This window comes from Venturia canescens, chromosome 8, assembly GCF_019457755.1.
Source record: "Venturia canescens isolate UGA chromosome 8, ASM1945775v1, whole genome shotgun sequence".
Lineage (NCBI taxonomy): Eukaryota > Metazoa > Arthropoda > Insecta > Hymenoptera > Ichneumonidae > Venturia > Venturia canescens.
Genome location: NC_057428.1, coordinates 11,266,762 through 11,338,121, shown reverse-complemented (window position 1 = coordinate 11,338,121; position 71,360 = coordinate 11,266,762). Strand labels below are relative to the sequence as shown.

The 71,360-nt window shown below is 39.2% G+C and overlaps 4 protein-coding genes, 2 long non-coding RNA genes and 1 other non-coding gene across 9 annotated transcripts; 4 read left to right on the top strand and 3 right to left on the bottom strand.

Annotated features, from left to right (window-relative positions):
• The first annotated feature begins 14,341 nt into the window (after positions 1–14,341).
• Positions 14,342–14,413, top strand: TRNAP-UGG (transfer RNA proline (anticodon UGG)). Its single transcript has one exon. It is a non-coding gene; the product is annotated as a tRNA-Pro (tRNA).
• A 9,344-nt stretch (positions 14,414–23,757) lies between these two features.
• LOC122414949 (GS homeobox 1-like) lies at positions 23,758–26,101 on the bottom strand. Its single transcript, XM_043426649.1, has 2 exons — positions 25,178–26,101; positions 23,758–24,740 (listed from the first exon to the last, which is right to left on the bottom strand). The coding sequence occupies exons 1-2, from the start codon at positions 25,446–25,448 to the stop codon at positions 23,983–23,985; spliced, it is 1,029 nt and encodes a 342-aa protein (XP_043282584.1). The 5' UTR covers positions 25,449–26,101; the 3' UTR covers positions 23,758–23,982.
• A 15,972-nt stretch (positions 26,102–42,073) lies between these two features.
• On the top strand, positions 42,074–46,209 carry Upf2 (UPF2 regulator of nonsense mediated mRNA decay). Its single transcript, XM_043427514.1, has one exon. The coding sequence runs from the start codon at positions 42,382–42,384 to the stop codon at positions 45,853–45,855; it is 3,474 nt and encodes a 1,157-aa protein (XP_043283449.1). The 5' UTR covers positions 42,074–42,381; the 3' UTR covers positions 45,856–46,209.
• A 123-nt stretch (positions 46,210–46,332) lies between these two features.
• On the bottom strand, positions 46,333–49,320 carry icln (chloride nucleotide-sensitive channel icln). 2 transcript variants are annotated; one of them, XR_006261916.1, is made up of 7 exons: positions 48,807–49,320; positions 48,564–48,706; positions 47,870–48,015; positions 47,593–47,769; positions 47,308–47,397; positions 46,887–46,993; positions 46,333–46,681 (listed from the first exon to the last, which is right to left on the bottom strand). XR_006261916.1 is itself a non-coding variant. In XM_043427516.1 (6 exons), exons 2-6 carry the CDS (start codon positions 48,680–48,682, stop codon positions 46,593–46,595), a joined length of 621 nt encoding a protein of 206 aa, XP_043283451.1. In that variant the 5' UTR covers positions 48,683–48,706; positions 48,807–49,314; the 3' UTR covers positions 46,333–46,592. The 2 variants fall into 2 exon arrangements, 1 of the variants encoding a protein (XP_043283451.1); XM_043427516.1 differs by lacking the exon at positions 46,887–46,993 and having other exon boundaries at positions 48,807–49,314.
• Positions 49,321–53,903: 4,583 nt separating this feature from the next.
• daw (dawdle) lies at positions 53,904–60,459 on the bottom strand. Its single transcript, XM_043427515.1, has 4 exons — positions 60,006–60,459; positions 56,200–56,457; positions 55,643–56,025; positions 53,904–54,077 (listed from the first exon to the last, which is right to left on the bottom strand). The coding sequence occupies exons 1-4, from the start codon at positions 60,439–60,441 to the stop codon at positions 53,910–53,912; spliced, it is 1,245 nt and encodes a 414-aa protein (XP_043283450.1). The 5' UTR covers positions 60,442–60,459; the 3' UTR covers positions 53,904–53,909.
• Positions 53,938–60,018, top strand: LOC122415409 (uncharacterized). The gene is made up of 3 exons (XR_006261919.1): positions 53,938–54,162; positions 55,586–55,812; positions 58,785–60,018. It is a non-coding gene; the product is annotated as an uncharacterized lncRNA (long non-coding RNA).
• Positions 60,460–60,950: 491 nt separating the features above from the next.
• Positions 60,951–65,602, top strand: LOC122415408 (uncharacterized). Of its 2 annotated transcripts, XR_006261918.1 has the most exons (4): positions 60,951–61,812; positions 62,106–62,233; positions 62,350–63,076; positions 64,725–65,602. It is a non-coding gene; the product is annotated as an uncharacterized lncRNA (long non-coding RNA). The 2 variants fall into 2 exon arrangements; XR_006261917.1 differs by lacking the exon at positions 64,725–65,602 and having other exon boundaries at positions 62,350–63,462.
• The last annotated feature ends 5,758 nt before the right edge of the window (positions 65,603–71,360 follow it).

The following is a 71,360-nucleotide window of genomic DNA, read 5'->3' as shown; positions in this document are numbered from 1 at the left end:
ACTTCTCGCACGTATGGGCTATTCTAAAAAAATTCAAATGATGATTGAACTCGAGCGGGGAAATGATTTGGGAATCCTCGTAGCCGTGTCAATTCAATCGATTTCAACAAATTTAATAAACAAATAAATTTATACTGGATTTTCTATTGTTTCTCGTCACATTTATATCGGGCTGAGCATTTTTCAAAATTCGTTTGAAACTACAAACGAAATCGAGTCAATTCAACACCAGGAAACGAACGTTTTCAATGACATAAAAAAAAAACGAATTTTTCAATTCTCATAATTTTCTTACCATTTTAATGGACCATTCATCATTGAATTTCTTCCATTCCAGCACGGAATAACAACGAATTTAGAACGATCCCAGCAACACACGAGCGAATTCCGCGAGTCTTAGACATCGGACGTTAATAATCCAAAGGTCCTTCGTTCGTTCATTCGAAACAGGATATATTTGAGTAACGTTTATCCAGTGCGCGAAACCGTTCGGGACTTTCGTTTCCCTGCAACGAAGAGTTGGAGCTTTTCATCGGGAGGATTTTTGGCTGTGAGTTTGCTTAGGTCGTCTCTCCACGGTCACTATCGCAAATCCTGGTTCGTATATACCTGGACAAAAAAATTCTTCTGGATTCGCTCGAATTTATTGTTATTATTATATTCATATTGCCAACGTATGCAGCAGCAGCAGCAGCAGCAGCAGCACACCTTCGTCAGTCTATATTTGATTACATCTATCTATAGATATTTAAGGGAGTACCCGGAGGGATATCGTTACACATGGAACACATATGTATACGTAAGGGAAACATATTGTGTTGCATTTGATCTCTCGAATATGTACAGAGAGCTCTGCGTTCCCGAGAACCCCTCTGCGTGTGTGTGTGTTCATACGCGAAATATTATAACCGTATTTCTTTCGCCTTCGGCCTTCATAATTCAACTACGGATCCTGCCCGTCGCTCCATGAAATATTTTTCTCACCGATCGCGGAGCCTCTCGCGCGGGAAGCGAAAAAAAGGAGTGAATTCGCATTTCACCTTGAAATTTGAGCGCAATGGTGCAAATGTTTTTTTTTTCCAAATATTCCGAGTTTTCCGGAAGCCATAATTATTCCATTTGAAAATATCCGGTCCCTTTGGCAGGCTTGGAAAAAAAGGTAAAAAATCTGCGGATATTTGGCTCGAAAAGCTGGGAGGGAATGTTGGAGGTTTTTATTTTTTGACACGAAAATACATGGCACAGCGCGGAGTTGATCGACTGTACGAGAAAGCGATGGGATGTTCTTTCTTCCTTCGTTTTTCATTCGCTCTGACGAGTATCGAGATTGAAATAAAAAGAAAATGAAATCGATGAACAATATCGCGGGTGCCGATCTGTCCGATTTGTCGATACGCGTTCGGTGCGGAGAAAGAGGATAAAACTAATAAAAGAATAAAAAGAAAACGATGCAATCGAACGGGTTTTCTTTTCGTATTGTTGGATAAAAACTCGAGTACACACACGCATACATGCTCGAAGTATTATTTTCGTGACCTCGGGGCATCTTACCGTTCGATTCGATAGAGTCAAGCGACGCCAAGCTTTTCAGTCTCTTTTATTTATACGCGAGTACGCCGTGTATATATGAATATAGAAGAGATCAGGAAGCAAGATTGGTTTTGTGTGCACGGATATACACGCGTAATCCTTTGGACACAGTTTTCCAAGCAGAAGGGAGGAAAATTCACTCTCTGGGAACAATGGATGGGCGGTGACAAAAGTTTCGAGCGATCGAGAAGCCCCGCAAACCTCGTGACAAATATCCGCCGGGCGCTGCTAATCCAGCATTCAAAGCAATTTTTTCAAAATCACGAGCAATCGCTACGAAAACAGGGATTAAAGATTTTCGTTACATGCGTCAACGCAGGCTCGGCTTTCCGACGCACACACGCCGCGGTTAACCGCGCGTTGAAACTTTTATTTTATGCATCGACGCTCAATCCTCAATAAACAAAAACGAAAAGAAAAAAAGACAAAACAGTCGAGAATTGGAGAACTTTTGATGATGGTGCCAAACGATTTTTAGAATTTCTCCACAATTTTGAACTTTTTTTCAACATTCCAAGCAGCATTCTCATTCAGAATGTTCATTCTCATGAGAACAAATTTTTTTGTCATCGAAGCATTTCCGTTTACTGAATTTTTGTTGATGATATCGAGCACCGGAGTTTGCTCTCTTCTAATCGCTGCCGCATTTTCTCATCGTAACAATCGAGCAGTTTGTGTATACGTACGGAACCTCGAGAGGACTTTGAAGTGTGCGGTACTCGAATCCTTAACGCTTCACTTGTTCGACAACAATATGGGGGAGGGAGAAGGAGAGAGAGAGAGATTTAAGGGAGTTGCAGCGAGAGGCTGCTTCGTAATCGCCTTGTGGAGTTAAACTTTTAAACAGTCGACCTTTTTCTTCCGTTTTTCAATGTCAACGCATACAAACTTTCATCGCATCGGGCTTGTTCGAGAAAATGTATAATTACTCAATGTTTTAATGAGAATAAGTTGTGAAAGCGGTCACGGAAGTGATCCGGAAACAGTTGGAAATCCAATGAAAAGTGAGGAAATTTTGAAACAACGAATAAAATCATGAGGAAAAATGATTCTGCGATAAAACGAACGAGTCCATTCGTCATGGAATGATTGCCTCACCGACAGCGAGGCACCGCATAAAACTTAAGGAGTTTCGGTACAGTCGATACAATGTTGTCATTCTAAGCCATGTTAAAAACATAAAAAATTTCATAAAGTTCAAAATTTTATAAAATTTGGTGAACATATTCTTTAGTGCCAAATTTGACAATACAAATTTTTTAAGATTTTTCTTCTACACAGTTATCGAGTAATTGATCACTAAAGTTCACGTGTATAAGCATAGCGTTTCCATTTCTATAGGTATACATCCCGGGCATAAGAAATCTGCTTTAATGCGTAATTACTCGATGACTAAGCAGAAGAAAATTTTGAAAAAAATTGCGTCTTCGCACTTGATGTTGAAGAACATTATCACCAAATTTGATCAATTTCTTATCATTTTGACGAATGTAGCCACCCTCCTTATGGAGGGTGGATCGCGACGATACAATGTTGCCATGCTTAACCATGTTGAAAACATTAAGAATTTCATAAAATTTGATAAATGTGTTCTTTAAAAATATATAAGAAAATATACATTTTTTAATTTTTTCTACCGCATAGCTCTCGAGCAATTGAACACTAAAGTTCACGTGTATAAGAATAGAGTTTACACGTAACAGTTATACATCTCGTGCGTGAGAAGTTCGATTTAACGCTCAATTATTCGATAGCCATGCGGTAAAAAAAATTAGAAAAAAATGGTATTCGTATAATTGATGCCAAAGAATATTATGACCGAATTCTATCAAATTCTGATTATTTTTATTTCGTGATCCACCCTTCTTAAGATAACACCAGCGCAGTTAGCCAGATCAACATGTTCTCTGAGCTTGGAACGAGAAGCGTCCGCGGGATACGTAGTTGAAATACGAAACGTCACACGAGTCTCGTATGGAATTGAATTACGATCGATGAAGAGGCATTGCCCGGGCTGTTCGTACGACTTTTCTCCCTCTTTTTCTTCTGCGGGCATATTCGCGAGAGCGGCGACAGTCGTTTTCGTGTCCCGTGACGAGAGATATACATGCAAATGTAGGCCAGCCAAAGGGGTTGGTCGTTACCCCGATTCACCCCCGGAATAACGTCACGGAAAAGTGCACTTTATATTTTGCTGCAGCCCCGTTACAAACGGACGTCTAGCGCGCGCGCACACACGCGCGCGCTCGTGTCAATATCTATGATTATGTTTTCCAGTTGGATGCTAAAGTTATTAATGATTTAGAGCAATTTATCGGAAGTGATGTTCCTTTCGATTTTCTATTAGAATTTAAATTGTGCAAAGACGTGGAAATTCATTGAATTTTAGTGGATTTACTTTCCTCGGTGAATTCAACGAGTTATTTTATTCTGTTTGTCTATCCGGCGCCGAAATATGTTTCTGCAAAAGGAAAACAAAAAAAAAAAGAAAAAAGTTAGGTCAGTTGACAGTTTGTCAATGTTGCATACACTTTAAAAAAGAGTCGGGGAAAAAAGACGAAAAACTGGTGGAAGCTCAGTCAAAAACACGGACGGTGACGATCCTAGCCTCAAAAAAACTGCACGGGAAACGGATTATTATTAATATAATCTCAGCAAATCTCCTAATAAATCTGAAAAAAATTGACATTATTCAGCAAGCCTCGTTCATGTTGCCCAAAAAATTTCATATTTTTAGCATCATTCTTAACGGAGATATCACTGAATGTGTCTGGATTTCCATAAGGTTACATGTTATTTGGCCAGTGGATGGATAGTCCAGCCGATAAATTGTACCTAATCGGAATTTCCGTACTTGGTGCTGCAATAAAAATCTGAAAAAATTCAGCAATATTTGGAAAGTTATGAACTACAATTATCAATAATAATATTGCCCAAAAGTTATTAATAAATTGTTTAAATAAATAATTTTTTAACAATTTTACAGTAAACCCTTGTTTTTTTACGAATCGAATGTGCGCATTTTTCTGAATGCTCATGATTTTTTTCAGAATTTTCATGGATTTTTAAAATTGCCTTTTTTAAATTTTTTAAGTGGCTCTATTTGTACATTTTTGATCCAGTAACCTTGAGACTTTTCAAAACTTATGGTAAATATGTCTTCTAAAACATATCCAAAATTCAAATTTTTTAAAATTTTTCTCAAAATTTTTTCAAGAAATTTCAAAAATCCACGAAAATTCTAAAAAAATTCATGAGCATTCGGAAAAATACACACATTTGATTCGTAAAAAAAAAACAATAGGTCACGGCAAAATGATTGAATAATTAATTATTAAAACCATTTGTTATTAACTTTTGGGCAATATCATTATTGATAATTGTTGTTCATAGCTTTCCAAATGTTGTTGAATTTTTTCAGATTTTTATTGCATCACGAAGTACGGAAATTCCAATCAGATATAATTTTTTGTCGAGCTATCCATCCAGTTATACCTTAAAAGCGCTGACATCATTTTCTTTCTAATGCCTCAACTTCTAAAACGCCCTAAAAGGAATACTGTTTTTTAATTATTTATTTTTAATATATAATACAATACATTATAATTATTATTCATTTTTTTCTTTTTAATTATTTATCAAATAAAATTCACGTTTCCCGAAGCACTGTGAAAAAACTGTACTGCATCATTTCTTCTTGAAAAGTTGATAGATCTGCAAAACGTAAAAAAATTCTTATAAAATAAAGTTGTAGTTACAATCTGTCGAGTTGGATTTTTGAAATTTGGAAAATCTAGCAATTTACCGCAGTTTAAAAAAGTGTGCACTTTGTGTCATAGATGTCACACTTCAATTATGTTTACAAAATTTTTAAATCACAACATCAAAAATCCGACTCGACAAACTGTAGAGAAAACAATTTTGAATATTTGAAAAAAAAAGCATCAAAAAATATTAAAAACTGTATGAGTTATCATGCGGACCGTGCCAGCAGAAAAAGCAAATTTGAGAAAAACGTAATTATTAAAGTTTCAAGTGCGCAGCAGGCCCTCTCGTTGGGCAGTGACGTTTCTTATAATAACTTTCGATCTATACGCAATTTTTACAATCGACTTTCACAGAAATATGCCTAAAACTATAGAAAATAGTAATCTGTAAAATAAAAATCAATTTTTTGAAAATTCTGGACGTATGTAAGGCCTTAAAAAGTCTCATTTTCAATCTTCAATGAATTTAAAAAGGCAGAGTACAAATCGCAATTACGACTTGTAGATCAAATTCTAGAGCATTTTTTTCTTGCTCCTTTTGACGTTATTAAAATGATTACATTCGTCAACACGTCGGAAGTAAATAGGAGCGAGCAAGAGAGATTGCTCATACCGAACAGACGCAGCGCGACGTGAATTTATCGAGCAATTTAAAGCTGCGAGATCTGATCGCCAGGACAACAATAATGGAGGTTAATTAATATTAAGTTTCTCCGTACGAGTCCGTGATCTTGCTGATTTAGCGTTCAAGATTGGTCTCGCCTGTGAGATTAAATTAGCATAAAGGGTTTTTTTTTTTTTCACGAAGAGTTTCAACAGCAAACTTGATTTAGAAACGTGCGACGACCCGTCGCTGTTTTACGCTTTTTCTACCCTCAGATGCAACTCTCTCCCTTCCCCTCCAGAGAAAACGGACAGAGAAAGAAACGAAAGTTATGCAAATATCTCATTAACGATCATCGCACCCGAACGAGGCTTTATGTCGGTTGGGGTGGCGTCCCATCATCGCTGAAAGCGGCAACAGCACTCTCGAGCCACAAAATATCAATCCCCCCCTCGCCGTTCGTTTCTCTACCGCAAATTACCATCGACGCGACAGATACCGGAGAAACGAAGAGCCGCGCACAAAACAACACACGCGTACCCTCATATAAACGTGATTTCGACCCGCAACAGCCGGTCCTTCCTCGATTTATGGCTTTTTCCCTCGTCCCTAAACAATCCCCTTTAAGAAGCCTATTGCACCAAACCTATCGACGAGGAAATAAGATTCGAGCAGTACTCGCGAGGGCCATCGCATCGTTTATGATATCGCGTGCTTTTTCCATTCGCTTTTCTTTTTGTAATCCATTTCATTTGGATCTGAACTATGCGGCTTCAAAACTTCGGGAAAATCGTGTGGAAATAAAAAACAAAAAACATTTAAACAAATTGAATAATTAGACACAGAAAAAACATTGACTTTATTAAAATTTCTATTTAATTGTTAATAACTTTTGATTTCCCGATTTGTAAAATTGTGAGGATTAAATAATATTGTTGGCACTTCGTAATAGCACGTGTGGTTGATCGAAAAATTTTTTCCTCTCCCTGAAAAATATAAGTAAAACAAAAACAAAAAAATAAAAAATTTAATATTCTTCGTGTATACGAATGAAGAAAGTATTTGAAACGCGTCCAGTCGCTAATACTAACAATAAGAACAGCTCGAGGGTGAGAGCATAAATACGAAAACGTTAGTATCGACGCGGAGAGTGTCGGACGAAAGGTAAACATAAACACTCGCCACGTACACAAAGAAAGAACAGCGAGTTCTTTACAATCTGGTGACGCTATCGTTCGTTGTTTCGTCACGAGACTTCAGTCTTCCAGAGATCTTTGAACCGTCATGACGGTTTTTCCTTGTGTACATTGGAATAAAACAGTTTTAATTGAAGTCAATTCGTCGCGTTTTTACATCATTTAACCGAGCATTTTCAATAGAAAGAGAGAGTGCGATCTCATAAATGAAAAGTTCGAAGAAATTTGTTTGTCGAATACAAAGAAACGCGATCGCGACTCAACGGTGAATATTAGATGAAAAAATCAGCTCGAACTCCACCGCACACGCATTTATCGTTTTTGAATACAGAGATAATAAAAGTAAGGGAAAACAATAGAATATTCATTCACTAGAAGTGAATATTCTTGGCTAGGAGTTTTCGAAGAACTCTCGTTTGCGTACACTTGAAATGTTTTATTCAAATTATAGTGAAGAAGATAAGAAAAGGAACCGAGTGAAAGAGTGACACGCGAAGGAGTGTACGAGAATCACGAGAACCGATGACAGCCGACAGAAAGTTGGATTATTGCATCGCGCAGGAAGAATATCTCCGAGAAAGGATGAAGAAGCGACGCCAGCTGGTACTGATATCTTTCAGCAGATGTAATACAAGCACTGATGATAGAAAAGTGGATGGCGGGAAAAAAGGAAAAGGAAAAAGCAACCTTGAATCGGAGTAGAAAATTGCAGTGCTGACATTGAAGAGGAGACTTGATGCCGTAATAATTTTTCATCTCACTCGTTTTCCATTACAGAAGAGTTGTTTCCGAGAAACAGAACAAGTGTGGCAAAAGCTGAAAATGAGATTGAACGAAGAAGGCGTGATAGGCGCGCCGGGGCGGGGGACAGAAGAGGGAAAGAGAGAGAGAGAGAGAAACGAACATGAAAAGGTCAAGAAGAAGAGGCCGGCGAGAGAAAGAACTTTTACGCGATTGACGAGTCGAGATGCTGAAGATCAGGGCGATATCATTCGAAAGACTATAAGTGATGTCTCTCTAATATCCTTCCCATTTTTGAGAGCGACTTGCCCTCGCCGAAATACAAAATGGGAGGGAGAGAGAGAGGAGCGAGCAACGGTTCAAGTTAATCCCGGTCACCGATCGCAGATAAACTCACGGGTCAAATAAGGATTAGCCGAGGATGACTTGGCAGGACTTTGGGAAAGAAAGTAGATGAAGAAAGGTAAACTGCTCCGTTGGAATCTCGGAAACTGTCGCAGTCCAACAGTTATAGATTCGTCTGGAAAAAATGGCGGGAGAAAGGGAGAGAGACGGCGATCGATCTGGAAAGGATGAAAAAGAAATATCCTCCGTCGCACATTTTTTAAAGTTGAAACACGCAAACTCTTACTGACGTCTCAACGCGAGAGCACAAATTCTCAAATAAAAGAGTTTTTCCCGTGGACCTTCTCCGACTTGTCTTAATTTCCTGCAAAGCGAGAGCGACTCCCAGCACCAGGGGCTTTTGTCATCGTCAGAGGCGAGCAAGATCGATATCGCGGCGAGAGTTAACCTGCCGTTAAAAGTTGGTAACCGCCGGCTGTGGGCCACTAAAAACCTGTCAAAAATCTTGTCCCTCCCCTCTCGAACCACCTTTCACAAGGAACCATCGTGATCTCATCTTAATCATTTAAGTTCACTCTCAAGAGAGTTTAGCTAATAGCGGAGTTGACAGCGTTCATTTTCGGCGCGAAAGATTCGTCAGCAGATACGAGACAAATGCTTTTGACGCTCAACGCGTGAGTTGCCAGCACGAAGAAGCAATATCGTCGAGGATGAAAAAGGAATCAATTAAAAAACTAGTGAAAAGGAACATCATTATCGAAGAATTAAGAACGAGACAGCATTTACGTCATTTTACGTCACGGTCCATCGCCCCTCGAGTGATAGAGCTCGGATTCCCAGTTAATCCTTATCGCTAATAAGATCCGTCGTGCCACGTCTTCGAGAATTAAACCGAGGTTGAAAGCCCAATTCGCCAACTCTGCCTCTAATGGAAGGAGACACCATTTCTTTGCCTTTATCGTCAACACCATCGCCCCGAAACCATGAGAAATGGGTATTATCCGTTTTCTCAACCACCACCAATTTTTTCCCTCCTGAAAAAGGTTCCCCGAGTTAGGTCAATTGAGCAATGATTTTTCGTGATCGCGGCCCTAATTCCCCAAGTTTAACTGCAATTCGCACTCTAACGGTGCTGATGAACTTATTGGATTCTCGTTCACTTCGAAAAGCTAATCGTTCAGATGGTTTCGTCCAACGCGTGTAAGAAATTCAAAAATGAGGCTGCAAGCGTACTTTTTAGTACCAAATTTTCAAATTTTTTCCCATCCATGGTTCAGGATCAACGTCGAAGTGATGCTTCACTTAAAATCCGGTGGGGACAGCGTTCATTGAAATTCCATCGAGGCTGACATCGAAACTCGAACTCCAAAGTAATCACCACGTATTTCTATGGATAGCGTGAATAGGACGCCAGTGAATTTGGCCTGAACGCGTTGAGATTACGAATGCGAATCAAAGTCCACTGGAGACTGTTCTGGCTCAACTTTGAGATGTCGTCAACAAGTGCTCGGTGTTATTGTGCATATTCTGAAGCTATTGAGCGATCCAATAACGTCCGCACCGCTGAACAATAAACGGAGAACTTTTTCGTCTTTCCACACATTTGACTTCTCTCGATCGTACCAACTTATCAATTATAACTGCAAAACTACCTTGACAACCCAGATATTTTTTTGCAAAATTATTACATCGACACATTAATTCGAACTTCTCGAGTCCGCTCGATGACGTGTCCGGAATATCGGAGGTCAACTTCCGGCCAAAAACTTTGCAGGCAACCTTCAGGAAGCGAATAATCGTTCTTGGAATTTGAATGTGTTTGTTGATTTATCAAAACCACGTCTATTGTTACAAAATATTTAAAAATAATGTAATTTTTTCAGTTTTATTATTAATTACGTTCGAACTTGACAGTAGTTCGTTCACTACGTTCTTGAGGATTTGAATTATTAATAAATTGAAGTTATTAACAAACCGACAGGGATGGGTATGCGGCCGGTGCATGGCTTCGACGACCGCCTAAAACCAGCGAGGCCAATACTTGGATGGATGACCGGATTAAAGAAAAAAGGGGAAAATTGGAGTTAGTTTCAGTGTTTCGGAACAGGAGTGAGACTTCGCGAAAGTCCCCTTAATATTGGAGTATACCATTAACCGGTTGACTGGTGAGCTTTTTTCCAGTTTTTGTGTCAAAACTGGTACGAGCCAATATGTTACCGAAAATCACGATAATTTATTTCCGAGGGTTTTCGAGGTTGCTGATTCCATTTTCATGTGATAAAGCATGAAATTTTCGCAGTGAAAAATTAACAAATTTCACCCTGAACCTTTATTTTTCACATTTTTCGGGGGTAGCGAATTTTGTTTGATTTCGATGAAAGAGTCGAGTGTGATTAAAAACTAAAAATTTTCATGTCATATAGCATGAAAATCCATTGAAAAAACGAAAAATTTCACCCTCAACCTTCGATTTTCCCCATTTCCAAGGATAGTGAGGTGAAAATTAAGTTCAAAAATCGACTCAGCGACCCAAAAAACCATTGTATACCAATTTTTGTCCAAATCGGTTGAAAATTGAAAAAGTTATTTCAATATGTGCACATATGATACAAAATCAGAATGGGCCCGACTTTTTTTGTACATATATGATCCAATACCAGTCAACCGGTTAATATTGGAGTATTGCGAGAGGAATTTTGACTCCATAATTATGCTGTTTTATCAAAAATCATAAAAAATGTATTGAACAAATGATTAATGTAATTGTTTGATTAAAATAATAATACTCCAACGTCAATTTGTGGACAATTATTTAAAAAATGCTACTTCGATTTCCCGTGTACAAGCTCAGTGGTTTTTTTTTTTTTTTTTTTTTTTTTGAAAAGATAGTTTATTTTCCGTTTGTCATTAATACATTAATAAGTATAAACTTTCAAGAAAAGAACTTAATACATATAGATTTTTGTATTGACTGGGTGACGAAAATCACTTCTCGCCAATAATAACATTTGAAATGATATTTTTCTTAGTACTTAATAGTATGATGTTTAATCGCATGTAATGCTTCTACGTTACTTCTATCTGAAGTGTACGCTCTTAATTTAGGGAGATGTAAAAACCCCGGATGGGAAAAATCATCTGACTGTTTTGTAGATAAATAAGGGTCGCGGGAAGGAGTGAGGGTGGGGGGAGTGGGCACGATATTTACATATTTACATAAATACATATATACATCTATACAAAGATAGGCACAGTTGGCTAAGGCTAAACTGGGCTAGTTAGGGCTTCCTGTGAGGATTCGGGACGAAGTTGGTGGATCTTCCGTCATATTATCGTCGGTTCGCTTGTCTGAACCGAGTCCTCCTTCTTAGCTCGTCCAGAAAACGGGCGTCGCCTCTGAGCCACCAGTAGCTCGATGAGAGTCGGAGCGTGTCCTCTCTGTCTCTTTTCGGGAGCGCCTTGTCGAACATGCTACTCTGGTCATTCAGATTCGCGCTGGGACTTATGCTTTTATTACAACAGTGTCTCGTCCTGTGGTAGATGACAGGTACATTGTGACTGTCCTGGATGAGCCCTTGCCGATCACAGTATATGAAGAGCTGCGGTGGAATGTAACCGCTTGTGAGGTGTGCACGGATCTCTTCTTCGTTTGTGCAGACTTTTCCCAGGTTTCCAATGACCGTGTTGTTGAGTTTAATTATTTTGGCGAAATAATTCCTGCATAATTTGAGCATAAAAAAGTCAAATCTCGGAATATTTGCCTTGTTGTAAACGGTACTGTTTCTCGTTCTGTGGGTGTAACCTGTGTTCGCGGTTCTGTGAAATCGTAAGCTAGCTCTCAGTATCGATCTCTCTACTCGACGGTATTTTTCCATGATCGTTGGTCCCATGTTCCAAATGATTGGTGCTGCGTAGGTCAGAATCGGACGGATTAGTAGTTGGTAACAAATAATTTTCACCTTTGCTTCCAGGTTTCTGTTGTAAAAAATTCTTGAGTTGATCTGCATAGTTTTTTTGGCTTTGGCTATTTGAATTTTGTGATGTGTGTTCATCCTGAACAAATGGTCGAAGGTGACTCCAAGATATTTGACGTTTTTATTGTTTGGTATGTTTATGCGTACCTCTGTAGGTCCGTCAGTAGCTGTGAGTTGGAACTTTTTGATTTTTTTGTCGGTGGATGCTTTAATATTGTTTACTGGGCGTCTGAATATGATGGTCTCGCATTTCGTTGGATTAATTTTTAGGTTCCACTCAAGATAATATTTGTTGATTTTGTCAACTTTATCTTGGAGCGACCTTTGGATTACGTCGACGTCGTGGTTGGCCTTGTAGACGATGAGGTCGTCGGCGAAGGCGATGGAATGGCAATGGGATTCTGTGTTCAAACCGAACTCGTTGACTACCTCACTATTGTAGATGTTGAATAGGATGGGGGAAGTTACGTTTCCTTGCTGTAGTCCTTCCGATACTTTATATTTCCTGGTCGATAATTGGGTACCGTCCCACGTGAAAAAATTTTTTCCTCGGATCATATCCAGTGTGAAAAGCGTTAGACCCATGGGGAATTTATAAAGTTTCATCTTATGGATTAAACCTTTATTCCAGATAGAATCGAACGCTTTTTCCAAGTCTATTAAGACGGCTCCTATTATTTGGTTGTTGTGAAGATAATGGTTGATATCGGAGGAGAATTTGTTTAGTGCGTGGGTCGTAGAATGCCTTGATTTGAAGCCGAATTGGATATCCGGGATTATATCATTGTTGTTGCAATGGACGGTCAGCATAAATTTAATAAGCTTCTCGTAAACTTTGCTTATATTAATTGTGAGGCTGATAGGGCGGTAGCTTTTCACGTCTTCCGGGCTTTTTCCTTTCTTGAGTATCGGTAGGACTTTTCCAGTTTTCCATCTGTTCGGATAATAGAAGTTGTTGAGTGCGTTATTGAAGATGACTGTATAATCGATGATTATTTCTCTTGGCAGGTTTTTTAATGCGATGGCCGGTATGTTATCGAGCCCGGTCGACGTTTTGTTCTTGAGCTTACGAATTATACTCTCGACTTCCAGATAGTTGAAGAATTGTTTCGGTGTACCTGTGTATTGTATCGGAATATGGGCTGGGTTCTCGGGGGAGAATGTGGTGAATGTATATCTGGCTCTTCTCAGCTGTTTTTTCCAATCCGCAGTCTCTTTGAATGATCTTTCGACTGTAATTCGGGTTGTCGTATTGTTATTGGTATATCTCGGGGAGTTGATTGACTCGAGATACTTCCCGATAATGTCCAGCTTGTCCTCGGTATCGGTGGCTAGGATTTCATTCTTGTCATGGTTTATGAGGTGTGGGTAGCATTGAAAAATATTATTGTTGAAGTTTGTATTATCGTTGGCTATTTTGAGTGTGTCTATGCCCAGGTTGGCTTTTGGCCTGAGTATAGCGTTGATTTTCGGGAAAAACTCGTGCGGGTTTTTATAATTAATGCTCTTAGTTAGTGCCGCCCAGTAGGCGGTGACCGTTTTTTGGAATTCCGTGTTAAGGAGTTTATTCACCCTTTTTATTGTTCTTTTTAATCTGTCTTTTTCCTGCCTGCTCATCGGCAGTATACGTCTGGTGGTCGCTTGGAATAGTCGTGTTATAAGAAATGATTTATATTTGTGTAACTTTGTGATATTATTATTTACGTATTTGTTATAGTATTCCTCGGGCTTGGTATTTCTTTTTGGGACTGACTGTTGGATAGCTTTTAATATTGTTGTCTCAAGATTGATTATGTAGTTATCGATTTCTTCCAGGGATAAATTTCTTTCTGGTGGAGTCGGAGCGTACGTTGAGCTTGGGTCGACTAAGAGTTTCTGGAACTTCTTCCAGTTCGCTTTTTTATAATTGTATGTAGTTGGCCTTGGTTCTTGGCGCGGGATTCCTTGCAATAAAGTTGTGGTGTCGATGGAGAGGGTGATGGCGTTATGGTCGCTATCGTACGGTGCAGTGTCTAGCTTGCCGTCGATTTTGTCTAGTATGTCGATTCGACTATCTATGAGTCCATGATCCAGGTATGATCCCGCACTCGGAAATGTTGGGCTGCTTGGTGGGTACCAGCTGTCGGCTCAGTGGTCTAGGGGTATGATTCTCGCTTTGGGTGCGAGAGGTCCCGGGTTCAAATCCCGGCTGAGCCCATTTTTTTAAATTTTTTTATAAAAAAAAAAAAAAAATCGTGATTTTTCATTGAATACTCCAAAAATATTGAAGAATTTTTACTCCAAAATTTTTTACGATAGTTCGTTGCTAGGTTATTGATTTTCGGTAATTATTCCATCGGATAATAATTTCGAAGCAGTTCATCAGTCTGGTGGAGCCGATGTACGGCTATAGCGAAAGTCTCGATTTTAATTAATACAACGAGGCGTTCGGTATTCTCTCGAGTGTGTTTATGTGCAACGGGGAATGATTTATTGAAATTTATGTTAAATTCCTTGGAGGGTCCATGCGAAGCGTCTCTACTACACGATAATATGTGCGATGTACACGAGTGGCTCGACACGTTCGGGTCCTTTAATGAGGTTTGTCCTCGTGGTTAACCTCCACAAAGGTTGTTGGCTTTGACACTAGATGAAAAGCCGGAATCCCCAAATGCTCGCCTGCAACGAAACGATGACTCGTTGAAAAACGCAAATACGAAATGGAAAACGACCAACTTCGAGAGGCCACACTTTCAGACTTTCGCTACCTTTTTTCACGCCTCAGATCAATTTAAAACATGCCGAAATTAAATACGAAAACAACCCAATTATTTTTGTTTGGAATTAAAGTGTAGAAAGGAAAAATATGAAATAAAAAAATCCAAAATTTCTTCATACTGAAACTAATAGTTTTCAAAACCATTTTCATTTGGTCAAGAGTCAAAAAAAAATGAAAGATTTCTAAACATGACATTGGTTCAAAATGCACAAAAAAAGAAAGATACAAAAACAACTTGGAATTCATTTTTTGTCCGGACATAATTTTCAATTCGTTTTTCTTCACTCGCGACTAAATGAAAAATTGATTGGTTTTAGAGAAAAGATTATTTATTTAAAAATTTTTAAAGGCACAAAATAAATTCAGTAATTTAATATCGTCGGACAATATCACACGAATTAACGATTTAAACATTTATTAAGAACCAATCAAAATTCGAAATCAAGTCAATTGAAATTGGGTAGTCGTAATAAAACACATCACATTGCATTTTGTGTCAGCTCAATATAAATTTGAAGAATTAATATTACGTCTGGACAAAATGAGAAGAAATGGTTTAAGAACTTTCCTCAAGTATATTTTTTATTCAGCTCATTCGTTTGCAGCTCCCAAACGGTTAGAAAGCGTGTCACAGGAAGGAATATTAAAATTGTTGAATAGTTGGTTTGAAATGAGATGAGTCAGTAACGTTTGAAGCGATTTTTCGAAACCGCAATTACCTTCGACAACTACGAAATAAAATACCATTGAAAAGCTGAGCCTTTGAACTAACGTAAACTCAATTAATGCAGGGGTGTCATTGCGAATGAGATAAATAAAAATAAGCTTTGTAGTTCGTTGGCTGTATACTCGCGTGTCCAATTATCGCGTGTGGTTAAGTGCACGAGCTTGTTGGCCGCAAAAACGTGACAAATTATGGCGTGCCTTCGATCCGATAATACGAAACTAGGCCTAAAAATCTGGACTTTTTGTTTCGATTATTCCTTTTCTCAAACTCTCTCGTAAATACTCGTTGAAAAACTGGAAATGGTTTTCTCGTGGTTTACATGCGGTTCGTGTTGTTCAACAGTAATTCTCTGTGACCTGGACTCGTTTAAGAGTTCATTCAGGTTATGCTAGCAATCAAGACTGTATTCAACTGGTCACAAATAATAGTAAGAAATACCAATTGCATTGAAGAAACGAACGAATCATTTGTCCTTCAAAATTTTTGCTCCAATCCGTGATGAAAAAAAAAAAATTTGGCCATCGTTTTTTTTTTTTTTTTTTGGGAAAGTAATCAAATTCATAAAATCGAATTGTGGTACACAGAAAAAAATTTCAACAGATTCCTTTATTAAAACAGTCTCGTGGGACGATGTCAAAGAAAACATGAAAAATGAAACAGCACATTCCATATTTTTAGAAGTCTTACTTCAGTGTTTTTTAAAATTAAATCTTGCAAGTCCAAAAATGATAAAAATTACATTCAGAAAGGATCGAGACTCGAATTTTCTTACTGAAAGTCCAATAACATCAAAATCAATCTGACAGGGATAAATTACTCTTTCTTTTTTCAAACGTCTACTAAGGAAAAACTTGGATTTTTGCTTCCATTCTCCGGTGAATCGATAGAGCAAAGTTCGTACTGCAAGCTCTAAGAAAATTTCTCAAGAATGTTAATTCTCAACGGAGCTAAAAGCTCGCAAATGCGGTGGAGCTGCAGGAATTATGGGGTAGGAAAATCGTGCAAGAACTCAAATTTAATTATTCGAATATCGTCATTGCAAAAGGATTCAAAGTGCTTTTTGTTCGTCTCCAATTGAAAAGATTCCAAATTTAGGAGTGTGCTTTCGTTTAACACCCTCGCTCCAGTCAAAGTACCGTACAATGTCAGCGTTTACGAGTATTTCAGGGTGCAACAGGGCGAACTAACCGTTGTGCTCCGTAACACGTACCGTCATCAACTGCCTGGTATCGACAAGGCTCCATTGTTTCGGAAAATTCCCTTCCAGCAAAACCGCAACGTGTCGTTTTCCAGCACTCGTCCAGGTAGTTTCCTCTCCGTGCCACTCCTCGCTTCGACAAGTGCCCGCAGATAAACCAAAAGCGAGACGAAATTGCGCAGAGCATTCCTCCTTCCTTTTGGTCCCATTTTTCGCTTTCTCTCGATTCTGCATCGTGCTTGTTCCTCATTTAAATCATTCCACGATTCCCGGTTGGAGAAATTTTACAATTTTCTTCATTAATTCTTTATCGAGAATTCGAAGAATCTACTACTTTGTTAAAAAAATTCAAATTCTTCCAACATTCGAACAATTTTCTAGCTGCGCTCTCCTACAGCGAACGATACCATAATGCGGTAGCGAGTATGTAAATGAAGTCGGAGAAAATTCACGTTGAATTAATCGTGATCTTAACAGTTGGTTGATAGTAAAGTTGGACCTTAAGATCGAACTCATGCGATTTGAAATTGTATCAAGATTCTGTAAGTTTTGAGTTTCAAGATTAAAAAATAAAAATCGAGTAATGTTCAAAATTAAAAAAAAAATGTTATGTTTAATTCTGTTCTAATTCACACAACCAATGTTTTTGTTGTATTGAACAAAAATCATATATGCAAAGTTATCGTATTTAAAACAACAACGAAATTGCATCAGTCTATGCAATTTCTTGAGAACCTCTTGAAAACAAATGAATTAATCGTCGCATAAATTCGAGACTGACTAGAAGTGTTCTGTTCTCGTCATCGCAATTATTATCTGATAAAAACGGTATTTTTATTAATCCCATGAATTAATTTATCTTTAAATTCAGCAAACTTGAGATAATTAAACGTGTTAAACTGAATCTGGACCACAAGCAATCAATTTGTTGTTTATTAATAAAGTGAAATTCTCCAGAAACATCCAGGTAATTTATTTTGTTTCTATTTATCTGAAATTTATGTGCTACCTTGAGTCTTAAACAATGGAATTTTCAAATCTAGAATATGCATTATAGCATAAAAAAATGGCTGGTGATGGCCGCGGATTTCTTACGTTAATCTTCTTTAACATATTAAGGTCGATCCCCTGCGACAGCCCCAACCAAAAGTTATGTACCGTCTGCATATTAAAAGGGTTGATAATTCGTTCGGATCGTAATCATTAACTTTGTAAAGAGCCTATATACGTACTCGGTGCCAGCAGATATAGTACAAATATCATTTGCTTTCGTAAAATTTATTCTAAAAGTATTTTTGATCTGACAGCGAGAGTAAATTTTTTGACGGAATTATCCGGGTTGCGCTTCAACGCACAGAAAAGGTTGCCTATGCAGACGACTTTCGCTTGTTCGCTTGCAAAATATATCGTAGGCAGCCTAAACCTTCGTACTTCTCGAGACTATATCTGTCAAACTAGATGGTCAATCACCTTGATTTTTTTTCACAATATCTGTGACATCCTGCTCTAGCTTCTCCTCGTTTTTTATAAACTTCCTAATTTTAGTACTAGCGGTAGAATTAAAAATGTGCTGTTTGCCTGTGGATGGTCCATATGTTACGTGTTAATTGAGTCGACTTCAATTACTTATATATCTCGGGTTCGGGATGGTGAAACTTGCTAAAATTTTATAGAGGTGTTGTTCATATGGTAAACAATACGTATGCCAAATTTAAATAATTTCCTAATTTAACTGTCTTGTGGAGGAACCACCTTGAAAAAGCTGATGAGAGCGAAGGATTGACCTCATTATTGATTAATTTGGTTCACACTAATTATGGTATCGGATTGATAATTGTGTGAATTGTTTTCTAAAGTGCCGGGTATGACCGCGGACGTTTCCTGATATATTCATTAATTTTCAATCAATTTTATTTGAATTTTAATTCGGCATTAATCTTTCAATTCCTTTTAATCAGGTGAGAAGCTTTACATAAAATTCTCTGGCCATTAATCTGCGGTTCGCAACCGAAAATGACGTGGATTCATGACGTTCATTAAACACTTAACGACCCATAAAATTTCAATTTTGTGAGAAAATTCGAGTCAATCCGGTGTCTGCAGAATGTAACATTGCCGAAGATCCGCAAGCGTTTCATTATCAAAGATTAAAGTGTGCACGATTAAGGAAAAAAGGATTAGATCGGAAGAAAAACGAAATGATCATACGAGAAACCTAAATGGCGGCGAATTTCGTTAACCTGGTTATTGTTGAAAAAGAAAACGGTTTCAACTTTCGAGTGGCCGCACCCGGGACCACTTGTTGAAAAAACGCGGCAACGCACCCCGAGCTGGCTGTCGAAGCGGCTTTTTACCAGTTTTGATGGAGCGCCTCTTCAGAGTGCACAAGAGGGACATGAATTAATGTAGCGAGAGTAATAAAGGAGAGAAAATGGAGAAGAAAAAACGTTGAACGGAGAGACTGGAGAGGCTTGTTGATGGATTCATATACTTTTGTGCGTATCTCTTTCCACTTTTGCACCCCCCTCTCCAGCCCTTTACTGAGTTGGCACATTTGGCCACTACCTCTTTTGCGCTTTTGATATTTTTCGACCAGCTCGACCGTTGAACGTCGTGCCAGAAACACTCCATGGTGTGATTTCTTTTTCCAGTGACAAATCGTTCCTGTGCGGTGCAAACAGAAGAACCCACTCGTTCGCAGGCCTCTCGACACTTTGTGCTATTGTAAGAGCACCCGGTATTTTCCCTCGTGCAATTTCCTTGCGCGAGAAAGAATAAAGAGCCAAAGTTTCATTGAGTATTCATCAGAATTGCGGATTCAACATTGGATTTTCTGATGAAAAACGAGTTTGCGAAAAAAAAACGTTTAGTTATAGTTACCCAATAAAGTTGCCATTATGAAATAAAAGTTTAAATCATTCGTAAAATGCGTGACCTCACTCTCCTGTCGTCGACGAACAATCGAAAGCTTGAAATAATTTGCTAAAATCATTCGAGACTCCTTCACTCGACGTTGCTATAATTTTTATCCTTAAAATTTCAAGACGAATCAGAGAAGAGTGAATTTAGTGACGAGATCTTCTCGGATGCGTAACATCGAGAAATCTCTTCGCCGGGTTTGATTAATTCCAGATTCGGAGTTGGCAGAGCTTCGTACAGATTGCAATTCAGTTGGCTCGGTTCGTTAGACGCGAGCTGTAGGTTGTGTTGAGACACGAAACTCCGGTAAACTAGGAACAGAGGGGTGATCTTCCCTTAAGGGGACGGGACTTGACTGACTAATTCCGGTCGAAGCGAATCAGCTAAACCTTGGGATACAAATTTTCCGAATATTTGTCTAAATTCAATATCATCCATCATCCTGCGCTCGCGTGTGTGGGTTCTCCGAAAGTTTGATTACGTTTGTTGTTCGACGCAGTTAGACCCTCAAGGTGTTAAGAAAACAGGTCAATATTTGCTGCGATTCGAGTCGTTACTTATATCTATTTACGGATTTTAATGAGGTCACAAAAAGTGCACGAAAAAAATCATTTTTCACGACGATTTATTATCGAATAATCTGGACGAAAAATACGTCGATGAGACCAAACGACATAATCAGCGCGTATCGACTTGCGAATCTGAAAAATTCACAAATATTACAGAGAAAATCAACGCATTCATTCAACAAATTTATTGTTGATTCGAAAAATTCTAGCGAACAAAATCAAATTTGTTTCCCCAGACGAAAACTTCGTTGATTCAACCCCTTAATTTGTTGGCTCAAACAAAAGGTTTTCGCTGAAACGAAAGCATCGTTTGATCAACAACAGTTGAGTTGAATCAGCAAATTTAATCTGTTCCCCACGATTCGTTGATGGGACAAAATATTTCATTGAATCACCAAATGCCTCCTCTGAGTGGCAATATTTTATTGAAATTCATAGGTAAACGTTAAGAGCATCGAACGAAAGAATATTTGACCTCCGATTTACTCATTTTTAAAACTAATTTATTAGTAGAACATTCAACTCTAAAAAAAGTTGAGATGACAGAAACCGAAAACGTTATTGAATCTGCAACGAGGAGTGAATAAAGCGACTGCATAAAAAAAGGGGAAAAAAACACGACAATGTTTTGGCTTCAGTCGACGAGGTCCGCAATCACAGAACGTGGGAAATGCTCTCTGCAAAATTGCAATAGCTCCAAAGCGAGAGTTCGGCTTCGCGAGTTTAAACAAATACTTGCTGCTATTCCGAACAAACTTGTGTGTCAGCGCAACAGAGAGAATTTTCCATTCGTTCAATCTCCGCCAATAAATTAGATTACGTATCGCGAGATTCGGGTACTTGCAGTAAAAATGAGGTTTATCAGAGCGAGATCCGTGGAAAGCGATTGATAGGATTCGAGGATGGGAGATAAACGGTTTTTATTGGGAACGCAATTGATTAGAGACTGATTGAAATTCATTGAAAGCAGGAGGAATCTCCCGACAAAACGTGGATAAACGAGGCGCGACGGAGTTTCGAAAGAGTTATCAGAGAACGGTGGGGATTTAAGACTTGCGATTAAAAATGGAGAGTAAAAAAGAGGAGAGAAAAGCACCTTTTCATTGATGAAAAACGGATCGATTTGAGGGGCGAAGACGCGGCGTTTTGTCGACAACGATTCGTAAGAACGCGTTACAATGGGTGCTTGAGGAGGAGCAAAAAATTCTGAGAAGCTTGTTGCAGGGCTGTTGGAAAACCGGAACGATGATCGAGCACACGAAATTCTCATGACTGCAGCTCGGTGTATACATTGTAACCGCGTGACACGAAAAACTCTCTCGCTAAACGTCCTTTAAGTGTACAATTGAGGGGTGGAAAGAAAAGCGAGTTGGCGTATCAAAAGTACCGCTCGCGCGCACGTTACTCTCTTCAAGGGCTCGTTCGCTCAGGCTCTCGTGGAGAGAAAAAAAAGGAGAGACTGAAAAAGTTGGCTCTTTGGGAAGGTGACAATTTCTCGTTTGGTTCACGGGAGAAGAACGAGTGGCCTTTCATTCATCCCTAAAATCGCGAGTGAATGGAGAGTTTTTCCTGGGCCAAAGGACTCTTTGCGGGCTTTTTAATTCTTCCTCTCTCTCTCTCGCCCCCCGCCCCTCCTTTCTCACTCTTACGGACAAACTTTGGTGTGAATGGAAGTCAACTTTAACGCACGAAAAGTCGTTCCTACCTCCAAGAAAGAGAGCGAAGGTGAGAAGAAGAAGAAGAAGAAGAATGAGAAGGAAAAAAAGGTACCACACAGAGGCGCTGCCTCGCCCGCTGGGTCTTTCGCGTCACAAGTGTGCCATTGTGGCTCTTCGAGAGCCATTCTCTCCCCCACACCCCATTGTACAGGCCCCGCTCCTTAACACCATTAACTACGTTTTACCTTAAATTTGGCTCAAAGTGGGGGCCCTCTTGACAAATTTTACGAAAATTTACAGAGAACCATCACTCTCGTACGCTTCGTCGCCCATAATGCCGAGATCTCTTGAACCATTTCTACACTCTCCTCTCTCTTTCTCTCTCTCTCTCTGTGCTGTAAATGTATCTTATATACACGTTTTTCGTAGGACATTCGGATCCTCTATACAATGCGCATACGTACGTGCCATAGAGGTGCGTTTAACGTGACAGATTTCCTTTTAAAAGGCCGCTCGTGCAGCCGCCGGGCCCCCGGTAGCGGAAAATTTGTCCGTAAACACCCCCGCGCACGAGAGAAAGAACGAAATTCCCCGTTCTCCATCCATCCTTCTACTAACGTGTCGTGGGATCGAACGGACCAAATATTTCTGCCCTCCAATCTCGAAAGTTTCGTGGAAAACAGGCGATAAATTTAGTCGCACTGCCATATTGAGAGAAGCTGCTGTTTCGTAGTGCGTCCATTCATGAAAAATCTGTACGACGCGGTGGTCAAATTCGAACTTACGAGCTTCGATTGTCCAACTCAAATATTTTTGGGGTCATTATTGATACATTTTTTCCACAATTTATTGAGCCCAACTATTGAAAGCGAAGTTGTTTCTTAGAATACACTGCAATCTCGAAACTGACGTTTCGTGAGATTTCAAAATAAAATTGCGTCCACTCTCTGCTTCGTACGTTGATAAATTTGGCACAGGGAATGTGCTGGCAAAGTCTTATTGAAACTGAAATTTTTAACGATTTCTACGTACATACTGGAACATTCAATTAAAGTTTGCATACTTTTTGTTTTACTCGGAGTTAAGACATTATTTTTATGTTCGAATACTAATAAGTCGACACAAACACCAGTAATTATGGTAGATTATGCCTTATTATGATGCGAAAAGTTTCTGGCTAATGTAAAGTCGAGTATTCGAGATTAAAGTGACGTATGGTCAAAGTTATACTCCCCCAGGTTACCTTTCACTCCGACTTTCACAATCTCGAAATTTAAAAACTTCCTCCCGTACTCAATTCAGTCAAATTTATGGTCTGCGAAGCTAATTACTCCGTGTGATTAATTTCGAATCTCAAAATCATTAGAACCTTCGTTCACCGAATGGAGGCAAAGAATTTTGATTCTTCTCCCAAGTCAGGTTCCCTTCGGTGATCAAATTAATCGAATAAATAAATCAATCGATGAAACTTTAATGAGCAATCAGTCGAAATAAACTGTGTTCGTGCACTGAATTCAGAGATAAATAACGACAAAAAGCAGAACGAATTATGATCTATTAATAAAAAGTATTGAAATGATTTTTACGAGCAAAGCGACTGAGGTTTCGTTTCATTTTAGTTTTGCAGTTTGTTTCGTCCCACCTTGTTTGAATTCAGCGTTTTTTTTTTGAGGCAGCGAGGAGATGAGTGAAGAGAAAACTTTCCACAATATATCTTTCGACAATTCGTTTATTATCTCATAATTTTAAAACCTGAAATAAATTATCTAAATTCCGTTAGTTCAATGTGAACGTTGTTGGTACAAAAAATATTTTATGTACATATTATTTACAACGATAATGACCTCGAGGCATATTCAGCTCGATGTTCGTCTCTATTTCACTGGTTGGTCGTTGCGAATAGCATCTTAATGATAAATCTAAGTGAGAACTGATCCTACGAATTAACAATATGTTCGACGGTGTGTTTGGTACAATTGGATACTCTTAAAATCGGTTTTTCTGATATATTCGTGACGTAAGGATCGATCACGAGAATTTGACGTTTGGTCTGCTCGCGGTCGTCGTAACTTTCGAGATTTCTCTTGCAGCCCCGTCCCGTCGTTTGTCTCGAGTCGTCGAGGCGTTTCGTGTACTCGTAAAAATTGGAGTGGCCAGTGGAGAGCTCGATTTCCGTCTTCAAAGAGATTTTCGAGCCCTCGACTTCGTTTTTCACTGTCTTTTTGCCATTTTCTTGGGAACCGGCGTCTTTTGTCTCGGCGAAGTGATCCGCGCGATCGATTTTCTCGAGCGAATCACGCTCTCCGTCGTGCTCCGATTTTTCACCGATTCCGTCGCACTTCTGCGACTCCTCGTCACAACTCTCTCGTCTCTTGCCACACGTGCGAAGACAACAGCACTTGGGACTCTGGCCGCTCGGCGAATCCTCCTTTTTGTACTTAACGCGCCGATTTTGAAACCAAATCTTAACTTGCTTCTCCGAGAGCTGCAGATTCGTTGCTATCTCGATTCTACGCAAACGCGACAAATACATATTCGCCGAGAATTCACGCTCCAGCTCCAACAACTGCGTGCTCGTGAACGCCGTTCGGATCCGCTTCGAACTGTTGATCAAATTCGGGTATTGATTCGGAGATTTTGGCGGCGGAGTCGGCGTGCTGTTGCGCGATGTCGAACCGTTCGTCGTTGAGACTTCTGCAACACATTTTTAAATGGAAAACATTTTAGTCTCCCACTCGTCGATACAGCAGCGGAGCAAATGGAAAAATATTGAAAAACAAAAGCGAACTCGAGTCGTTTTAAATGGGAGTCAATGGTGCAACAAAAAAAGGCCGAAAAACCGATAAAAAAGCTCAAATCAAGAGGCAGCGAGAACAAAAATATCGATTCAGGTTTAAAAATCAGAATTCGAGTTTTATGACGAAGGATCAAAATCCTAAACTCAAAGTGAAAAATGAAAAAAGTCCCATGAATCGGTGCAACTGCCAAGTTTGCTATTGACCCAAACCAATTGAAATTTCAAAATTTTGACGCGCCGCTCAGAAGCCAGAAATTAAGGAAAGCAGACTTGGACGAAGAGCAAAAAAGGTTTTGGGCAGGAACAAAAAGTTTCGTAACAATCGGACATTTACCTGAGAGTCTTCCAGAGGAGTTATTGAGTGGCGAGGGTGGACTGTGACCCCGCGGAAGAGGTAACGCTCCAACGGCAGGTGGGCTGATGGGCACACTGGGAAGTGCAATGGTCGGAGGCCTGGGCACTGGTCTGACGGGTTGATATCCGAGTCCAAGGTTGAAGAGGTTGAACATATAATTGGGGAGTTGATTGCCATAGTACGGCAACGGGTAATTGGGAGGCGAGTTGTTGTTTCCAATGAGGGAATCGACGAGAAAGCTTCTCGACATTTTTCTCGCTGGATTTTCACCAAAGTTGAAATTTCCTCGGGAAGTTTCCACTTTTTCAGCGATCTTGTTCACTATTTTCACAGTAATCCCACGTAAATCCTCACTTTTTTTCCCGATCAACTGATTCTTTCGGAGATTCGTTAAATAATAACTCGGACCCGAGAGCTTTATCCGGTCGATGGAAGAGCTCGATCGAACGATGTTCACTGCTCGGTTTCGAACCGAGTTCTGGGATCAATGGTACCCCTGTACCCTTGATATATAAGGGGATGTTAACTCCACCCAGGGGTTGGAACTGACGTTCTACGGGGGTCCCTTTTGTCCGAGGAGAACCGCCCTTTTTCAAGAGCGTTCCCTACACGTACCCCCTACGCTTTCCCGAGAGACCGAAACCAGCCTCTCGATCTCTCGAAAGCCCTATAAGAGGGGGCTAATTCGTCGGGTGGCGATCTCCCGTATTAGTGCATTTCATCAAAGCACGTTAGCCCATCTGACTTGCGCCTCAATTATTAAACCAGCCTCTGATCTGTCGACGCGTCAAAGAATTAGCAAACGTCAAAAATCGCGGTGAGTTTTGCAGTTTGTAAAAAAACAATACTTATTTCACCAACATTCTTCGTCGAAACAAACCCCATTTTACACTACATTTTGGATTAAGGAGTTTCGGTACAGGCGATACAATGTTGCCATGCTAAACCATGCTAAAAGCATAAAAAATTTCAAAAAGTTCAGAATTTTATAAAATTTGGTGAACATATTCTTTAGTGCCAAATTTGACAATACAAATTTTTTAAGATTTTTCTTCTACACAGTTATCGAGTAATTGATCACTAAAGTTTACGTGTATAAGCATAGCGTTTCCATATATATAGGTATACATTCCGGGCATAAGAAATCTGCTTTAATGCGTAATTACTCGATAACTAAGTAGAAGAAAATTTTGAAAAAAATTGTGTTTTCGCACTCGATGTTGAAGAACATTATCACCAAATTTGATCAATTTCTTAATATTTAGACTTTTGTACCGAAACTCCTTAATTGTATTTTTTTTATCATTGTAATCGCGTCGAGGCGTCTCGGACATGGAACAAGAAGATGAATTTTTCTCAGGGGATGCTACGAACTTTCCAAGATTTTTGGAGATCATCGACGATTCTGGCCTCGGTGTGCGAAAGAATCGAACGTATTTTCTTCTACTCGCGTCGATTTGTGGGAGGAACTTAACCCGTAGACACCACACTCCCTTCGAGGTCACGCCACTCAGCACACTCGTGCAAATTTCAACTCGGACTTTTCAAAACGTTTTTATCTCATCTATGCACGAATGCACGGAATTAATCTTACGGCGAGACTCTTTAGGGATTAGAATCATTTAAAAAATTGAAAAATGAGTGATAAGTCACCGGTTGATTGAAGTTTTCTCGGGAAAAGTCTAAACCCCAAAGACAAAAAGGGTTCTTAGACTTTTTATAATAAAAATAATCAATCGTACCATAAATCACGTTTACGGTCCAAATCCTGAGAAATCTTCTGTTATAATTCTAACAAAGCAATATCCATTCGATTCGAATTCGAATCTCCGAAGCTCGATGATCCATTTTGCTGGATTTTGCGCCATCAGTGTTCGTCCCCATGGCGACTTCTGCCATTATTCAAGCGGCTTTTTTAGGTACGCCCAAACGAAATGTAGAGATGATAGAGATCTACGGGAGTGTCCATAAGTCGCTGAAAATCCCGGGCGAAAGCCGATCAATTGATCTGCGTCCTCCTCCTTTCGTCACTGAGTGACGACCATTTGAAATCCCAGGATTTTCGTAATTCCGGAAATTAGTTTCAGCAGAGTCTCGAGAGCAGGAAATATTTTCTCCCGCATTGAAGATTTTTGAAAGGAACAAGGTTTTCGAGATTAATCGAGTGACTGGTATCCATTGATTCGTGAGATATGCTTCGTTTGATGAATTTGTATAATAAATAAAATGCTGCGCGAGTGAAAAGCAAGCTGGGATATTCGTTTGAACTGTTACGCTGTTCGCGTGAGGCGAGCTCGTAGAATTTTCACAGGTGTCGAGGTTCCAGCAAGCGAAAACAGGCTGCGCAGGAGCTATTTTGCGAAATTAATTCCCCCGTAATATGAAATCGATTTGGCAATTGGTCGGGTCACGATCCAACCCTCCGTATTCACGGGCCGGAAAATTGACGTTTATAACGAACAAAAAGTCGTCGCGCGGGCTTCCTCGTTTCGTATCTCTCGCACCTGCCCGCGTGCACTTTTTATGAGTTTTAATATTGCATTGGTAGAGAAAGCACATTTTTATTAATGAGTAACTTTCCGAATGGGCGTTTAAAATTCATGTCGAAATTTTGCCTCGGACAACTCGGACCCCGCATTCATCTTTTATTCACTGTCCACCCTCCCGGACGCATGCTCGAAGAAGTTTCATTTTCGCTTACTCGTTCGTTTATAATAATTTGATTCTCTCGAATATTTGTAGATTCCATCAAATTTTTATCGGAAGATTGACAATGCTTTCCATAATTATCATTTGACCAGTCCCGTCCATTAAAAACTTTCAGCTCCAGTTGAACTTTCACATTCATCAAACTATAAAAACTTCGTAATTCGTATCGAATACACGATGTTCCAATTAGTTCTCCACGCTCCGGCGTATAGGGGCGACGTAAACTGAAAAAAAGTGATTTTCAGCGAGCCACAATATATCGCTAAGCGCGAGGAGGATGTACACTGAGAAAAATTTTGTCGAAAAGGTCAACTATTTAGTTGCGTAGGCACGACCAAGTATTTCTCATAATGAATAACACGAACGGACTATTGAAATGAAAAAAATTCAGTTATATATCAAAATAAACAATTGACATTTTCAACGAAACATTTTTCCTCGGTGCACGGTTCCTGAAGCGTATTTTTCATCGATTAATCAAAACATCAAAAACGTCTTCGATCGAAATGACGCTAATGAGAAGCTTGTTCGATGCCAATCATTCCGAAAGTATCGTCACAACGAAGGGCAGCAGTTGATACAAGATCTGAAATGAAAGAAAATTGATCCCATTACAGGAGCATGTAAAACCCTTTTTTCCGGGGCGAAACTGTAGCGTGAATGGATACGGTGGTGGCGTCGATGCATCACAAAATCATGGGTAATATTATCTCCTTTGACTGCTGGTCTCGAAATAATGCAGGGAGCGAACATATGCCTGTCGGACATAATAAATACGAGCTCTTAAGGGTGGAGATCGAGGGAGAGAAAAGGACGGTGAGATAATAAATAGGAAGCCTGAAGAAGGGTGAGGCTCGAGAGAGAAGGAGAAACCATGAAAGGGGGCTTGAATGGGGACGCTCCAAACGAATGAGCACCTCAACCCCTGGGCCTGATGTTTCCCCTTCCCCTGAATCTTCCTCCCTTCTTGTATCAAATGTAGACACACACACTGAGTCATTTCCATAGTGTTATTGGCACAGTCATAAAATTTCGGCATATCTAATACATCGAGGTCCGTTTAAGGGGGTTACTATTTCAATTTTGGCTATGATACTCATCCCACCGGAATGGCAGTCTCATTGGATGCTTCATCTCGTCCAGGGGGCGTGGTTTTCCTCACGATACTTTCAGGTGGTCCAAACATCCACGTACTTTCCTCGGGCTCCCTCCCTCCACTCTTCCCACACTTCAATGCCGTTCCCTGCGCTTCTCTGTATTCAAAATTTGCGCATATATACAAATGTGGAATCTCCGATTCTCATATTCGAATATTTACAAGTGAATCGTTGTTATAAAATTCGTAGCAGAATGCGCAGCTCCAATTTTTTCCTCTCGCGATTCTGATATCTGCTCTACGCTAATTAACATTTTTCCAACTCCGCGGACAGCATTCCAGTCTCATTTACAGAAATTGTAAAGGTCTCGTGATATTTCGGGCTCGATGAATTGTCATGGATTTTCAATGCTTTTGTTCAGTGACAAAAGCGACGATAATATTCCCGGAGTACAGTTTAATGAAAACCCACATGAAAGCTTCGCGAGTTCTCCGAACGTGGAGTTCTCGAAACATTGGGAGCTGGGAATGAGGTGAAAGCGTATGAATTCGTGCGTGTTTTTTCGCACAAGTATATGCAGAAATACAGGGGTAAAGTTTTCGCTGAGCCCACTTACGGAAAAATGGGGTAAAAGTGGTTTCGCGAGGAGCAACCGCACAGCCGGATGTTAGGAAACTTAAATCCACAGGGCGAGTTTCAACGGTGAGATCGAAGTAAATGGGAAAAGGTAACTGAGAAGTTGTCTGCCCGGGATGGAAAAGTTCCGAGGATGAAGAACCTCCCGAAGTTTCGCTTGTACCAGGCGACGTTGCGGAGCAAAGTTCCTCAGAAAAGACAACGCGCATTATTCACTGTGTGAATGGAAATATACGAAAATATATGAATGGAAAAACTGGTGTGGAAAAACGGCAAAAAATAATCGAATCGGAGTTTTTGCGGTGATTAATAAAAAACGGACGACTGCGTCGAGGGAAGCACCGCACTCGAGTCTTTTCTTCTCAACGATTTTCGATAAACTTGTTAGATTCGTGCGGAAGGGAGTCCGAGATCGAATCCGTGTGACAAGAGACTTCTCCTGATTCCCCGTCGATAAAAGTGCGATAAAAACTCGTGAATCCCGTCACATTTATAAGCTGCGATTATGTGCGTGGGATGAGAAAGAAAAGCCTCGTTTACTCCTTTTCCTTGTCATTTTTCCCGTCCGCAGTACGGCGAACGATTCCCCCGTTTCAAGAAATTAGCTCGGCTCATTTCACCGCTCCGGGAAAAGTGCATTCTCGAAAAAAGCCGACCCGCGGCTGCTTTTCTCTGCTCTTCCTCGCGGGACAAAGAAAGAGCAAAAAGGAGAATGAAGAAAGCGATAGAGTGGGATCGAGGGTGCTCGCTTCATTCATCCCGCATCGGCTACACACGCCATCGGTCACTTATAAAAGAATTGAATGGAAAAAACTGAAAAAGAAAAGAAAAACGTCAGCAGATAATCATGGGAATAGTAAATACGCTTCTGAACTCTTTTTTTTCTTCTTCTTTACTTCTGCATCACTCCGTTCATCCGTTTTTCTCGATGACAGAAATTCTAACTCGACCCGAAGACGAACCAATGAAAGAAATCGCTGAAAATTGTGTGGAGATTTTCAATTTTTTTCCGAGATCAATTCTTCACGCGAAATATTTTTGTGATTATTCCCTCGTGTTGCGAACTCAACTGGAGAATTTCACTAAAATTGGTCCGGTAAAATCGACGTTTTTTTGCATTTTTGCTTGGACTCGGTGCTTTGCATCGCCAGTTTTAGCTGAAACTTCAACTGCGTCAACTCAAACATCATTATTTATGTTTTCCCGACCGCATTTGAATGCGCAAACAACTCTCCGCGGGGTGCAATCGATTGGGCGAGAGACCGACGGTTTATTTTCTTCTTGTCCACATCAAAGCTGGACCAGAGATTGAAGCTGGAGCCGAGTATTGACCGAAAAGCGTCTTTTTTCCCTCGCGTCAATACTCTTCGAGATTAATAAAAAGTGGAAGAATAAATATTGGGGAAACTGTTGAACGAGCGCATGTCGAGCGACAGCGAAGTCGAAGCGAAAATACTAATGGCTGAGAAGAATAAACGGGCGCATTGTCAAGAGAACGCTCCTCGAGGTTTCGTTGTTTTGCGAACTCGCTCCTCTCTCTCTCTCGTTCTTAAGGCATTGTTTGCAACAATAACGAGAAGAGAGCATCGAGAATTAAGGCACACGACACGAGGATCATCGTAGCGTAGATCATTCGGTAATTTCGCAGTTGTTCACCCGCTACTGGACCGTTTCACGTGTATATAAAGCATCGTTGTAGCATTTCTTTTTTTCCTTCCCCTTGCCACTTTACCCTTCGATTTATCCGGGATCGTTGCACGCTCGAGGCAACCGAAAGAGAGAGCTATTTTGTGTTTTGACACGCGCTGAAGAGAAGATTATACACGTGTATCTATATGTATATATGTGTTGAGAGATGGCGGTGAGTTTGCCTGGTCCATGGATACCCCACGGTTTGTTAACCACAGTGAATCAGAGGCCCGGATTCTGCGCCTCTCTCGGCCACTTTTTCTATGATCCGCAACCCGTGAATATACGTATAGAGATATTCGGCTGACCCGGAAGCGTAAGAGGGCTGGGAAAACGCTCCGAGCTTCTCTGGCTACGCCCTTCTGTCCCGGAGCCGGGTATCCACTATTTAAGACGCATCTCAGCCGTGAGAATATCATAATACGGGTAATGATACCTCAGGGAAGAAAAAATACGTGGCACAGAAGAATTTCAATGTCCAGTCACTCGGCAACGAGGAATCTCTCTCTCTCTCTCTCTCTCTCTCTCTCTCTCTCTCTCTCTCTCTCTCTCTCTCTCGGTAAGTATATAAGATCATAAGAATATAAGCGCATTTGCTACGTCATAACCTTGAACAATGCGTACTCTCTCTCTCTCTCTTTATAATACTCTTTGAGAAAATTTTTACGATTCTTCTTCGCCGATTCTCCGCTTCTGATTTTTCGCATCTTTCTTTTTTACTTTTACTTTCTCTTATGCGCGGGCGGTGGAATGACGGAGGTTTTTCTGAGCCTCTGCTTTCCCAACGTGCTGGCTCTGGTGGAAAAATAAAATTGTTTACGAGTCGATCAATCTCGCGTGTTAATGAAACTCCATTTCTTTGCGAATTCTATTGGGATTGTACGTTCATTTTATTTCGACATGAATATTTTGTGGGGATTATTCATTCATTCATTTCGAATATTGTTGATATTCAAACCGGTGTGGCAGGCTGAACAATGGGCTATTTTTTAGGATTTTATTTCTGAAAAAATGGCTCGATCAAATTATTTGAAATTTCGTGGATTCATTATTGAAGTAATGAAGTATACGAGGAAGTTTTTCTTTGTTTTTAGCACATTTTATTAAGCAGAGCGCTCGCAAAATGGCGTCTTAAAAAAAGACTCCCCGACGGTTGACGGCACAAGTGCCACAGCAAAAGCATCTGAAATAAAAAATTCAAAAACATTGTTAAACTGTAATAGTATAGTTGTCGCAGCATCGTAGGAAATTTGAAAATTTTGATTAAAAAAAATGGCCGCCATTGAAAAAAAAAATCGAATTTTACACGAAAATTTTGCAGTAAATTGTTAATTTAAAAAAAGTACAATTTAAAAAAGAGCCTACGATGCGACGATAGCGATAAGTTTTCTGAAGAGAATCCTCTTTTTGAATGAAGTCGATTGGACAAAATTTGACAGAGTTATGCTGTCAATCACGTCAAAAAACATGGTTTCGAGAAAAACGTGTTTAAAGTTTTGAGAAGATAAAATTGAATGATGTAACTTAAATATCAATATAAAACGAGTTTTTACCGTTTAGTCTGCTATCCCTGGACCATACAAAAACTCTTTTGTGCCCAATCTCTTTTTTTCGCACTGATATTCCCCCTTAATAATTCAATTTTTCAACGCACGTTTTTTCATATTTAAATTTCGTATCTCGGAATAAAGAAGCTTAAAAATATTGTAACGAAAGTGATTATATTATGAGAATTATTATGAATTGTTATTTGAAGCTTTGCCATTTTACGCTCAATCCCAGCAGCGTCCTCTCTCTCTCTCTCTCTCTCTCGTCATTATTCGGAGGAATCTAATTAAAAGTTTATTTCGTTCTGCTCTCCTGATTTTTAACTCTTTTATGATATACAATTTATGAATCTCTACTTTTTCGGACATTGTGTGAATGGCTCGTTAGTTTATTTCCCTTCCTTTTGCCCCCTTTGAGAGCCGAGTGTACATACAAACCGGCGCAGGGAGAGTTAAAGAGCAAGACGAAAAATGAAGCTACCGTGATACGCAAAAAACCTTCTCGGCCCGTTTTCGCTCGGGAAAAACTCCAGCGCCTCTAAACACCGCGCTTTTTTCTTCCATTCGTTCATTCGCTCACTCGTTCCATGGGAAACTTTCTTGTCAATGGGAATCTCGTTGAATTGCCGTCGCCTTTCACTCGGTATATACGCCACTTTTTATGTCAACTGATTCTCCGTTTAATTTTATTTCTATGTAAAAACAGAACATTCAATTAAATGTTAATTGTTTCGTTTTAAGTAAACATTTCAACTCGAATTTCTTTCGAGTTCATTTTTTTTAAATTCTCTCATTAATTTGTTCATTCAGTCGTTCAACGATTCTTCCAAAATGCCTGCAACTCCATCGTTTGGATTTCGAGATGGCGTAAAGAAGCTAACGAGGAACGAGAAACTCGAAAATAATTGGAATCTTTAACGTTTTTGAGTTTTTTTTTTTTTTCATTCGTTCATTTATTTCACGAATTTCTCGTTCAATTATTGATTGATTCTACCAAAATGCTTACAGCTTGATATCATGATTTGCCGGGATTTCGAACAGAAATGGCAAAAAGCAGCGGACAAGGGACAAGAAATTCGAAAATAATTGGAAACTTGGAAGTTTTTGAGTTTTTTTTTCATTTGCTCATTGATTTTATGAATTTCTTCGTCCAATTATTGTTCGATTCTTCGAATACGATTATGAATTCATCACAATTTTATTAAGCTTCGTGATGAATGCATTGAGGAAGGGGAGAAGTGGCAAGAATCACGAAAATAATTGTAAACTTCGAATCTCGATTATCCTGAAGTCAGCAATTGAGAGCAATGACTTAACTTAGTTTTTAAAGTGACAATCTATTGTGAATGAACGTAGCGAGAGTATGGCGAACGCCCCGGAGAGGAGAAGGGTCGCGTGCCGGATGATGAATACCGCAACGCCTACTTATTAAGGGCGCCCTCGAGTGAGAAGACCCTTAAAGCACAATTTCTCATTCTCGAGCTCTCTAATTCCTACGATTTTTCCTTTTCCCTCATATTTCTGCCTCGCTTCTTAACCCGCAGCTTCGCAACGTTCCGCGGATCGTTCCAACATGCTCCCGAAGAGCCTCGATCGAGTGGCTGCTTTCAGACTTTTCCTGAAAACTTCAATGAAACAAAAACAAAACAAACCCGAAGGAACCTCCAACTTGCAAACATCGATCATTAAAATTCGATTAACCAACTCGATCTCTAAACGCTTTCTCGGAGTTGGCAGAACTCAAAAAACAGCGTTCGCGTTCCGGATCTGAATAATCCTCTCAAAATCGCAATGAAATCATTGAAATTCTTCGTTCGATTGAACACTCGCGAAACGTTCCTCTTTACAGCAGTTATGAATTCGCACTAAAATCGCTTCGGGCGAGTGGATTTTCGTCGTAAAGTGACAAGATTTGTATCCATCGTGTGAGCATCGATCTCGAGTCAATAAAACTAGCCCCATGAACATACCTCACAAGAGGTCGATATTTTTTTCTCGCGTGTGCGCGAGAGGAGAGCCCCCCTTCTGAAAAGAATATAAAATATCGTTCTGGCGTCAATTTTACGGTAATTTTCCGACCGAAAGATTTCGAGTGGAGACGAATGTGGTCTCGTATGAGTATCTACAAAAATAACACGGACGTAGATGCGTGTGTGTGGACGTTTATTATCGAGAGGAATAACCAGGTGCGACTTATTCGTGTCCTAGGCCATGATATTCCTTTTTTCTTGTCCATCTCGAAGCCCCTGGTTCCTCGTAACTCGTGTGCATTGAAACTTGGTCCTTTTACTCGGTCTCTCTTTTTGGGAGGAGCAGCAAGAAAATAAAGCTCCGTCGTGCGCTGGGTTGAAGCGGGAGACGCGTACGAGACATTGAATTTGGAAAAAGGACAAAATTTTCATTGATTCGGAACAAAAAAACACACGAGATCGAGGAAAAAAAGTAATTGGTCAATGGAGCGTGATGCTCATTCGAGAATTATGAGCCGCGCGTGTATAATGGATTGGCTTGTGGCAATATTCTTTCTCCTTTTGCCACGATTCTTCATTTTTATTCCGTGCCCATCGTATACATACTTAAACGGGCTGCAACGCTCGTCGCTTCGTGCGTGGTCCATTACGTTTTACCAGTGCGCGTCGTTCATCGACGACTCATGATGCGCCGCGCTCGTACACTTTATCCGACTTTACGAATCATTTAACTCCGTCAACGATGTATTATACAGTTGCCAAATTTTTACCCCGATAAACCCCCTTAATATTCCCCCCGTTCATTTGTGGTCGGGGCTTTGAATTTCGGATGAAAATCTCACGATCATTGTTCCGATGCCATCATTCGTCGCGATACTCCCAAATTTTCTGTCTTTACAGTTTCATTGATCCGCCGAATTTTTCAAATTCGGCTTTTTATTCGGTCCATTAATTTAAGGAAGTTGAGGCTGTACAGTCATTTTTTTATCCAAAAGTTATGACCTGCACCTTTCAAAAGTTAGGCCAGTTTACAGTTTGGCAATGTTGCATACACTTTAACCCTACACCTCATGTGCCTTTTTTCATACCCTCAACCTCATGACCGGGGTTTGAACGCACCCCACTCTTTTTCTGCTTATAAATCCGGTCCTACGATGCTAAACTGACTTTATCTTACACCATTTTCTTCGTTTTTTTATAACGAAAAGAATGATGTACGATAAAACTAATTTCAATTGAATTTATATATTAAAAAATCCGTCGATAATCAGTCGATAATGTCGCTTGTTAGGACGGGAGCGTAGTTTGAAGTTCGCGTGGGGTGTGCTCACACCCCAGTCATGCGTTCTAGGGTTAAAGATAAAAAGTTGGGGAAAAAAAGACGCAAAACTGGTGAAAGCTCAGTCGAAAACACGAACGGTGACGATCTTAGCCTCAAAAAACTGCACGGGAAACGGATTATTATTAATATAATCTCAGCAAATCTCCCAATAAATCTGAAAAAAAATTGACATTATTTAGCAAGCCTTGTTCATGTTGCCCAAAAAATTTCATATTTTTAGCATCATTTTTAACGGAGATATCATTTAAGGAGGGTGGCTACATTCGTCAAAATGATAAGAAATTGATCAAATTTGGTGATAATGTTCTTCAACATCAAGTGCGAAGACACAATTTTTTTCAAAATTTTCTTCTGCTTGGTTATCGAGTAATTATGCATTAAAGTACACGTGAACTTTAGTGATCAAAATTTGTATTGTCAAATTTGGCACTAAAGAATATGTTCACCAAATTTTATTAAATTCTTATCATTTTGAAATTTTTTATGTATTTAACATGGTTTAGCATGACAACATTGTATCGTCGCTATCCAGCCTCCTTAATGTGTCTTGACTTCCATAAGATTACATGTTATTTGGCGCAAATTGTTATTGATTTGACTCAGCAACGCGACGCTCTTAAACTGTCTGAAAATTTAGCTGATTTTTTTTACATTTCACTTCATAAGATGCAATCGGTTTAAAAGCGATGACATCATTTTCATTCTAAAGCCTCAACTTCCTTAATGCTTTTTTCCCTCTATTTTTATGCGTGATAATTTACTTTTGCTTATTTTTGAGAAAAAACATTTCAGCAAAATCATTTGCTCGGGCAGCAAATATTTTTTATAGAAATACGAAAAATTTCTTCACAGAAATAAACATTTATTCACCACATCAACAAATTATTTTGCATTCATCCATAATATTTTGTCCGAAGTATTCGACTATTTTATTTCATTCAGGCAACAAAATTTTCAATGTTTCAACAAAATTTCGTTTCCAGTCTCCGCGCATTATTTTTGTGCTACAGTCATCGCGAGACGAATTTTAAGGCAGCAAGCAACTATAAAAATGAATTTTCCCCAAATTTTCAACTCTTTTAGCAATTTTTTTTATTCAACTGGACGTTTAAATTTCTGTTTTAATAAAGAAAAACAGTTTTCTTGCTGAAACACCAGCGAATCATAAATCGTATCGCATGGAACGATGAGACACCGCGTTTAACGTAAATGCTGATTAATTAAAAACATGGAAAACGTATTTATAATTTTAATCCTCCATTTTTTAATTTATTTTTATTATTACAATTAATATTAAAATTAAATATTACATTATAAATTGCCCATTAAAAAATATTAATGTACAATAAAATTAATAATTAATTTCAATAATTTAACTTAATTTAATTTAATTATAATCATTAAAAATAAATAAAGCATTGAATTATTTGTATGTTTTTATATATTAAAAAATGTACAATGAAAGAGAATAGTCGAAGAGGATTTTCTCGCTGACGCGCATCAGCAGCGTCGTTTCAGTCAGTTTAACGCGTATCAAATCGTCAGAAGAGCTGACAATATTGCTTCGAGCCCCCATCGCAAATGTAAACTCGGATGACACAGAAAATCTATGTCGTTGTCCCCCCCCCCTCCCCCCATTTCCAGGGTGAATATACACAATATTATTTCGAGTAGTGCTCGGTTATTGTATAGTCGAGTTAGTAGCAAGGGGATATCTCTGATTTGGACACGCCAACTTAGTCACGGAAAGCTTAGTTCGCGATAAATTACCGGACGACGGGTGCGGGATGTGTGGCAAAGTCTCTTTTTTTCAGTTTCTTCTCGCGGGGTAAACGGATGCTTCGCCGTCGTCAAACTCCGCTTTAAATCGAAAGCAAAAAACCCGCCCAAGAGCAACGGAGACGCAACGATACGAGAGAAAAATGACCAAATACACACACGCGCGCGCGCACTTGGTGCAAAAAGATCGAGGAGAATGAAATCGAGGGGTAACAACCCTTCCTTCATCATGAGTCTTCGTTCGATCTTCCCCGACCCCAATTTGCTCAGTAAAATGTCATTGTGAAGAAATAACGCGACTGGCCCTTTCGGCCCAAAGTTCATTATTTTTAATTGATTTGCAGTTTGTCTCCATTTTTTTTCTTTCTCAAACTTCGTTGCTATGAACGACTCTCTACGCTCGCTTTCAGCAACGATTTTTAACCTTTCGAGCATTAATATTCACGATTCATCGCTTTTCCACAGTCTGATTAATTCGCACGCTCGATGGAAAGATATTAAGGGCCAGGAGGCAGCAGATTTGAGAACCAATTCATCGCGGTTCTAATCGAAAATTGAAAATCTGACTCGCTTCGTCTCCGTTTGTAATAAAACTTAAAAGAGTTCAACGAAAGAGACAACAAATTCAAAAAAAATTCAACGAAATTCCGGCGTTTTGAAAGCCGATAAAAAAATTGAAATGAAAAAAAATATATAAATTCTGAGACGAAATGGACAGCGACTTTCCAGACGGGAACGAGAGTTTACAATCGAAATTCCAAAAACAACTTCTTTTGAAAGGGAATTGTCCGGACCGGAGATATTGAGCCTATCAGAAGAGCGAAAACTAACCTAAAAATTCTCAGTCGTGATTCGCCGAAAGTGAACGAATCGTAATGAAAAAATAGCAAACTCCACTCGCGAAGAGACCAATTTACAACAAAAAGCACTCAGAACCTGCTAGAAAGATGTACAAGCCCCTGCCATAACGAATTACGAAGCGTATGTGCTTAATACGATTCCGCAGTAAAACTCGATTCGGAGAGCCCGTCCCCAAGCGCGTATTGTAGGCGCGTGCCACCGTCGAAATTTCGTCTTGACAATCGAGTGGCCGAACGTCACCGCGACGCCGGATCCAAACTGACTTACGTCGGTGTATAATCACTGTATGAATGCAGGCTAAATAGGTGGGAAGAGTTTCTCCCAAAAGTTCACACCCCCCGCTCACAAAGATAAAAGGCTTTTGTGCCTGATTGCTGCGATTGTTAATGGCGACGTACAAGAACCGCCCTTTTGCCATTCAATAGCCCGTATTTTGACTCAAATCATTTTATTTGCTCAAACAAAGTTGCCCGTTTCCTGGGAGCGGGCTTGGCGAAGGGAACGAACAGTCCGACATCGAACAGTTCGAGAAACGTCTTTGAGATGTTAAAGTAACTTGTCACAAAGACGCGGCGTCGTCGCTGCTCTCATTTGCTGTGATTGTTTTTCGTCGCCATTGTCATCCGCGAGGTTTGCTTTCACTTTGATTTTCTCGGGGTCTGATAACTGAATGCATTCGAATTATTTCTGTCGTCGGTTTCGCTCGGTTTTTGGGAACGATTTTGGAAGGGAAGCCATTCCCAAATTCGTCAGGGGACCGTTAATACTTTTGTCGATCAGTCGAATTTTTTTTACTCAATGCGACTGTTTGATCCTATTTTAAGTATCGATAAAATGGAGATCGGAGGCAATATGAAAGTTTCGTAATAACTCAAAAGATTAAACGCGTCGATTGTATACGCGCACGTCACGGGGTAGGATCGAGAGCCAAAATTGTAGGTTATTCACGCAGCACAACGAAACTCGAGCATTCAGCGCTCTGTTTGTTCAGGCTTCGCATCTATTTTCCCGCTCGGCGAATCGGACCCACGAACGTCTTAATCCCTCGATATATGAGCCTAATTTGTAACTTGTAATCTCTCCGCAAAACACACTTTGATCGAATATAACTCGCAGAATTATGTGTTTGAACGGGAGCATATTAAGATATTCAGAAAAAGAATGAGGGAGAGCGGAGAAAAAATCGTTGCGAACTGTCGCCACATTCGGGTCGAACGAATTTCGCTCGAGATTTGAAAGTAGCAGTGCGTCAGAAGCTGTTGGAAAATGCATTTAAGACGGAGCATTAGTTGATGAGAAAAGTCATGAACGCGTCGAGTAAAATAATCAATGTGAAATTCCGCAGCGCGGTGAAATTCCGTAGAAAAATTAGTTTCCCGTTCAGATTGCAAATTGAGGTTAGGAGCATCGCTACACGTATCGATTCGTAATCAGGTTCGAATGTTCTTCTCTCTTAATGAAGGTTTAAATGTTTCGCTTTAAATGAGCCCTCAAAAGTCTCGATTCGGAGGACAGGAATTGATGAGAAAGCTAACAAAATAGGTCAAAAGGGTCAAAAGTCGTAACGCAAGCACTCGATGCTCGTTCGAACCGTTCGAACGGTGTCGCAACTGTCGCGTTCGGACTAAACAATTCTTTGACTCTCTTTTCTTTCTTCCTTCGAATGTGAAGATGAGAAGAACATTTCAAGGTCAAAAAGACGAAACAATCGTCACGTTCGATGCGAAGCAGCCTCGAAGATTTCTGTGCACAAGAATTTTAATGAAGTTTTTTTCAACCGAATCGATCACGAAATGAGGTTAGTTTGGCTTAAAATCGACGTGAAAGGAACAAATGGATTGCATTCGTCTGTGACGTGATTCTCATTAATTGGAATACCAATCATCAATAATGATTCTCTACGAATGTCGTTCGTTTCGCCGAACCTAAATTACGCTCAAATTTGGAAACCGCGAATAAAGCGAATATTCTCATAATGGCCGTTTTTATATCGATCGTATTAGCGATACAAATGTATTGTCATACGCGAAGCCGTGTCCTTCTCCCTCTTCTAATTCCCGTCAGATTACAGTCTTTCCAAAAAAGAGCAAAAATCTGGTGCATTAGCATAAGCGGATTATCGGGCACGGGCCTCATGTCGAGGAACAGCTGGATTCGATCTATCCAAAACCCATCTGTATCGGTGATACGTACACCGGCCGATTTCTGATCCTATAAATACCCAAATTATTGAGGGTCCACAAAAATTGTAAAGATTCGGAAAAACTGCGCAACTTGTATCAATCGCGAAAAAGGGGACGGCAGGCGTGTCCGCCTGCTGGATCTTTAATAAGAAAAGAACGGCACGCGCGAATTTTTACCCCACGACCGCAGCACCGGAACAAAAGCTTGACGAGATGACAAAAAGAGTTTTCTACTCTCGGACAAAAATGTATTGCAGTTTTTTTACTCAGTTTGACATCAATCTGTATTGTTCTGCACTGAATTCTTGAATTTTACATGTTAAACTTGGACGAATTGAACTCCGAAAAGGTGTACTTGCGCGGGCGTAATATTCCGAGAAAATTTTCGTGGGGCTGACTCAGAAGTAGACGTTTTCAGACAAAAAACATTTATCTAAATTGATTAACCAATTATTGAAGGTTGTGCGTCGGAATGATAGAAAAAAGTGTAGATCGAATTAAAATCTAGAAAGTTTTTGTTCTTTGATTTAATAAACCTCACAAAGGTTGAGGTGTGAATGAACAAATCACAGCGAGGAATTGGAATCAACCGAAGAACACTCGAACAGTTTCGTCAAGATTTTTTTTCGAACCACTCATGCCCTCGGTCTCTACTGTGACAGCTTTTGTAACTTTTGGAATGTAATCCATCGAATGGTAAGCTAGGAAATTTGCAATCAATGTCGTCCACCTTTCTATTTATTTTTTATATTTGAGGAAAACAAAATGTGAAAAAAAGAGTTTCATAATTATCGGATAGTCAATTGGACCTTCGTTTTTTTATATATATTCCGTCGGTAATGATCGGTAATGTGGTAACAAAATTAGAATTTGTGTCTATCTCATGTCGATAATCCAAAGTTTCGGCCTCGCTCGCCACAATAAGTGACAAACTAGAACTTTTCCTGCAAGTTCCGATTTCTGGTAACATTTGTAACGACGGAGTTCGGTGAGGAGTTATCGCCATCTATACAACTTTTGAAACGGCACCGATAAGTGAAAAAAACGTCGACAGACAGGCAGTCAGACAGTAAATTGATAAATGCATGCCGCACAATAACAAAAAAAAACTGGCAAAAGGCCTGCTCGTAAAAACAACATTGAATACTTTCGTAAAATCAACCGTTTATCAACCATCAGAAATCGTTTGAGAATCGTGTTGAGATTTCGAAGAATAGCATTCTGCCGAAACCATGATCAGTATTTCAACTGTGAATTCCCAAATGTCTGGGAGGTCTGGGACTACGTTGTGATAAGAGTGACATAACCTAAGAAACGAAGATTCCTGTCGAACGTGAACAGTGAGTGGAATTTGTGAGGAACTGTGAAAAATGACTGAAGGTGAGATGGCTGTCGAGGGCGAAGGAGAAGCTGGTGAATGCGCGGAAGTACCATCGGAGGAAGACCGTCAGTATTTGTTGGATTACATCAAAGAAACGGAACAGAGATTGGCGGCAAAGGAAGAGATTCGTTTGTCGAATCTGAACGTGACGCGACCACCGGATTCACATTTCAGTAAGCTGGATTCGAATTTGAAAAAAAATACAACATTGGTCAAGAAATTGAAAAACTTTAGCGCGACGCAACTGGATGTTTTCCTGAAAGACATGGCAAATCTGAATTTAACAAAGTACGTAAGTGAAATAGCCATTGCGTTGGTGGATGCGAAGCTCAAAATGACAGATGTCAATCCAGCAGTGCGAGCTTGTAGTTTCATGCACCAAAACTACGCAGAGTTCTCAAGTCACTTTTTTGAAAACTGGCAGAGAGCTTTGAGTCTCAAGGTTGGTGAGAAAATTGCCAATCCAAGTAAACTCAGAGTAGATTTAAGGTTTTACGCAGAGCTTGTTAACGCTGGTATATTTACGCACAAGCAAGGTCTCTCTTTGCTGGGTTCGGTGCTCACTGTTTTGATCAACATGGACAAAGAGGAGCACAATAATGCGAGTATAATCCTCAGCTTTTGTCGCCACTGTGGAGAAGATTATGCAGGTTTGGTTCCAAGACGAGTGCGAGAGCTGTCAGAAAAGCTGCAGATTCCAGTGCCACGGAGCAAGCTCTTGTCTCCGGACAAACAACAAAACGTTCGTACTTTGTTGCGTGATTATTACAATTCGTTGTGCAAACATTTGTTGAAAGAGCACAAAGAGTTGCAAGCTTTTGAGAAGCAAAATCGCAAAATATTGCAAACTCGAGGAGAACTCAGTACCGAAAGGAAAGAGAAGCTCGAATCTCTGCAATTATCCTATGAAAGATTGGTTACCAGTGTCCAGAATTTCGCTGATACCCTGGATGAGAAAATGCCCGAATTGCCTGTGGATGCGGAGGTAAGAGCAGAAGCGGAGGAGAGTTTGAAGATGATAAGCGAGGGTGAGGACAACAGTATATTGGAAGACATGTGGGGGGACGAAGAAACTCGAAGGTTCTACGAAGTGATGCCCGATTTGATGGTGTTCATGCCTGGTTCCTACCCAAAAGAATCAAATGTTCTTAAAAACGAGCCCTGCGCAACTCCCCTCATCACAGAAGAGACCCTCGACGAAGAAATAGTTTTTGACGATTTGGAAGAAATTGAAAAAGTAACAGAAGAAGCAGAGCCCGAGTACGAGGAACCTCAAGTGGCCAATATCAGCAATAAAATAATGCTCGATGCGTTTTTGACACATTTACCAAACTGCGTTAATCGCGAGATGATCGACAACGCGGCGGTCGATTTTCTCATGAATCTCAATACCAAGCACAACAAGAAAAAACTGATAAAAGCTCTGTTCGGCGTGTCCAGAATACGCCTCGATCTACTCCCATTTTATTCGCGTTTGGCAGCAATTCTTTATCCAGTAATGCCGGATGTGGGTAATGATCTGTGTTCAATGCTCAAACACGACTTCAAGTATCACGTGCGGAAAAAGGACCAGATCAATATCGAGTCTAAGGTCAAAGTCGTCCGTTATATCGGGGAACTGGTAAAATTCAAGCTCTACTCAAAAATCGAAGCGTTGTATTGTCTGAAAGTATTGCTCCATGATTTTACTCACCATCACATAGAAATGACGTGCAATTTATTAGAAATATGCGGTAGATATTTGTTTTGTTCACCAGATTCTCATCAACGAACGAAAGTTTACCTGGAACAAATGATGCGAAAAAAGGCGGTAACGGCATTGGATTCCCGTTACGTGACGATAATCGAGAACGCTTATTATTTTGTAAATCCACCAGAATCGACGGTGGGAATGTCGAAAAAAATAAGACCACCGATCCACGAGTTCATAAGAAAATTACTTTATCAAGATTTGTCGAAAACGAACACCGACAAAGTTTTGAAATGGATGAGAAAATTGGATTGGGATGACGATGCAACTGCGAGTTACGCGATCAAGTGTTTGACAGCGGCTTACAACGTCAAATACTTGAATATTCGCTGTGTCGGAAGTTTACTGGCTGGATTGGTCGCTCATTACGAATTCGTTGGACCTTACGTCGTCGATGGAGTTCTCGAAGACATTAGACTCTGCATGGAGATGAATCTGCCAAAGTACAATCAACGCAGAGTCGCGATGGTCAAATACCTCGGCGAGTTGTATAATTATCGTATGGTCGAAAGTGGCGATATATTTCGAACGCTTTACCTCCTTATAACGTTCGGCGTCAGCACCGATCACGCAGTTCCAAGTCCCTTGGACCCACCAGAGCACCTCTTCCGCATAAGACTCGTGTGCACACTTCTGGAAACTTGTGGACAGTATTTCAGCGGCGGTTCGAGCAAGAAAAAGCTCGATTACTTCCTCATATTTTTCCAAAATTACTATCTTTTCAAGTACACCGATCCTACTTGGACGAGCGAGAATCCCTTCCCGATAGGAATCGATTATATGTACAGAGACACATTGGCGATGTTGAGACCAAAGATGCAAATTTTCCAGAGCTACAAGGAGTCTCAGTGTGCCATTGAAGAATTGCGAGCAAATTTGTATCCCAGTTTGGTGAACATGAGCGAGGATGGAGCAGCTGATCAGGATATGGAAATGGGAGTCATACCAGAAGTTGAAGAGGAGTCTGGGAGCGTGGTTGGAGGAGCTGGGGGTAACGGGGGTGGCGATGCGAAAGCTGTGGGAGATTTGCATTTTGAGGAAGCAGAGGATTTGTCGGAGGCTCAATCGGACGAGGATTGGTTCGGGGACCGTGACGAGAATCAGGGCACGCAGGACAACACCCAGGGTGACCAAAGTCTTTCCCAAGGTTGCAACGAGGCAACGGGAGTTGTAATGGACGCTTCGGAGCTGGATGCGGCTTTGCCATCGGGCCCTAAAAGGGTCAACTGTCCCGAGGACGACGATTTTCTTTCGGCTTTTGATAAAATTGTATCCGACAATATTCAGGACCGTATGAGAGATTCTGTGAAGCCGCAACAGGTCGACATCAGTGTGCCTCTCCACGTGAAAAGCACGAAAAAAACATACGAGCAGTTGCACGAAGTGCCAGCAGACACGAAAACCGTAGATTTTGTTCTCATGCTCAGAAAAGGCAACAAGCAACAGTACAAAAATCTCGCGGTTCCCGTCTCCTCCGAACTCGCTCTTAATCTTCGCAATCGGGAGCAAGAACAAAAAGAAGAAAAGGAAAGAGTGAAAAGACTCACTTTGAATATAACTGAGAGACAAGAAGAGGAAGACTATCAGGAAACTATCAACCAAGGCACGCGACCAGTTACCGTTAACTTGAACAGAGAACGAAGACAAAAGTACAACCATCCGAAAGGTGCGCCTGACGCTGATCTCATTTTTGGCCCCAAAAAAATACGATGAAGAACCTCAAAGAGTATTTCCTTCTTCACTCATGCTTTCGAGTCTCACGGTTCATTTTCTATGAATTATTTGAGAGTTTTTCAAAACAGACAAAATAATCATTGGAATGACGACGAGAAACACTGTAATTAATTTTTCATTCTAGTGTGAAATTTTGAACGAGAAATATTGTGATAATTTGTGCGCCATTACATGGACTCCTCGACATACACTTCTATACTTTGTTTTATATCTCTCATTCATTTTTATTCGTTACGAAACATTTAGTCGAATGCGTTTGCATTGACTCGAATAAAAAAACAAACAAACTAAAATTCAAATTTTATTTAATAAAATCTTGATGAATTTCGTAAATATTCGGCTCTTTTTTGCATTCTGAATTCTCGAACCTTCCTCAGAGTTTTGCAGATAGTTTTTGTTTAGAAGAAAAAAAAGAAAGAAAACTAGTGCACGACTCGAAGGACCTCACCCACTCGGTGGTTTTTAGTGTACTATTTATTTGATCCTAAGAAATAATTATTCAGTACAAAATGAATATAAATGAAGTGCTTGAATGATGTTCTGGAGAGGAAATGCGGGGGAGAAAGAAAAAAAGGGTCGCGAGATATCTTGCACGCGGTGATACTTTCTCTCGAGTTATGACTTACGAAAGCGAATTAATGTTGGAATTAATTGAAATGAAAATCGTAAGTGCTGGTAGCCCTTCCAAAAGCTCTCTCCATCGGGCTTTCCTTCGTTTACGGATCTTCTTCCGCGTCTTCGAATTGTCCGGCTTCAACGTCCATGCTCTCCTCCACATCAGTTCCATTATGACTGGCAACTTGTTCTGCGAAATCGGGGCAAACAACATTGAATCAACGTTTTATTCGTTGTGGGTCAGCTATTGATGGCAAACGAAGGTTCGGCTAGGTACAGAAAAAAATGAGCCAATGAATGTTTCAATTGGTATAATTAATTTTTTAACTGGCGTAATCTGTTACTAAAGTGGGAGGGAAAGAATTTTGGAGATGCGAAGCAAAATAAAACTTTACACTGCAAAATCGTGGGGTCATTCGGACCAGGCGTGACAATAAGAGGCTCTTCCATTTATTCGCTCGCTGTTATTGAAGGTCACTTTTACAATGCAACGAATCTAAAACTGTTTCAGAAAGATTCCACAAAAAGAAATTCATTACTTTTTTTGTTCAATTTGTAATACAATTCGTTATTCAACTTTTTTCATATTATATTGTTGAAAACTATATCATTACAAAAGTTTAGATGTTTTCTTAGTTTCCTTTCGAATGAAAAGAAAAAATAGTTAATGTTGAATGGAAAGCGAAGTGCAGCGTTGCGATGTGAAAATAAAAAAATTTCAGAGTTCGAATCGTATACGAAATTGGTCACAAACATTTTTGAAAATACATGTTCGTACGAGATTCATAAGTAACGGTTCTATGAACGGAGAATTACCTGCAGGTATAATGTACGGTGCATCGCCTGCACCAACTTCGTAATACTCAAAATCATCGTCCTCTGCGTCTTCATAAATATCCTCTTCAGCTAGAAAAAAAAAACTCAGTCAACTATCTTAATGAATTGATCTGCAGAATTAAATTTTTTATTATCAACTTATTTATTGATTTGTTCCTACCAACTTATTATAAACTCCCTAATGTCAACTTACTCTTAAAATTACTCTCGTCGCATTATGAATTTTTTATTGTCAAGACATGATTTATTATTGAAAAAATTTACCATCTGAAAAGCTGTCTTGGGGATCCGGATGCAAGGCTTGACATTGGTTCATGGCCTGAAACATTGCATCCAAGCTGTTTGTGTCGTCAGGTGTAAACATGAATTCTGTCATTGGGGGTTCTTCCGGTTCTTCGTCTTCTCCAACGCTGATGTAATCATTCTGTGTGGTTTGACCATCTGAAAACATTTTTTTATTTTTTTTATTTTTTTATTTGTTCATTCGTTTGATTTGATTATTCAAAGTGATTATGAACTTCGGATTTCATTTTTTCATTACCAGGTAAATCGACGTTAGCATCAACCAGGACGTAGAGACACGGCCTTGGATGAACTACTTGGTCTCGTGAGATTGCGTGAAGCGATACGTGAAGATAGTCCAGGGAAAAGCCTTGTTGCGTGCTGTTGTTCACCCATGATATTATACTGAGAATAAAGAAATAAGATTTATCGTGTCTTGCAAGACAGAGCAATAAAAAATGGAGAGAATAATGCAAGGACGCTTGAAAACAGAAGTTATTCACGGTCCAGGACGGAGAAAAGCTGGAAAACATTCTGTATATAAAAACTAAATGTATCGTAGAACTCCAGAATAAGTATCAACTCAAACTCGATTGCTTGAAGACTGGAAAGTTGATTATTCACTCTGTGTTGATATCAAAAAATCTTTAGCCTTCTGCCACATGTAGAAAATTGACAACGATATTGTGGATATTTGGAAAAATGTTTACAATTTTGTCTTCAGCAGGAAGTAGCATGACAACAACATTAATTATTATCAATTTTAATTTTGGTCACAGACCACGAGGTAGTAAGATTTTAATCCAAAGTTGAAATGTAAAAGTTCGATCAAATTCAATTTCAACATATGAATTTGAGTTTTGGTAAAGAATTTGAAAATCCTTGCTCTTACAGGCCAGTAATTTTTTAATTCTAGGTTTCTATGTGAATAGAATAAACGTTGATTTTGTTACCTCTCGGTTATGTATAGAGTCCCTTTACCAATTTCTCTGTCATCAATGAAAACAGTGGTGTTAGGTTCTTCATGCCTGATACCTTCCTGTGGTGCCACAAAATTACTGAGTACAACCATGTTTTTAAAATTATTTTCTGCAATCTGAAAGATGTGTAAAATTTCAGTAAGAAAGGTGAAAGCAATGTTAGAATTAAACAATTTTCGACGTAAAATCTATAAACATTAACGAAATGTCACTTACATGGAAATTTCAACAAGTCCGGAAAGTCAAGAATTGCCGAATGACAGCTCTTGAATTTGTGCGTTGATGCAACAGTTATTTATTATATTTCGATTGAGTCCGAGCGAACGATCAGTCTTCTTTTTCTTTTATTTTCACTTATTTTTTGCGCCTATAAATACAAACTCCTTCGTATTCAATGGAGACTATTGTCGTTTCTGTGGATAGATACGTAAATGCTAAAATACGCGGATACACGAACCACATCGCGTACACACGATGCAAGAATTATTTTTTTTTATGAAACGATTTCATCGAATGAAAGAATGACAACTTCTGAGAGCTTCTGCGTGTGTAAAATTTGTTCGTATTTGCCGAAACAAAAAAAAACAATTGAATACTTGAACACGAGGCGATAATGAAAAAAAAATGAAATATCCCAAGAGTCAAGAGAACAAATGCAACACTTCGTACGAGGTTATAATGAAAACTACTGGATTCGCGCAGGACCGCAGTGAAAATTCTCCGAGGTTTTGCCAACCGGCGTCGACGAAAAAGAATCAATCTTCGTTGCCGGCGTTTCAGAATATTTGCCTATTACCAATTCCCCATGTATACTGTCACGCATTGCGTGCATAGATGTAAACTAAATACTGTTTTCTAACTCAAATTATTCAGATTTAATCCGCTTATCTGTTACTAAAGATCGTCGATATTATTTTCACAAAAAACATAATGCATTAGATTGAGAAAACTAACATGGAATTCCAAGTTGAATTTCAGGTTCAGGCAACCAAAAAAATTATTAATTTTCTCTGTTATTTACAGTCGATAATAAGGTTGTTTGCTGCTTAGTTATCGGCCAGGTTACTCTGCGAGAGAAAACTTGTGTGGCGCTTACTTCGGGTTCGTTGTTCATTTCGTTCACGGAAAGGTTTTTACGTTTTTCACTGTCCTTCTAAAGTTAAATGAAGTATAAAAAGACCGAAACCCAAACAAACCGAACTGGGTTGTGCACATCATCTGTCTTTCTTCGTTTTATTAGATCTGGGCTTGTGTATATATGTTTACGTACTTATCAAGGACATTTTACCTAATTTTATTTACTTTCGATTTCTGTTCGAATCTTGGGAACATTTGTTTTCAATAATAGTATAGTTTCGAAAAGTTTTCAAAAAATAGTTCAAACGGTGAGTCGGTCCGATCGAAATTGAAGACTGTTTCGAAAATTCTACATATTCAATAGTACGTGTGAAGACGTGTATTTTGAATTTGAAAAACAAACGTACTTGGCAAATTAATAAATAATTACAAATCAAAATTAATTTTCTCTCGTATCACTGTTGAAATTGACGCTATCAGCTTTATAACCACAAATTGGATCAATTTTCAATCGATCCGTGAAATTTCGAATTTTTGAAATGTAAAAGCATTTTCAATAGTGAATCCGTGACTACATTTCGTCCGGTGTGATAATATGTTACTAAAAAACGAACATTCGACGTCAATCCGTAAAAATTTCTCGAAGTTGTCGTTTTCCTGGGCAAATTCTTCCGCTTGTAAAAAAGTGTTGACGAAATCTCGTTGTGTGGTAATTGAATAAATATCCGTGAGTCGTGAGGCGTAAAAGGTCACACTGGAAGCGATGTAACGCCACCTCGATACATTGCGAATCTGTGTATCGTAATTTTTTTTATTATTTTTTATTTTTGTTCTTGTGTCCACCGAGGAGTGACAGATGGTCATTATATATTTTGATTTTTCCTCGAGGCAATCACATGCTTAATTAAAGTAATCTCTGTGTGGACTTTGGAGTGTACAATATCGAGGGGTTTCGCCACACACAATATACGTTCGACTTCAATATTTTATGGTGTTGAGAGTGAGCACGCGCTCGTGTGTGTGAGTGCGGGAGAAGGAGTGTGCATCGAAAGTGAACGAGTTCGTGTTAGTGGAACGAGCAAAAATGACGAGGTCGAGAATTATCGTATATAAACACAGTTTTCGGGTGCTATTTTATTGCTAGAAAATACAAACAATGGCGAGTCGAAAAATATTGAATTATTATCGTTATTAATAAACGTCCTTCATCCTGAATCGTGATTTTTTAAACTTTCCATAAAGCAATCATTTTTGGTTTTTCGATTATTCATTCGAAATGAGTGTTCGAGAGGAAACAAACACGTGCCGTGATCTTCACAAGTTCACCTTATCGCGATGGACTAAAAAAACGTACGTACGAACAAATGTGATAAAACAGGCAAATTAAAAGCCAGAAGCAAAGGTTAACTTTCTACGGATTCTCTCGAATTCTCTGTTTCGTAATTAGCGTACTCGCAGAAGCGACCGAATTCCGGATCCAATGTTAACGCGTTCAACAGAGTTGACATATATGTATATAACTTCGATACTGGATCAAAAAAAAGCATAAGCCAGCAAAAAGCTCGGTCTACTACATTCTTGAGGTAGCCTGAGATTACATGCAGAATAAAAATTACGAATAATTTGATGTTTTATCCATTAAAATCACGGGGCTAATTTATCAAATTGTCTCCAACGCTTTACATCATTATACACATTTCATAAATATTAGTATATTTATTTATACGATAAATACGCAATTTATAAATTACTAATAACTTTAAACCTCTCGCTGATTCAAGTATATTAAGTTTTAAGTCTAAATCACTTATTTTCGCAAACATTCACAAACATAAATAAGAACATGTGCTCCTTCAATTTTAATTTAACTTGAAATAGAATCTTAAATCTGGACACTCGGAAATAGTGTCGATAAGTTTTGCTCGACATGAAAATTGTTGCGAGGTTAGCTCGTTAAAAATATTCTCGAATGAGTATAAACGCAACTTTTCATAATAATTATTCCTTTTCTCTATTAAATTACTTTTGCATTGTTCATTTAATGTACTACATACATAATATCGATATTTCTAAAATCGTCGTTGCTCGACGTTAAATATTACATTCAATTATTTAATTACTAACTTTCATTCTCGAGAGAAAATTTTCGTATTATGAGTTCAATTGAAGATGGAAAGCTCTCGTCTTCGACTTGAGCTTCGGAACGACATTTTCTAACCTCCAAATCGAGTCTGTGCGTTCGTAATCGAATTTATAACAATGATAAATCGCAATGAGTTTTTCTATACTTTAAACGATAAAAACGCTCAATTCCCTAGAGATTTCGTGACTGGCGTTTGCAGGGACGATTTTAAACGAAGTGGGGAATCATTTTTGCAAAATAACCGATGCTCTACTGTACTACTGCCAAGTCGAGAGTCGCATCTTCGAATGCTGACAAAAAGTTCGCAGTGCTCTCAGATACTCCCGATCAATTTTAATACGAACATGATAACCCTTGAGCGATTCTCTTTCCTTAGTTCAAATCGACTCGGTAACGCTTCGAAAAAAAAAATAAAAAGAAAAAATTGAATAAACAAAATGTTCTTTTTTCGAGCCGCATCTTTCTCTTCCCGTATTCGTTTCAAGGTTAAGTCGGGGAGTTTTCGCGCTTGTATACACACGGGAGAAAATAACTTGTTTGCTTTCCGTTGTGAGAGAAGCCAGTGAAAAACATTAAGTTGAAGCAATCGTTCGCATGCTTACGTTTCAATTGAACGTTTGAGAAAAATAATGAATACGAAATATAATAAAATCTTTAGACCGCAATATTTTCAATATCATGCAAATAAATAATGAATACGAAATATAATAAAATCTTTAGACCGCAATATTTTCAATATCATGCAAACGTGTGTTTCAAATTGCTTATAAATTTTTTGTTATATTTGTAGACACGAAATTACGGTTAGCACTAAATTTTTTTCGTTCCAAATATCGAACTCGGTAACAGGATTATGCAAGAAGATCAACCATTCACGTGTGAATGGAAGTTTACAAAGGTGGAGCATGCAGAGATAGAAATCGAAAGTGTAACAGTTTCACGGTCAGTCCATTGTCGTATGTCGTCGGCCTATACAGGACTTTTATTTTAAGCGAATAAAGAAAAAATGCTCAACCGACGTTTCGCATCAGATGTTCGATTCTAAGATTCTCGAGGTTCTAAGATTATCGGACATTTTTTGTCGCGCGACGACATTTTTCTTCGTTTTCTTTCGTCTCATAACATAACCTTATTTCAACTACCCGTGAACTCTCGACGCCTCTGTCGCACAAAAAGTTCGAACGACGCAAGGAAAAAAGAAAGGATTATCTGAGCTCTAAAATCGGACGAGAGAACATCAAACTTGTGAAACTATTCGATATGTGAATATAATTTCTTTCTCCATTCTCCATAAAAGCACTGAACAAAAAGTTCATTTTAAATCGTTGCATCGAATTTCGTCGATCAAGCTTTCATCCATTTTCGTCATATCTGAATTATACAAATTTTAAGTCCGATTGAAAAACTTTCGAAATGATAATTTCGTTACTGTCTGATAAAAGAATCAGTTCGAAAAATTCATAGGTTAGAAAACTGCTTTGGAATGTGTCATTGCGTCACGAGAATTCTTGTCGTTCGATCGGAACGACGAAATTTGTGTTTTCTTTTTTTTCAACGGTACCCTACACTTTATCTCTTTGAAGGATCAAAATATCCATAGGACGATAAAAACATTTACGTTCTGCTGCAACGATGTAAATGTTTTTATGACATAATTGAGTATCAATATATCGGTAATGGGAGTGGGGGAAATACTGTTCGGTCATACCTGCTCACTTGGCTCTTTTACGCTGTAAATCCATTACTACTCTTCTGACGATGTTTTCATCGATACAACTATGATTTTTATTCTCGTCTTATTTTTTATCTGAAATTTCATTGTTAACAGCTCAATGTCAGTTGTAGAACTGACCCAATGCCGACTCGAGTATCGATGTTTTTTTCGTCTCGCACGTTTTTACTTACGTAAAAAGACGTACGGAAAGTTTCGTGGCCGTTTTTCATCGATCGCTCTGATTCGTCTGTTTGAAATTCGGTGGAACTGTGACTGTGTCGCCATCAACTCGAACCGAACAAAGTGAAGAGAGTGTCGAATTTAAGAGTCGTCTATTCCGCGAGGTTGGCACGAGTCAAAAATGAAATTCATCGATGTTGAAGCCTCACATGCAGCCACAAGCCTCGACCACCATGTTTGGCAACGTTTTTTGCGTTATCGTATTGTTCGAGTCGACGTAGAGCAACTGGATCGGCGACAACTGCGTCGGTGAACAGCACGGCACTATCTCGTTCTTCTGCTGATGTACGCTGCCCTTTTTCGTCAACAACCTCTGAAAAATGAATCGAACAACTCTCTCAATCAAAACTCAACGGACTTTCAAAACTCAACGTTTTTTTCTTCGAAGTACGCTCAAGGTCAGTACAAAAGAAGTTTACGATTTTACCACATTTATCTCCAATCTCGAGGAAAAAATGATTTTTCATTACGTGGAAATTGAAAAATTATTATTCAAATATGAGTGAGCTAGAATCGTACGAAAAACTGGATGAACCAATCGTTTTATTGTGCATGACTTGGAATCTGATTTAAATAACAAGGATTTTTAAAAATTTATAAGCTTTTAATAAAATCCAATGACAGTTCAGTGTTTTCCTCCTGCACATAGATAATCGATTTAAATCGTTAGACCATTTAACCCTTAGTGTGCATCTGGGGTCAGGTTGACCCCAAAATTTGTTTCTCACATGAATAGCATTTACAGATGAGCATCTCATAAGTAAAAGCCCCAATATTGAGAAATCGTTATCCCCTCTCTAAAAGTAGGGAGCATAGCCAACTTCACACTCCAAAATAAATACACTTTTTGGAAGGGTTGCAAAGTGGACTATTTTTCCCTTAAAGCATGGACCCTTGTCTGCAAAACTCTGTAAGGATTTTTTTCAAAACTCAAAATATAATTTTTTACGAGAGATTTAACCGAAAAAGTGTTTTTTACGCGGACTATCAACTTTGAGCACGTTTTTGAGCAACGAAAAAAGATTTTTTGGAAATCCGACTTTACAGCCTTAAAGTTGGACCAATTAACTGCAAAAAGTGACTGAACCTTTTATTCCGAAAAGCGCATAGTTACCGAGATATTCGATGTCAAAAATGACCTGGGGTCAAAGTGACCCCATGTGCACGAAATGTCTCGCTGTCAAGGTGTGCACACTAAGGGTTATTAATCTATAAGAGGCATAAATTGTTGGGAGTTTACGATCGTCGCACCGAAATGACGATGAATAATTTTTTTCTTTTTACTCTCCGTGCTCCGGGATGAAATTTTGTGCAAAAACGGTTAAACAAATGAGTTGGAAAGTTTGCAGAGTTATTACATAAAATATCTTCAAAGTCGAATGAAACTGATTCGAATAATTGTTTTGGTCAAATTGAGCAAAGCCGAACGAAAATTGCGAATTTTTTTGAAGTTTTTGCATTTTTTAAAAGTTTTTTGGGTCTTTGATAAATTCGTCAACTTTCACTTGCCCCTGGAGAGTCCCGGGAATGTGCGAAAACTCTGTGCAAATTTTTGATTTTTTTTTTTTTTCGTTCGAATTCAATGGTATCGCAGATATTTATCATCTTCGGATCGTTCGTATATGTTAATTTACTTTTGAGTGTGATTTTATCGAACTAAGCGAATCTGTGCCAAGGGACTTGCTCGTATTTTTTTATTTAATCGTTTTTTCCTATTTTTTTAGTAATTTTTTTGATTTTTACAAATTTCGTTCATTCGTAATCGGTTAAAATCTTTGGATAGTTTAAAAAAAGTATTTTAATTTGGTCTTTCCATTTCAGTGAAAAGCGTCGGTAACTCTGGAAGCGAGATTGAGTGAAAATGATTTTTTCACGTACCCTGATTACGTTGTTGTACGGCGAGGCACTCATCGTCAAAGAAGCAGCCGAAGAGCACGAGCCCCGACAGAAGTGAGCGTGATAACCGCTCGGATGAAGTATCCAATCGCTCCAGCCGATGTCCTCGAAGCTTATGTACAAATCGTCGCGACAACATTCCTTCATTTCCGGTAAACAGTTGGAATTTCTCTTCGGACGATTCTTTTGAGGCAACGGTGACGTGTGAATAACGAGGAAAGGCTTTAACGTTATTTCGATCGAGACCGGAGCTGTGTCGCGATCGATCGAGCACGTGCTGCATGCGATTTGAATGGCGTGATTCAAACCGCGTCGCTCCACCCATTTCCTCAACGTAAAACGCACGTCCGACTTGACCCAACCCTCTTGAGGAGAAAACCGAGGAATGAGAGAGAAATTAAGAACTTTGACGATTTGGCGACGAATCGTAAGACGAAGAAGCGCAACGGACGTTCGTCGATGACAAAAAATTGGCATTTTTAATAATTTCCATCGAATTCGAGATGAAAAACAAAAGATCTAAAAGCAAAAGGATTTACCTCCGATGGAAGTTTCGAAAATGCCCATAATCGCGTTTTTCTCAAAGCTTTCGCCCTTGTCCCAGTGATCGAGCTCGGAGAGCACGAAAGTCTGATTGAAAACGTCGTTCTCGTCGGATTCCTTGTAGAACCATAGTTCAGCTGAAGTTACGTCGACGAAGAGTATCTCTTTTGGTAGATTGAAGGTGAAGCAAGCTGCTGGATTGAAACCCGTGAGATGGTTCGAGCTTTGGCGACAATGTTTCAAGTCAGCAACCCCTGTGAGGAAAAATAAATGAAAAGAAAATGATTGAGAACTCTCCGTAGGGACGATTCGAATACTGCATTTGCGAATTAAAACTTTCCTCATTTACAATTGGGAAATATTATTTTCGCTCAAATTTTTTTCAACGCGAATCGAATACTTTGAACCTAGAAAGAGTCGAAAAGCCACACGAGCCAAATGCTCATTCACCTGCTTCTATAGCAGCTGGGAAAACAAATTCAAAAATCCCCAGCAATGTCAACCACGAAAGTCAATTTATTCTCTAATTTCTCACGCAGATACATTTTTTATCACATAATTCGTGACCTTTTTCGGTCGATCAATCATAACGAGAATTTCCACGTTGATTCGATCTTCCTGTGCCAATATCTCGTTCCAGACTTCTCGCTCCAAGGACCTATGGATTATCTGTATGCTATGACTATAGAGTTTGTTTGACGTCTATAGAGCCGTACTACTAGCGCCACGAATGTTTCGAGGTCTTTTCCCCCGATTTTTCGTACTCTTCTTTGACTCGAAAAATGCGAGGAGGTGCCAGTTTAAAAAAAGGCATGAAATCTTCGCATCGATGTTGCGAAATGATTTCTTTTCCCTCCATTTGTCACTTAACAAGTACAAGGTCGAAATAAGCTAATAAACGCTGTCGCGAAAACGTAATTGCCAATTTGACTTCTGTTTTCGTATATATGTGCGAATCCATGAGGCCTTCCATGGCGAGCAGGCTTCTGAACTTTGCTTAGCAATCCGGAGTTGTTTTCGTCTCATTTTTTCCGAGGGATGATAGTTCGAGTTACTTTTTCCGCAAATATTTTCTTTCCGGAGTATTTTTGCTGCTGCCTGTTCATCGGTTGATCAAGAAAAACCTTAGTTTTTTGAATTTCTACTCATGAATGGTATCGAGTAGTAAATAAATCGTGGATTTTCTGTCTCGGTTTTCACGGATTCGAATGACGAGATTGTTCAATCGACTCGGAACGGCTCGTGCATAATTTCGTTCGAATGCTACCATTTTCCCTCGATTCGAGCCCCTTTTTCTCCTCCATTCACTTATTTCGCCGTTTCATCTCTCGCTGTAAATCGCATCAATTCGAAATTTCATTCGCCGCCAAGCCCGCTCCAGTTTCCCCTCCGAGTATTTTTGTCAGTCGAGCTAATTTCGACTTTCTAATACTGTTACGAGAGAAAGGTCCCGGCTACATTCTCTCATCCGACGAGAATGTGACGTTGTAACAGGAACATTAAACTTTCAAATGTAAAATGTACTCGGGGAATATCGCGACCGAATTATCGCTGAATGCTGCATCAAGTCGATAGCACTTTTACACACAATACGTTTTTATTTCCACGGAAATAAAAACTATGCAATTATACTTTTGATCCTCTTTTTATTTGGGATTTTTTTCGTTATTTTTCGAGAGAATCGTTCCATACGATGAACATTTTTGGTTCCTGCGTTTTATTGCGAAAGTATAAAATTTCAATATTGCAAAAGGATTGCAATGAAAATAGAAAAGTCAACGTCGAGTATGCGCGCGAGTGAATTAATGAAGAACTCTAATGTTTTTTCGAACGAATAATATTTTTTCGACGGCGCTTCTGTTGATGGAATCCGTTGAAATTTCCGGTTCATTATTCCGAATGTAAAAAAGGTTATTCATCGATATATTGTCGGAGTGTGTGCGAGAAAAATGGGTCTTCGATTAAATGAATTTTGCGATGAATAAATAAGGGTGTGAGATTCGAGTAAAGGGGGGGGGGGGCGGCTGTAGAAAAGCGCCATTAATATCCGGTCCGTTGTTGCGGTTTATCGCGTCGGACGCACGCAATTAGGGTGGGAATATTCACTTTCGCTTATTTTATACCGAAACTGGCAATATTTCGCGTGGCTTCAAAGTGAGCGAAACAATCGAAATTTATCTACCGTCGTTTCTCTCGTGACGGGGGTATTTAGCGCGTTATTTCGTCGAAATTCGCGCCCGGCAAAGTTGATTTTTAATGCTTTTTCTTTTGCCCGGAAGCTTTATTGTTAGCGTGCCCCATCAGAAAATATTGAATCGCTGAAAACCAGAGTTTCCAACATTTTCTTCAATTTACACGGAATATTTCCGCCCGCTCATTTCCCATTTCCGGGCTCTCCCATATCGATTTTCCAGGCCATATTTTCCGACGAAATTTCCACGAACAATGAACCGGATCTTGAAAATAAAAATCCTGATTCCGACAGCCCCGCCCTTCGGACCCACTTTTTGTGGCCAAATATCTCGCAGGCATTTATCAAATTTTGTTTCTTTTCAATACATAAATAAATGTTCATTTGCAGAAGCCCTTTGGAGTTTTACCGAGAGGAAACAACAAATGGAACGCAGAACTCGGGCTCGGATGGAAAAAAACACGCGAAATATCAGCTCACATGGCCAACGGAGTGACTTTTTCCCGATGCCAAATACGAAATATCCGAGGAATGACGAATTCGTTGAAATCATCGTTATTTCGTTTCATTTTTCTTCAATTTTTATCCTCGATCATTGAGTTTCTATCATTCGCTCTCCTCTCAGGTCAATCCACAATCGATACGAAAAACTCAAGTCTTTTATCTCGTACCCAAATTTTTATGTGCACGAGAATACAAAGGTGGAGTGAAATGAGAGATGCTGGCAATTAAGGGCGCCATTATTCGTTGAAGCATAAGTATATCAGTGTTAGCATTGTTTCGTACGTATCCGCATGACTTAAAAGTATTACTGTAGTTCTCGGACGAGGCCAATTAACGAGCTCCGCTAGAACTTGCCTACATTGTCCACACTTCTCTTCTACTCCTCTTCCTGCGAGGCTCTTATCCTCTTTCCAACATTCTCGCTTTTCTACTCGTTCGATCGTTTAGTTCTTCAACCTGTTAGATTTACCTGTTGGATCCTATACATGCTTTTATCGCTGTACGTCGCTTCGTACGAAGTAAAACAAATTCACACGTTTGTCGATTCGTTGCATATTCATGCGACAAAAATCCAATTCGTGTTCGGCTCGTAGCTTTTTTTTTATTCTTTTTTTCGATTTCTACATTTATCTTGCACCGGGAACCATGTCGCCGGTGATATTTTTATATGGATATTGTTCACGAACGCTTTCTCAGGGATCCGTTTCGTTTTCAACGTTTTAACTCGTCCATTTTCGCATCGATCTTCGCATGACTAATGAAATCTTCATGTTTTATCGTTAATTTGCTAAGATAAATAAATAGTTTTGGAGTTATTGAACTTTTGAGAAGGCAGCTTCGTCGGAATATATTCGCGCATATTTGACAAGTTCCTTCACGAATTTCGATCATACTCGAATACTCGGAGAGAGAATTAATGACGCGATCGAAGCTGACTATTAAAAACTAATATTTTCTTGGATTATTAAGTTTATTTATATTTTTTATTGCCTTTCAGCCTCAATTGGCCTGTTACTCCGACGTACCTTGGGACGGAATATTCTTTCGGGGATTTTCAAGGAGTCTGATTAATGCGAGAAGCTCAATTACGGTGTAACCGAGACTCACCTTCGTTAGGGAAAACGACGATCTGATCGGTTTTTCCGTAGAAGCTTTCCGCCTGTTTTTCCGGTTCGAGAGGAGCGCCGGGTCGCAGTTCGAGCACGTGGCCGTTTATCAATGGCTTTGGTAGGGTCGACAACGAGATCGAGACCTCGGGAGGCTTCTCGAGTCTGAGTTTCTTCAATATCTGCTGCTTGACATACTCGACCCGTAATTCTGTCATTATCGGATCGCGATCGATGCTCGAAGTCGCGACGAGACGATTGCGCGTGCATTCGGAGCAGTCCTCGTCGCTGCTCGCATCGATTTCTGGAGGCGCTTCCACCTTGGACGGATAGAAAGTGGACCAGACGGTGTTCAGGGGGTTGCCGATTATCGGCCAAGATCCGCCGACGCTGCCGTAGCCGAGGAGCAGCAACAGTAGGGCCAAGTCCCACCGCATTTTCAGCCAACTTTTTATCGAATCCGACTAAATTTAGGCGACAAATCTTCTCCTGATGGGACTGTAAAATCTGTCAAAATGCTTCAGGACTTTGGGCCAGTTCCAACCGAATAATTTCGTCGATTCCCCGCAATGATTCGTCGTTCGTGACGATCCATAAATGATATTGAGCCCCGAACTTTGAATCCTCTCCGCCGCAGTACCAAGCGACCTTCTTTCCCGGCGTTTTCAACTCCTTTTCCCGGCAGCTATCGCCGCAGTATCCAGCACAACTCGCCCTAACCCCGAGACACTTTTAAAGTGAGAACGAACCGCACAATATCCACTTGTCACTGGTCCCAAACGTTGATGAAGACTGAAGGTGATTCTTGCCGTTGGGCCAGTGATGTAGTGAACTCGGCACGAGTGGACCTTTGCCCCGTTGACGATGGGGACGAAAGCTCATTGGACGAGATCCCAAGAACTCTGAGTGTTATCGCCGGAGCTCGGCGAGAGGAACACGCGCCACGGACATGTTGCAGCATCTCTCTCTTTCTCTTTCCCTCTCCAGATCTCCCCCGTTCTCTTTCTCTCTTTCTCCCTCGCTAGCGACCGGACCGTTTTTACTTCTTGCTCAAAATCGACGATACGTGCTGAGGGGACTTCATCCAAATTGCTCTCATGCTCTGTTATATATCCGCTTGAAAAAAACGTATGAAAAAAATGGATAAATCAAGCCCATCATCAAAGTGTCTCTCAATTACGAATTTTATCAACAAAATTCCCACTTTTTAAGTCCAAACTCGATCAATCAACGTCCGAATGAAAACATCGTTAAATCTCCAAAAAATTTCGTCAGTAATTAGCCGTTGTACCCTGACGCAACATTTTTACTTCATCTAGTTTCGATGCATGGCCTAATTATAGATCGTTATCAATTCTATAAAAAATTCTCAAGTCTTGCAAGTTTTTTTTCAAATTCTCCATTAATAACATGAGCTACCAATGACATTTTTTGACCTTTTTGTGCTGCACATTTCAAGTGGACTGACCTTCGGTTTTCCATTCTATTTTGTGGAACCAAGCAATTACGGATGGGGGCAAATTTCGATCACATTAATAACATTTATGATATTGAAGCATTATTATGTGTCTTTATAACTTTTGATTGATTCATGTATTAATGCTATTGTTGTGTCACAGCATGCAGTAGTGTAATACAAGAAAACCATGACTTATCCGCAATGAAACGGAGGCAATATTAATTATTATTTATTATTTTATCAGTTGATGGGTGCAAGAGCAGCTGGCGGCTCATTAGTCGAAGGCGAGAGTGAGACGAATAAAGTCGCCGCGCATTCGTGTGTTAGGACGAGAGCACGCACTTTGCACGTAAGCCTCAAATTATAAATAATCATCTGATACTTTCGACTCTTCGATAATTCCTTTTTTTTCTCTTTTCCTTGAACAATAAGTTTTTTCAACATCTTTCGTAATGTTCAACTTACGGGCTATTTCATACGAGACACGAACTTATAGTCGTGGGCGTTGATTGTTTCTTGAAAAACAACGAGGTTGCTGGAATTTGTAACTCGGAGTGTCTTATCAATTTTTTAAATACATCACACTCTTACGCGTTTTGTTTGAAACTTTGAATGTATTTACTGAAATTTCTGTTCAATCAGGCTTTGGAAAATTGGCAAATGATCTGGAAAAATACTGACCCTTCGGACGATCACAACTTTTGCATCGGACCGTTGGTGGGAAAGCTGTTCGAGAGACCGGATGACGAATCGTCGGTCGAAATGAATTTGTTGAGTTTCTGAAGAATTTTTGAATTTTTCGCTGGAATTTAGACAATTTTTTCTTCATGTAAATTAATTTAACCGTTTTCTAAGAGGTTTTTGAATGTTCTTCTCTTTTTACTAGGTTTTCATACTGGGACGAAAATCTGAATGTGGAAAAATGATGCAACGAAACGATGAAACGAAAAATGTGCCAGTTGACGTTTTGCACTGATTTTTTGAGGAGGAAAAAAATGAGTTTTCCCTCGTTCGCAGACTTTGGAGTTTAAATAAGAGTCGTTCGTTGTAGCGAAGGAGCGACAATTTTCGAGTTATACTGAGAGTGCGGGATAGCTCGTAGGTGGAAAAACTCGATCTCACTCAGTTTTCGTGCAACATCGCCGCGTCGCTTTTTCGACTCAACGATTATATTTTTCTTTGCCACTTTGGGGTTAGCTCTTTTCTGTCCTCGCCCTCCTCTCTTCTTCCTTCTCATTTTGTCGCTGTATTTGCTCCAAGCAAATTCCTCGAGAGAACACCTCCGCGGGGCAATCCGACGATAAATTGTCGAGAGTGGGCGAATCTTCGCCCCGAGAGCAAAACTCCACAGCAATCACGACCAACTCGCGTGCGAACAAGCCTCTGTGTGTGTGTGTGTTTCACCATAAACGCAAAAATATCTGTATACGTACGAATCCTTAAAAAAATGACGTAAAACCTCAAATTATTCGCTCACGAGAACCGACGTCAACGAATGTATACATGCAAACACAAGATTTCACACTCCACCGCTGAATTATCTCGACACTCTTTTCTGCTTCCACGTCGCCTGACTATCGTTCTCTCGCTGAAGCTATGAAAGAAAAACTTCGGTAAATATTATACGATTATCTTGGATGGTTGATAACGAGAAAAATTATTCAACCCTGTCAAACGTTTGCTCGTCGATAGGAGACTGGCGAATAAAAAAAATCCGATTGAACCAGCCTCGTGAACGCACGCTTGCTCCCTTCGGCCAAATTTCATCATGCATCAAATCTTTTCCATCCAAAAATAACAACAGATTTTTCCCATTCAAACTTTTATTATACCACTTCAAATGCAAATTGAATTTTAGCAAAATGTAAAAATTACTACGGTGCTGTATCGTCATATTTACTAATTCTTACGAACATACATAGTCATTTTTTGTGAAGCGAGAACTCGATGAAAATTGATGTGCCATATACCAAAACAAATATATCGAAATTTAGCTACACTCGCAAAATTTTACTGATTAGCTACCATATAATTGTGCAATATCCTACTGGAAATATTTGAATCCAACCGTCGAAAATGTATGTGTCGTCATAGGATTTTGGCTGTGTATAGCTGTTGGAAAATGTTCAGTTTAACCGTCGATATTCGTACGTATAGACCAGATTTTCGTACTACGGTTTTTTTTTTCGATTTCGGTTGGGATTTGGATGCTGGATCGAAAGAAAAAGTTATAAGGAGCTTTATTATTTTGAGCAACAAATAAACTTTATTTTGTACACATTTCTATAATAGCAATAGAATCACGATGTTTCGTAACGATAATGTTCTTCATGCCCATGTTTTCGGCACAAAAACCATTTATTATATATATTCATTATGAGAATATTTATCGTGTATATACGAGGCAAAAGATTCGCCTGATCGAACCCCTCTTCGAATATAGTTAAGCATAAGCCCTTGAGCCTGCCCAATATATAATTTGGATATTCGTACAATCGCGAATAAAATTCTGCTATGTACCATAGTTAATTTCGATTGCGAAAACAGTACTAACCGTAGCAAAACAGAATTATTAATAACCCTACTTTACAGTTCATCGTCGAGTGAACATAAATTTTACAATGATTCCTCGGTGAACTACGTAGGAAAAAATAGCACAGTTTAAATCTCTGTCAGAGCAAAATACGCAATTCAAATATTTTAATTCGGAATTGACTTGGAAATTACAATGTTTTTGGTAAAAACCTCCAAAATGGCTGATATAGAATCCTACCACATGGTGTTATAGTAATTTTTACAATTTTTTTCTCCTTGTACATTTCCTTGAACTTACACCCACCGAAGTGGTGACTATTGAGATAAAAAAAAAATTGAATCCATGAAAAATTAAGTTGCTGAAAAATTTAATTAAAAAAAAAAAACAAACAAAATTAATATCCGACGCTCGTAAAATATTCTTGACGTTGCGTAGGATAATTTATCACGGTTGAAAGATATTTCAAAATTCATAAAGCTTTAACGAAAATTTTAATGAGCTCGGTGTAGTCAGCCTTGTACACGGATATTTATTCATTTATTCAGTAATTATATTGCATTGTCAATCGAGACATTGTTCATTTGAGATAGTTGAAAAAGACTAGTATGAAAGTCATGTCTGTTGATGCGAAATAATGGAGCTATCGATGTATTTCTAATGGAACGAGGCCTCCGATTTATTGTACTTTTTGGAAGATTGTGAGTGAAAAGGCTTTCTTTGTGCAGAGACTGGAATCGTGTCGGTGGAACAGGACAGGAAAATCCGGGGCTTTCGTCGTGCCCGCGAAGCCCTTATCATGTCGGATATGCACAGCCGAACGAGCCTCGTGCGACTAGACGGTTTCACCAGCTAACTCTCCGTCTCTCTCTCTCTCTCTCTCTCTCTCTCTGTCTCTTCCATTCCGTTTGAATTTCATGTTCGTACATTTTTCCATCTCGTCCACTTCTGACCCATATATACCATGAAATAAATCCCAACGAGCGGTCTATATCTGCTTTGTCTCCCTCCCTTTGGCTCTTTCCTCTATCGCCTTTTACCGGCTTGATCCACCCAACGCTGGATTTATACATTCGTGTATCTCTTCCTCCCACCACGTGTGCTTTCCTCGCATCCGAAAATCTGATGAAAATTTCCAAAAATTCTTTCTATTCTCGAATTATTCATTCGGTTATCCGCGGCTTTACCTGCGAAAGCATTCTTTTTCTATTGGAGTGAGCTCAGTACTCATTTATCTTTAACTCTACGCCGAGTTAACATTGAAAATTAACTATGTATGGTACAAAAGTCTAAATAATTAGAAATTGATCAAATTTGGTGATGATGTTCTTCAACATCAAGTGCGAAAAAACAATTTTTTTCAAAATTTTCTTCTGCTTAGTTATCGAGTAATTACGTGGGTGATTCCATACCAAACGGACCAATCCGTGACCCCGACCATTTTTGATTTTGCTGAAAATTTTCTATTATTTTGTAACCACTGAAAGAAGTCGTTCCTAATTTTTTTAGATTTTTTTCCCAACTCATCTGATGACAATAAATTTTTCAAAATTTCGTACAATTTTTTTGTGAACGCCCATAACTTCTTCAATAACAGAGATATCGAAATAGAATAGTAGGTCATTTTTTTCGTCTTGAGTTGTAGTTTTATGAAAAAAATACAAAAAAAAAGTAACAAAATGAATTTTTATACTTTTTTTTTCAGTTTTTAACCAAAAATATTTTTTTTTTCAAATTTGGACCGTTTTGATTTTTTTCAAAAATTTCACCACGTTTTAATAGATCTTTTTACACATGCAGAAAAATTTTTAGCTTGTGATACTCATAACTTGTTACTTTTTTTTTTTTATTTTTTACCTCGTGTCAAGCAAAAAAGCATTTTTCCTCCTCTTCAAAATCACTTAAAAATTAGTCGGTTCAATGCGAATTTTGATAACTTCTTAAAAAAAAAACTTTGCATAAATAATCCCAAAAAATTCAATCGCATCTTCTTTTAGCGAATTAAACATCCAAATAGACGAAAGCTCAATTCGGTGTTTTTTTGTTTCAGTTGCTGTGATCCGTCAGGGACAGTAGAGGAGGAAGCCACCCGAACGATTTTCACAAGTATTTTTGCATAGTTGCGAAAAACCTTGTTCGAACGTCACAAAAGGCCATGGAGTTGAGGCTCCCCTTTAAAATTGATGGGGAAGTCTTCGCTTATTACATAAAAAATACGAAATACGTGCGAGTGGCCTAAAAATCTGGTAATCAAGTATCCCGATTGGAGGATGTAATTACGGATGCTCGGAAGAAATAGATTTTCCTCTCGACATTCAAAATGCCAAGATTTGAAAAACGCCGAAATATCGACTTGAGCGAAGCAGTAAATAATCGCCTCGAAATGGGCTTCAAGGGGGTTTACAACGCAATGTATTTGTTTGCCAAGCATGATGGTCCGAAGCGAAACGCTCCGACGGAGGATGCCAATTTGAACGGATTTTACTTGAAATCAATATCAGCCGATATGATAACGAAATTGAGAGGCCATCTTGGATTTTGATGCGAGTAGACGTACTCTAGCAAGCTCCTGTGAATTTCCGTAAAATTTCGTTGATTTTCTGTGACAAACTTGTTAAAAAGTGCCTAAAATAAACATCAATTCAGAAATAAACAGTACAATCACTAAATGTTAGAAAAGATCGTTAGTCTAATATAACCTGTAAGCTAAACAGAAAGATAGTAAAAAGTGAGGTTAGACCGCGCGTATCTGAGTTGCAAGTGAAACAAAACTGACGATTATGGCGGGTAAGAATTTAGAAACGAAACAAGGACTTGGGAAAAAAAAACCAATCCACCCAGAAAATCACGGATATAATTAAGAGAAAAACTCAATCTCAAACCAAAAGTGGAGGAGAAGGGTTAAACACTTCGAGCGAAGAACAACAAAATTCACAGGATCTAAGCAGAATCCTTGATAAACTGGAGAATCTGACAGACATGGTTACGAAACTGACTGAGGACAGCATAAAGGCGAAAGAAGCATGGGATCGCATCAATAGAATCGAAGACGATCTTACAAAACACCATCAACAATGGGAGGAGGAAAAAAATGTTCTACAAGAAAAAATTCACTACCTCGAGGAAAAAGAAGAAGCAAGAGACAGGGGAGATCGAAAAATGAACATCGTCATTCATGGACTCAAGCTCGAGCCCTACGATACCAAAGGTAGCGTAGAGGAGTTTCTTGAAAGAATACTACAGGTGAGAGTAAAAATCAGGGAGGCATACCCTATTGGGAAAAGAGGAAAAGACGGGAACTCCGGGATTACTTTAGCTAAACTGGAAGAAGCAAATGATAAAAAGAGGGTTATGGACAACAGGAATCGCTTGAAAGACTCGCCATATTACATCACACATGACCGTACGCCGCGAGAACGACAAATTCAGAACAATATTATAGCTATTGCTCGAACGGAGGAAAGTAATGGGCGACAAATCAAAATCGGTTACAAAAAACTTCAAATTGATGGCAAAAATTATATATGGAAGTATGACGGTCTTGTGGAAGACGCACAGCACCCAAAATCACCATCATCGCGCAATGCGCCATCTACCCGTAACCGAACAACAAACGAACAACAGCGTTCCTAATGACACGGATAAAGGGAACGAAGGAAATTACGACACTGACATCTGGCGGAGGGAAACCCATAACAGAATCGACGTCTGCAATGAAAGAATGAGCGTGGAAACAACAACTGACGGTAATGAGATGGCACAACAGCACAACCTGACACAAGACGACAAAGAACATCAACTAACCGACACCAATCCGGCAGTGAGAGAGGGTAATAATCATAATAAAAATGAGAACTTGAGGTTAACACAAACAAGAGAAGCTTCTATGAAACAGAGTATCATGTTTTGGAATGTGCACGGGTTAAAAAATCTTTTCGAACTAACAGTAGACGAATTTGAAAAAGATGTTGAATATTGCGCAATTATAGGGTTGACTGAAACATGGAGACTGGATGATTCAATCGCCATGTCGAATTCTTTTTTCAATGTGCATGACATTATAACTAGTCCGGCATCTAAAGACTATTCAGCAGGTAGAGCCAGTGGGGGGTTATGTATCTTACTTAACCAAAAATTAGTCTCAAGTTACACAGTACTAAATATAAGTAACATATGGATAGCGATAAAATGTACTATTAATGCACTTGAGGTAATAGTAATTACGGTATATATAAGAGAACATCACTATAATGAAAGATTAACAATGTTAACAAATTACATTCAAGATCTTATGGAGATTCACGACATCCCAATAATTCTCGGTGGTGACTTTAATGGTCGTATCGGACTGAACAATCAAATAGATGAAAACATAGTATATTCGTCTAAAATATCACACAAAAGGAAGTCATGTGATAAGTATAATAATCATAATGGCTCGATTCTCGTAGATAACCTCGTTGGACTGGGACTTTTTACACTTAACGGACGAACGCAAGCAGACCCAAACGGGAATATTACATTTATTGGGAGAGGTAGTAGTGTGTTAGACATGGTTTGGATTAATGTGGCTTGCATAGAGTGGATTAATGACTTCGCAGTATTGAATATAGGCAATTCTGACCACCTCCCAATTAAGGTATGGCTAGACGTGTCAACACCCAACACACCGAATGAACAAAATAGTATAAACATGATTAACCCAATTCTAAAATGGGAACCTGAAAAACATGAAGATTTCTGGGAGAACATGAATAAGAAATTAATAGTATATAGCGAGAACCCGGATGAAGTAAGCCGTCACATTACAACCGCGATCCGTAGCAGTGCCATTGAACTAGAAATGGTCAGGAAAAGGACAAAGGCAGCTCTAATAAGAAGAAAAGATAAGCCATGGTTTAACAAAAAATGTAGAGAAACAAAAAAGGAAATTAGAAAGCTCTATAAAGTCTGGATAAAGAATAAAACGATAGGTAGTGAAATACAATTTAAAGAACAACGGAAAGCATATATCAAACTTGTAAAAATAACTAAAAAACAATACTTTGAATCGGTCACAAAAGCAGTCTCAAATGTAAAAAATGCAAAGAATTTCTGGGGTGTCGTTAATAGATTTCGAAAAAGGAAAATAAACAAGTGTCCAATATCATGTGAGGAGTGGGAAACTTTCTATCGGTCAATACTGCCGAACCGAGAAGAAAATCTGGAAATTCCACGGAGAGCCAGGAATGCAGTACTAGATAATCCAATCACAACAGACGAATTGTTGGTAAATATTAAAAAGTTAAAAGCGAATAAAGCACCAGGGCCGAATGGAATTCCGAGTTTCTTTTACAAGGCTATGCCGCCCAAATGGAGAGATTATATTATACACTTATTTAATAGAACGCTTTCTACGGGAGTAATACCGAGGGATTGGGGTAACTCAGAGGTTATAATGTTTTACAAAAAAGGCGATATCCATGATCCAATGAATTACAGAGGCATAACACTTGCAAACACGCTTGCAAAAATATTCACAACAATCTTGGCTAACAGACTAAACCAATGGGCAGAACAGAATAATATAATCCCTGAAGCACAAACAGGATTCAGAGAAAAACGTTCCTGCGAGGATAATTTATTTACTTTGAACACAAAAATAAGTACAGCAGTGAGCAAACCAAGAGGGAAAATATGGTTAGCTTTTATAGATTTCAAGAGAGCCTTCGACTCAGTAACGCATACAGTGTTGTGGAAAAAATTACTAAAATTAGGTGTCTCAACACAAATGGTGACAGTATTACAAAACTATTATGAAAGTGCTCGATTTCAGGTAAGAATTAATGGATGTAACAGAACTAGAGAAATAGAAACCACACAAGGGGTGCTACAGGGGGACCCGGCCAGCCCGATCCTATTCTCACTATTACTAGCGGATATAGAGGATTTCTTCATAGAGAAAGGATGTAGAAAAACTAAACAGAATATGGAACTATTATTATTTGCAGATGACCTCATTATAACCGCGGAGGACGCGATAGGCTTACAAAACAAATTAAACATACTCGAAGCATACTGTGACGATAACAAATTAGTGGTTAATACCTCGAAAACGAAAATCATGATATGCCAAAAAGCAGGAAGAATTCGAAAATCACGGCCCTTCAGGTACAAAAATGAACAATTAGAAATTGTCAAATCGTATGTCTATCTGGGTGTCCCTTTCTCTCGCTCAGGACTCTTCAATATGGCTGCATCGCACTTCGTTTCAAGAGCACAACTTGCAATCGGCAGTGTTTGGTCTCCAATGATAGCCACGCGCATGAATAGTTGGGAAGCGAATATTAAAATATTCAAAGCAGTTGTCGAATCAACATTACTCTATGGTGCAGGGATTTGGGGGCTAAATTACACCAATCACATTGAAATAATACAACAACGCTTCTTTAAGTCCCTTCTCGCAATATCTCCTACCACTCCGAAGTACATGGTCAGAATTGAAACAGGTAGATACCCATTAGAATTACTCATTATTAAAAGAGCACTTGGTTATCTTGTAAGAATCCTCAAAATGCCCGCAAACCGTTATCCGAGAATCAGCCTAGATAAACTAATAGCATTAGATCTATCAGAAGAAAACGTCAAAAGATACAATTGGTTCACCACCTTGAAATCGATGTTAGAAGAATTCCATTTAGATCATATTCTTAACGATATGAAGCCAGACACTCTTAAGAAGGCTATCCCCATTGCAATGGAAGTAATGAGTAGCGTAAGATTTCGTGCCGACGCTGTAAAAGTTATGCTATCATCCTATAGTTTGGATTATAAAAAAATCAAACAACTCAATGTACTAGCATGTGAAAATTATTTGCTACAACACATTCCTTTAGCCCACAAGAGAGTCATGGCTCAATGCAGGCTAGCAGGCAAACATTTCTTTTCGTTCAAATTTAAAAATTTTAGATATAGTTTTTCTGGAGAAGATATTTGTTTACTCTGTGATGAAAAGGCTAATGAATCTGTAAGACATATTCTAAATGAATGTAAATTACATAAACCACAACGGGATAAATATTTAACTAATATTTACTTCGATTACCCTGCAGGTTTAGAGATACTTCCCACAGAGTTCATAAAAAATATATACGCCTTCATAACTTTAAGCTGCAAAAATCGAGCTTTTATACTTAGTCAGTAAGATAAATCATAAAATTATATCTGTAAAACGTAGCCTGTAAAACAGATAATTTGTAATAGGTCTACGATCTTAAACAAATAAATATTATTATTAAATGATAACGAAATTGGTTTCTTCCGTACCGCAACTTCGTATAAATAAACGGAGAGGCTTTTTTGGTCGTTAGTTCTAGAGGCGGACT

What these genes read in the sequence shown, in the direction of transcription:
- LOC122414949 (XM_043426649.1), bottom strand. Translation starts at nt 25,448, where the DNA reads ATGTCGAGAAGCTTTCTCGTCGATTCCCTCATTGGAAACAACAACTCG. An exon ending in CTCCTCTGGAAGACTCTCAG is followed by an intron (nt 24,741 to 25,177) that starts GTAAATGTCCGA and finishes AATGTGTTGCAG; the next exon opens with AAGTCTCAACGACGAACGGT.
- Upf2 (XM_043427514.1), top strand. Translation starts at nt 42,382, where the DNA reads ATGACTGAAGGTGAGATGGCTGTCGAGGGCGAAGGAGAAGCTGGTGAA.
- icln (XM_043427516.1), bottom strand. Translation starts at nt 48,682, where the DNA reads ATGGTTGTACTCAGTAATTTTGTGGCACCACAGGAAGGTATCAGGCAT. An exon ending in ACTCTATACATAACCGAGAG is followed by an intron (nt 48,016 to 48,563) that starts GTAACAAAATCA and finishes CTTTATTCTCAG; the next exon opens with TATAATATCATGGGTGAACA. An exon ending in ACCGTACATTATACCTGCAG is followed by an intron (nt 46,682 to 47,307) that starts GTAATTCTCCGT and finishes CCGATTTCGCAG; the next exon opens with AACAAGTTGCCAGTCATAAT.
- daw (XM_043427515.1), bottom strand. Translation starts at nt 60,441, where the DNA reads ATGCGGTGGGACTTGGCCCTACTGTTGCTGCTCCTCGGCTACGGCAGC. An exon ending in TTTCGAAACTTCCATCGGAG is followed by an intron (nt 56,026 to 56,199) that starts GTAAATCCTTTT and finishes TTTCTCCTCAAG; the next exon opens with AGGGTTGGGTCAAGTCGGAC. An exon ending in CGTACAACAACGTAATCAGG is followed by an intron (nt 54,078 to 55,642) that starts GTACGTGAAAAA and finishes TTCATTTTTCAG; the next exon opens with AGGTTGTTGACGAAAAAGGG.